This window comes from Salmo trutta, chromosome 1 (assembly GCF_901001165.1).
Source record: "Salmo trutta chromosome 1, fSalTru1.1, whole genome shotgun sequence".
Lineage (NCBI taxonomy): Eukaryota > Metazoa > Chordata > Actinopteri > Salmoniformes > Salmonidae > Salmo > Salmo trutta.
The window spans coordinates 66285139-66357227 of record NC_042957.1 but is presented as its reverse complement, the minus strand read 5'-3'; the positions used below and the strand labels follow the sequence as shown (position 1 = coordinate 66357227).

Sequence of the window (72089 nt, the reverse complement as noted above, 5' to 3'; positions counted from 1 at the left end):
TACAGTACTGTATATCTGAATAGGCTATCTACAGTACTGTATATCTGGATAGACTATAAATAGACCTATCTACAATACTGTATATCTGAATAGGCTATCTACAGTACTGTATATCTGAATAGGCTATCTACAGTACTGTATATCTGGATAGACTATAAATAGGCCTATGTACAGTACTGTATATCTGAATAGACTATAAATAGACCTATCTACAGTACTGTATATCTGAATAGACTATACATAGGCTATCTACAGTACTTTATATCTGAATAGACTATAAATAGACCTATCTACAGTACTTTATATCTGAATAGACTATAAATAGACCTATCTACAGTACTTTATATCTGAATAGACTATACATAGGCTATCTACAGTACTTTATATCTGAATAGACTATACATAGGCTATCTACAGTACTGTATATCTGAATAGACTATAAATAGACCTATCTACAGTACTGTATATCTGAATAGACTATAAATAGACCTATCTACAGTACTTTATATCTGAATAGACTATACATAGGCTATCTACAGTACTTTATATCTGAATAGACTATGCATAGGCTATCTACAGTACTGTATATCTGAATAGACTATAAATAGACCTATCTACAGTACTGTATATCTGAATAGGCTATCTACAGTACTTTATATCTGGATAGACTATAAATAGGCCTATGTACAGTACTGTATATCTGAATAGACCTATCTACAGTACTTTATATCTGAATAGACTATAAATAGACCTATCTACAGTACTGTATATCTGAATAGACTATACATAGACCTATCTACAGTACTGTATATCTGAATAGACTATACATAGGCTATCTACAGTACTTTATATCTGAATAGACTATAAATAGATCTATCTACAGTACTGTATATCTGAATAGACTATAAATAGACCTATCTACAGTACTGTATATCTGAATTGACTATACATAGGCTATCTACAGTACTTTATATCTGAATAGACTATAAATAGACCTATCTACAGTACTGTATATCTGAATAGACTATACATAGGCTATCTACAGTACTTTATATCTGAATAGACTATAAATAGACCTATCTACAGTACTGTATATCTGAATAGACTATACATAGGCTATCTACAGTACTTTATATCTGAATAGACTATAAATAGACCTATCTACAGTGCTGTATATCTGAATAGACTATACATAGGCTATCTACAGTACTGTATATCTGAATAGACTATACATAGGCTATCTACAGTACTTTATATCTGAATAGACTATAAATAGATCTATCTACAGTACTGTATATCTGAATAGACTATAAATAGGCTATCTACAGTACTGTATATCTGAATAGGCTATCTACAGTTCTGTATATCTGAATAGACTATAAATAGACCTATCTACAGTACTGTATATCTGAATTGACTATACATAGGCTATCTACAGTACAGTACATTATGGCTAGAAATGCTATTTATTCAGACAATCTTTCTGACATTTAGATCAACATGTATTACAAGGCTAACAGATCAATGTACCACTATCAACACACCAGACGCCATTTGAGTGGACAAGTGTCCCTCGGTTGTCATGGGGACAATCATCAGTAGATAAGAACACAAGAGGAAGAGACTGTGCTCAGGCGTTGTTGACGCATGCCAGATCTTAGAGCAAGCAAGAAAGGTCAATTGACTGTGCACAATTCACTGTACTAGTGCACATGACAATAAATACGTAACTTAAAATAGCCATCATATACTCTGCTGCTACTCCGTTTATCATATATCCTGATGCCTAGTCACCTTACCCCTATACATATCTACCCCTACCACTCCAGTATCCTTGCACCTTGTAAATATGGTATTGGAACTGACCCTGGAACTGACTCTGTACAGTATATAGCTTACTCACGTTCTCGTTTTCTTCTTAGAACTATTTCTCATGTGTTTTGGTTCTACTTGACTTTTGTATTTCTTTTTTGCACTACTTCTTGATTACTGCATTGTTGGAAAAGAGCAAGCAAGAAAAGTATTTCACTGTAGGCCTACTTTTGACAATGAAAACGAAGAGTTTTTATTACTAACCCAAGATAGATCAAAGTCTGTCGTTTTCATCGGAACAAAGTAATCATAGTAGGCAGAACAAGCAAGGCGGTGGGCAGAGCCAAGAACGAACTAGTGAGATACTATTGCCGCTTTCCAATATTTATTTGCATATTTCTGCTAGGGAATGCCTACTCGGTGACGTTTGTGTGTGCAATTCGCCCTTGCACTCCTTCTAAATCTAAACAATGGAATTTTTTTAAACTTTGGGAATGGGTAAAGTCTACAAAACGCAGTCCACTCTGTTTGTTAAAAATTGTAGTTTGGAAAAAGAAAACTGTATGAAGATCAAATGTTTCATCGATGAGAAAATTAGCAGAATGTGGGCCACTGGGCTTCCTCTCATCACCATATTTGGTAGTGAGTGGAAACGCCAACCGGACGCTTCACATTTGTACATCTGGTGAAATATCTGGCTCATAGTTCTATCTGTGATGAAAACTTGATACTTGAAAAAGCATTCTGGTTAATGCAATTGATAGTGTAGTCAGTGCGAAAAGGTATTTGTCACCTGACCTCACAATCCAACTTCCAGGTCCATGCATTAAGTGTGAGATATGTAGCCTCTCGAGGAGTCAGCGGCTGTGACACCAAACAGTAGAAACACATTGTAACACATCTAAAACATGGGGACAGTAAGCACTTGTTGAGCAGAGTGAATCTTGAGCTGTCCAGTGTTGAAATTAAAGTAACACATAAGCAAGAGCTATTAGCATGAACACAGCCCACTAATGTGTTCATATTAGCCTCTGTGCTAGTTTCATTTCAGCACTGGACAGCTCATTTCTCAGTGTTCTGCTAAGGAAGTGTTCATTCTTTCACCATGTAGATGCATGGGATAAAAATGTAAAAGCAGCATGTATCCTAGTGGCTTGTTTCACAAATTCTATCTTCAGATTGGTCAATGGCCATCTTTAATTCTATTCCCTTGTGATTGTAATTTCAGAAATTCATAATTTAGTGCTCTGGAAATCACTATTCCACAAGCACTTTGTGTTCCAATCACTGGTTCCAGTCACTGGTTCCATTCGCAGACAGAGCAGAGAGCTTGAGCGCTGTCCACAGAGTGTGGAGCTGTAAATCTTTGAATACGTTTGTCAGCAGAAGAAGAATCCCTTTTGTCCAGCAACCCCACCCATCAGCATCCCTGCCGTCTATGCTATTAGCTGTAGCAGAGAGTAAGAAGCTGTCCAGTGCTGAAATCAAACCCCTGTCATTTGTTAGTTTAATTTCAGCACTGGACAGCTCCTTTCTCACTATAGCGCTCATAATTAGCTTATTTTGAATCTCGCTTGGCATTCTCAGCATGCTCCACAGGTCTGTAATTAAAATGTGTCAGCCGAAAGGCCACAAGAGTGCTAATTAGCCACTGGGCTCTCACTTCCACCAGCACTGCCACTTTTCTACTCTCCTCTGTTTTCCTCTCATCTCTACCTTTTCCTTCCTTCTCCACCTTCCACCTCTCTCCTCTCCTCTCCTCTCCTCTCCTCTCCTCTCCTCTCCTCTCCTCTCCTCTCCTCTCCTCTCCTCTCCTCTCCTCTCCTCTCCTCTCCTCTCCTCTCCTCTCGTATACTGCCCTCAGCTCTGCCCCTCCCCACCCTTCTCCTCCTATTCTCTTCTCTTTGCTTCACTCACTCATACTCTTCTCTCTTCTACACCTCTCTTCTTTTCTTCTGTCCTTTTAAACTCAGCAAAAAAAGAAACGTCCTCTCACTGTCAATTGCGTTTATTTTCAGCAAATTGAACATGTGTAAATATTTGTATGAACATAACAAGATTCAACAACTGAGACATAAACTGAACAAGTTCCACAGACATGTGACTAACAGAAATGAAAAAAGGGGGGGTCAAAATCAAAAGTAACATACAGTATCTGGTGTGGCCAGCAGCTGCATTAAGTACTGCAGTGCATCTCCTCCTCATGGACTGCACCAGATTTGCCAGCTCTTGCTGTGAGATGTTACCCCACTCTTCCACCAAGGCACCTGCAAGTTCCCGGACATTTCTGGGGGGAATGGCCCTAGGCCTGACCCTCCGATCCAACAGGTCCCAGACGTCCTCAATGGGATTGAGATCTGGGCTCTTCGCTGGCCATGGCAGAACACTGACATTCCTGTCTTGCAGGAAATGACGCACAGAATGAGCAGTATGGCTGGTGGCATTGTCATGCTGGAGGGTCATGTCAGGATGAGCCTACAGGAAGGGTACCACATAAGGGAGGAGGATGTCTTCCCTTTAATGCACAGCGTTGATTGCCTGCAATGACAACATGCTCAGTCCGATGATGCTGTGACACACCGCCCCAGACCATGACAGACCCTCCACCTCCAAATTGATCCCTCTCCAGAGTACAGGCCTTGGTATAACGCTCCTTCCTTCAACGATAAACGCGAATTCGACCATCACCCTTGGTGAGACAAAACCGCAACTCGTCAGTGAAGAGCACTTTTTGCCAGTCCTGTCTGGTCTAGTGACGGTGTGTTTGTGCCCATAGGCGACGTTGTTGCCGGTGATGTCTGGTGAGGACCTGTCTTACAACAGGCCTACAGCCCCCAGTCTAGCCTCTCTCAGCCTATTGCGGACAGTCTGAGCACTGATGGAGGGATTGTGCATTCCAGGTGTAACTTGGGCAGTTGTTGTTGCAATCCTGTACCTGTCCTGCAGGTGTGATGTTCGGATGTACCAATCATGTGCAGGTGTTGTTACACATGGTCTGCCACTGCGAGGACGATCAGCTGTCCATCCTGTCTCCCTGTAGTGCTGTCTTAGGCATCTCACTGTACAGACATTGCAATTTATTGCCCTGGCCACATCTGCAGTCCTCATGCCTCCTTGCAGCATGCCTAAGGCACATTCACACAGATGAGCAGGGACCCTGGGCATCTTTCTTTTGGTGATTTTCAGTAGAAAGGCCTCTTTAGTGTCCTAAGTTTTCATAACTGTGACCTTAATTGCCTACCGTCTGTAAGCTGTTAGTGTCTTAACAACCGTTCCACAGGTGCATGTTCATTAATTGTTTATGGTTCATTGAACAAGCATGGGAAACAGTGTTTAAACCCTTTACAATGAAGATCTGTGCAGTTATTTGGATTTGACTAATTATCTTTGAAAGACCGGGGCCTTTCTTTTTTTGCTGAGTTTACATACAGTACCAGTCAAATGTTTGGACACACCTACTCATTCAAGGATTTTTCTTTATTTTATACTATTTTCTACATTGTAGAATAATAGTGAAGAAATCAAAACTATGAAATGCCACATATGGAATGATGTAAGCAGAAAATGTTAAACAAATCAATTTTTTAAATTCATTTCTTTATTTCACCTTTATTTAACCAGGTAGGCAAGTTGAGAACAAGTTCTCATTTACAATTGCGACCTGGCCAAGATAAAGCAAAGCAGTTTGACACATACAACAACACAGAGTTACACATGGAGTAAAAGAAACATACAGTCAATAATACAGTACAAAAACAAGTCTATATACAATGTGAGCAAATGAGGTGAGATAAGGGAGGTAAAGGCAAAAAAAGGCCATGGTGGCGAAGTAAATACAATATAGCAAGTAAAACACTGGAATGGTAGATTTGCAATGGAAGAAAGTGCAAAGTATAAATATAAATAATGGGGTGCAAAGGAGCAAAATAAATAAATAAATAAATACAGTTGGGGAAGAGGTAGTTGTTTGGGCTAAATTATAGATGGGCTATGTACAGGTGCAGTAATCTGTGCGCTGCTCTGACAGCTGGTGCTTAAAGCTAGTGAGGGAGATAAGTGTACGAATTATCTTTGAAAGACAGGGTCCTGAAAAAGGGACGTTTCTTTTTTTTGCTGAGTTTATATGGGGGCCTATTGAGCCAATAAGGGGACAACCCCATAACATTATTTACCCTGATGACTAACTATAGGCCAATGGAGTACAAAATCAGTTACAAATTACACACAGGTGACATTTCAATCAGTGAACCGCCACTCAAACTCTATCATTACTGAATGATTCATTTATTCCTATATTTAGTTCTGAAGCCCAAACCTAAGAGCCAGCATATTATGTGGGTGGGCTGGATCTATGGAGATGCTGGGTGCATCTCAATAGTCTAAAGTGGCTTCCTCACCTCATCCTCACCTCCTCTCATTCAGTTGTACTGATCTGAAAACACAGGTTTGAATGCGAAATGGAGGATCCTTACCAGTGACTTGAATTTAACCTATCCAGTTTTATCACATTGTATCAGACTGCAGATGCAGGAAAAGAGACAAGGAGAGAATGCCACTTTAGCCTATTGAGATGCACCCCGGTATTCACGTTGGTCAAGATGAAGAAAAGGAGACAAGGAGAGGAAGCCAGTCTGCACTGTTAAGTCACACCCCTGGCGATCCCAGCCTTCACCACTCCCAGCAGCCTATACCACCATAGAAACAGATTAATATGGCCGCTGGGAGCTGGACCACCCATCACAGAATAATTGTCCCTTCTAGTAATTACATTTCTATGCTACCACCTGAGAGGACCAGGGAACAGTGGCTGGTTGTTTTATAGGCTGGGGAACAGTGTCCTATCTGTTTACAGCTCTATAAAACCAGATTACTCCCCCTGATAGACTCCAACCCACAGCCTCACTGGCCCCTTTTCATGATGTAATGGTATACTATGCGGCTGTATAGTACAGTCAGTAAATGTAAGGCTGAGTCCCAAATTGCACCCGTATAGTGCATTACTTTTGACCAGAGACATATGGTCCCTGGTTGAAAGTAGCGTAGTAGTGTACTTTAAAGGAAATAAGGTGACATTCGGGACTCTGCCTTACATTCACTGACTGTACTCTACAGCCACCTCATGTACAGCCACCTCATGTACATTACATTATAGCCCCCAGGCTGTATTAATGATGTGTCTATACTATATATTATAGATATATGTACTGATGTTCATTTGGAGGGTTTCCTTAATTAATCTGCCCATTAAAATATTCAACTGGAGAGATGATATGTCTTGAGGAAAAAGGCAGGTAGACACCAGGGAGAGCTGAGAGAGTGTAGGATATGATGCTGTGATACTGTAATGCGATTGGTCTATTCCACTGAGGCTCTTGCGTTATTGGCTGAGCTGAGATAATTCACAATAATGGCAAAGTACATCACCCTGTCACCCACAGCAATGATGTGCTGTGATAGCTGTTTCACTCACAGGGCATGTGTGTGTGTGTGGGGGTACATTATGTAATATCTGTGTTTTCTGTTTCAAATCAAAATGTATTTGACACATGCTTCGTAAACAACAGGTATAGACAGATGTGTATGTGTGTTGGGGGATATATTTCTTGAGGGCTTAGGGGGCTGTTGACAGGGAGTCATGTGACAGGCTGTCGGTGGTTGCCAGCTGTACTAAAGCACAATGAAGATGTCAAAGGCATCCTTAGAGACATTATGGAAATCAGGCTGTTGGAACAGAACTGGGGTTGCCATGGAGAGGATGTGCCCAGCGGTGGTCTCACAGGAAGGCCTCAGGGACTGGTCTCTCTCTCACACTCTGTCTGTCTCTCTGTCTCTTTCTTACTCTCTGTTACACACACACACACACACACACACACACACACACACACACACACACACACACACACACACACACACACACACACACACACACACACACATACCTTAGACAGACTGATAACCACCGCTCGTAAATCACAAGCCCAGGAGCCTGTCTCTAATCGGATTACAAATCAGATGCAATATTCTCTTTACCTCATCCCCTAGACAGACACACACGCACGCACGCACGCACGCACGCACACACACACACACACACACACACACACACACACACACACACACACACACACACACACACACACACACACACACACACACACACACACACACACACACAGACAGGTGGAAGGGGCCATGGCGGCAGACAGACTGGGGAGGTTGGAGCTGGGGTCTGAGTGAGATGCTCTGGGGGAGGGAGGAGGGGGAGGGGATGAGATGAGATGGGTGAGGAGGGAAGAGGCAAGAGAGGGGAAATGCTGGACATAAATAAATGACTGCTCACCCATTACGTCCATTCTAGCAATGTCATTGTCATGTCCAAACATCTCTTCTGTTAGAAAGAACAAAACACAGATGAGAATAACAGTCTTGGTAAGGACAGTGGTGTCTATTCATGGATTCCAAGAGAAGCCAGGCTTCCCCCAAAATTAAGAAAACATTAAATTATCTATCTTTCGTCTCTCTGTGTTTTCGTAATTTTCTTTCAATTCGCAAGAGGCTGAATGTATCTTACCAGAGAAAGAATCTAAGTGAAACAGTGTCTCTCTGTTTCTCTATGTGTAGGCCATCTATCTGATGCAGTCTGGTCATAAAGAGGATGACATTGTTACCGCCCGTAGCATTGAAGACAAGGGAAGCCAGCGAGCGTCTGGCCTCCCTTGACAAAAAAAGTATAAAATAGTCAATCAGCGTTGAGCTAAACTGAGTGTCAAAAGAAGCCAGCTTGGATTTGGTTTCCTATCAAATCGCATTGAGAGCATACGTCATTGACAGAAACATCTTTAATTGTTGCATTTCATTGTGTTGTTGTCCTTCAGTGGCTAGCTAGCGAAAATTGGCCCTTTCCTAAATTAGCCATGGATGGAGATGGGGATTTGGACTTGTGGTTTTACTTAATTCTCCTTACTGGCCAATGATTATAAAGGCGATTCTGATCCAACCATTAATTCATACATTGTTGTGCCCCTGGACTGAGAGGATGGAAGTTGAACATGTAGCTAGATGTAGAAGGCTAATGTTAACTAGCTAACGTTGCCCATGAAAGGAAGTTAGTAGTCTGAAAATGTCCGAAACATTAACTTTCTTGACTATGCTGTAGGACATGTAACTGTTTGTTAAAATACATGCAATATGCTTTGTGGACTTCACTGGACAGAGGTTGGTCTCTGGTTTTGTGATGAAATGAAGGTGTGGTTGAATTTATTCTGCTACTCTGTCTTCTTATTGTCTCGGCCTTTAAACCTATATGACCAAAAGTATGTGGACACATGCTCGTCGAACATCTGTTTTATCAAACTGCAGTGATAGTGGTCGATCAGGGCCCTGTCGTTCCATCCCGCTCCGGAGGCCAGGGTCCGAAAGTCCAAAGCGAATTCCTGTGCGCTCCTCGTCCCCTGCCGTAGGTGGAAAAGACGTTCACCCGCCACTCTGCCCTCAGGCGGGTGGTCGAAGACTGCCCGGAACTCCTCAAACTGGTCCAGCACCGCATCTCCTTCCACCCACATGGTGTTGACCCACTCCAGGGCTTTCCCCGAGAGGCATGAGATGAGGGCGGACACCCTCTCACGGCCCAAAGGAGCCGGGTGGACGGTTGCCAGGTATAAATCCAACTGCAGCAGGAACCCCTGGCAGCGGGCAGCCGTCCCATCGTACTCCACGGGGAGGGTGAGGCGAATCCCACTGGAACCGGGTGCAGGGGGAGTGAGTAGTGGAGGCCCCTGTTGTGCTGGGGGAGGTGCTGGAGGAACTCCCTGTCTCTCCCAGCGGTCCATGATTTGGACAACGCGGTCCATGGCGGCGCCGAGATGGTGGATCATCGCCTCTTGCTCCAGGACGCGGTCCTCGACCCCTATGGTTGGTGTGGAATTCTGTAAGGGTTGCGGAACTGGTGGCAGTGAAGTCAGACGCAAGAGAGCAGAAATAGGTAATAGCTGGAGCAGTTTAATTACAAAACCCACGGCAATACAAAAATAACCTACATGGGTACAAAAACCTGACGCGCACCAGTAACATAGAGTACAAGCACTTACAAACAAACAATTCCACACAAGGACATGGGGGGAAACAGAGGGTTAAATACACAACAATTAATGAGGGAAATTGAAACCAGGTGTGTAAGAAAACAAGACAAAACAAATGGAAAATGAAAAGTGGATCGACGATGGATAGAAGACCAGTGATGCCGACCGCCGAACACCGCCCAAACAAGGAGAGGAAACGACTTCGGTGGAAGTCGCGACATACACACCATTTTTTGCTGTCCAAGGCTACCTGGTTAAAATACTTGCTCGCTAGCCTAACTACCTTATATGGGCAACATTAGCTAGTTAACATTAGCCTTCGACATCTAGCTACATAATGAACTTCCATCCTTTTAATCATTAGCCAGTACGGAGAATTAAGAAAAACCAAACTCCAAATCCCTATCTCCATCCATAGCATGATTTAGGAAAGGGCCAATTTTAACTAGCTGGCTAGCTACCGGAGGAAAACAACACAACAAGATGCAACAATTAAAGTTTTTCTGTCAATTACGTATGCTCTCAATGGTATTTGATAGTCGTTAACACTTTTTTTATGCACCTGGACCATGCACAGCTGAGGTCGCTCAGTTTAGCTCAACAGTGATTGGCTAGTTTTGTATACTTTTTTTGTAAATGGAGGCCAGATGCTTGCTGGCTTCCCTTGGATTCAATGCTACGGGCTGCAACAATGTCATATTGTTTTGGACCAGACAGCATCAGATAGTCGACCTACACGTAGAGAAACAGAGAGACTCTGTTTCGCTCAGATGCTTTCTCTTGTGAGATACATTCAGCCTGTTGCGAATGGAGAAGAAAAAAAATGGGAGCCATGAATACATGTCACTGTACTGGACCCTATTCCAACTAAACTACTGAAAGAGCTACTTCCTGTGCTTGGCCCTCCTATGTTGAACATAATGTGTATCAAACCCACTAAAAGTGGCAGTAATGAAGCCTCTTCTGAAAATGACAAATGCCTGACCCCCCCCACCCCCCACTAACGGCCTACATCGAATCTCCCATTCATTCCTCTCAAACTTTTTTTTAAAAGCTGCCTTCCTGAAGACAAATAATGTATACGAAACACTCCAGTCTGATTTTAGACCCCATCATAGTACTGAGACTGCACTTGTGAAGGTGGTAAATGACCTTTTAATGACGTCAGACCGAGGCTCTGCATCTGTCCTCGTGCTCCTAGACCTTAGTACCACTTTTTGACACCATCGATCACCACATTCTTTTGGAGAGATTGGAAACCCTTTGTCTACACGGCCAAGTTCTTGCCTGGTTTAGATATTATCTGTCAGAAAGATATGAATTAGTCTCTGTGGATGGTTTGTCTTCTGACAAATCAATTGTAGGTTTCAATATTCGTCGAGGTTCCATTGTAGAACCACTATTGTTTTCACTATATATTCTAGATAGCCTACTGCAGTGCTGTACTCTCCGGCTACCCGGATAAAGCACTAAATAAACTTCAGTTAGTGCTAAACACGGCTGCTACAATCTTAACTAGAACCCCAAATTGATAATATTCACTGACCCCCCTGTCTCAGCCTCCTGTGTATATTCTGCAATAGTCTATGTGCTGGGGGGCTAGGGTCAGTTTGTCCTATCTGGTGAAATTCTCCTTTTTTATCTGGTTTCCTGTGTGAACTTAAGTATGCTCCTTCTAATTCTTACATCTCTCCCTCTCTCTCCCTCTCTCTGTCTGTCTCTGTCTGTGTCTGTCTGTGTCTGTCTGTGTCTGTCTGTGTCTGTCTCTGTCTGTCTCTGTCTGTCTGTCTCACTGTCTCTCCCTCTCCCTCTCCCTCTCTCTGAGGACCTGAGCCCTAGAACCTTGCCTCAGGTCTACCTGGCCTGATGACTCCTGGCTGTCCCCAGTCCACCTAGTCGTGCTGCTGCTCCAGTTTCTGCCTTTTTGCCTGTGGCTATGAAACCCTGACCTGTTCACCAGCCGTGCTACCTTGTCCCGGACCTACTGTTTTCGACCACCTCTCTCTCGTGCTCTCTAGTGCCCTCCCTCCCTCCCTCCCTCCCTCCGTCTCTCTTTCGCTCTCTCTCTACTGCACCTACTGTCTTGACCTTGGAATGCTCGGCTAGGAAATCCAACTGACATTTACTGAAGATGTGCTGACCTGTTGCACCTTCTACAACCATTGTGACTGAAGAACGATCTAGCCTTAATTGCCATTTACTCTTATAATCTCCACCCGGCACAGCCAGAAGAGGACTGTTTACCCCTCAGAGCCTGGTTCCTCTTTAGGTTTCTTACTAGGTTCCTGCCTTTCTAGGGCGTTTTTCCTAGCCACCATGCTTCTACATCTGCTTTGCTTGCTGTTTGGGGTTTTAGGCTGGGTTTCTGTATAAGCATTTTGTGACATCTGCTGATGTAAAAAGGGCTTTATAAATACATTTGATTTGATTTGATTGACGGTGTAAGAAAATAACTGAGGTCTGTTCCTCAGCTGTTTCAGTCACTGTGTGTAAATTCAATGCAATGTTTCTTTCAATGTCCTGCAGGGATTAACGTAGGGAGCTGTTACCGTATCAACCATTTCCCAGATGATAATGACTATGACACAGACAGCTCAGAATACCTCCTGCGTGAGTGGTCATTGTCTCTTCTCTTCTTGATTTTTCTCCTCTCCTCTTCACTTCTTTTCTCTTCTCTTCTCCTCTCGTCTCTTCTCTTCTCTTCTCTTCTCTTCTCTTCTCTTTTCTTCTCTTCTCTTCTCTTCTCTTCTCTTCTCTCCTGTCCTTCTCTCCTCTTCTCCTCTTCTCTTCTCTTCTCTTCTCTTCTCATCTCTTCTCTTTTCTTCTCTTCTCTTCTCTTCTCTTCTCTTCTCTTCTCTTCTCTTCTCTTCTCTTCTCTTCTCTTCTCTTCTCTTCTCTTCTCTCTTCTCCTTCTCTCCTCTTCTCCTCTTCTCTTCTCTTCTTTTCTCTTCTCTTCTCTTCTCCTTTTCTCTTCTCTTCTCCTTTTCTCTTCTCTTCTCTTCTCTTCTCTTCTCTTCTCTTCTCTTCTCTTCTCTTCTCTTCTCTTCTCTTCTCTTCTCTTCTCTCCTGTCCTTCTCTCCTCTTCTTCTCTTCTCTTCTCTTCACTTCTCTTCTCTTCTCCACTTCTCTTCTAATAAATGTTCAGACCTTGTGACTGTGTGTGTAGTAATCCTAACTATTGTTACTGCTCGTCATATAAAGTTATGGGTATTTTTTCTTATATTCCCCCAAGACATTAGACTTTAAAAAGTGATTTTATTCAATATCTAATACCCACAGTAGCACTCAGTGTGTACAGAAAAAGTTGCATGGAGTTTTTCCTCTGACTATTAATTGTGCCAGAGTGTGTGTGAGTGTGTGTGTGTGTGTGCGCGTGTGTGTGTGTGACTAACCATACCTCTCTCTACTCCAGGTATTGTGCGGGCGTCCAGTGTGTTTCCTATCCTCAGCACCTGTCTGTTGATGCTGGGGGGGCTGTGTTTGGCCGTGGGACGTATCTATAGCAACAGGAACAGCATCCTGCTTAGCGCCGGCATCCTGTTCGTAGCCGCAGGTAAGCCACGCCCCCTTTAGGGCCTGACACACACACGCCCTTCAGGGCCTGACACACACATGCATGCACACACACACACGCTCATCAGTTACCTGTGCTCGGTCTGAATTGTGAAGTCCATTCACAGCGCAGGCTGAGAAGGCCATGAGCTGTCCTCTACATACATTAGAGCAGTGTGTTAGGGCTGGGGAGGTAAGTCATGTAGAGAAGCACCGATCATTAAGACTGTTCATTACTTATCAGACCAGAGAGAAGATGTGTCCTGGGATCTCTGACTGATGACTAGTATTATCCAGAGGTCTGATTACACGCTCCTCAAGTTAGGGCTGCAGCCTAATAGGAAAACCAATGGGCTGAGAGATTGTCTGATGTTCTGTCTCTCTCTGTCTCTGTTTCGGTGTCTCCCTCATATACACTCTCTCTCTGTGTTTCTGTCTTTCTATAACTCTCTCAGGCCTGAGTAACATCATCGGCATCATTGTCTACATCTCCAGCAACGCCGGCGACCCCAGTGACAAGCGCGATGAGGACAAGAAGAACACCTACAGCTACGGCTGGTCCTTCTACTTCGGAGCTCTGTCCTTCATTGTGGCTGAGATGGTGGCCGTCCTGGCTGTCAACATCTACATCGAGAAGAACAAGGAGGTCCGCTTCCACGCTCGCCGCGACTTCATCCGCTCCATGTCCTCCTCCTCACCCTACTCACGCATACCCAGTTACCGCTTCCGCCGGCGGACGTCCCACTCCAGCTCGCGCTCCTCTGACGCTTCGCAGGAGAACTCGCCGGCGAGGCTGAAGGGTGGGACCTCGGCAACGGGGCCGTTGGGAGAATTGACCATGTACACGTTGACCCGTGAGGGGGGTCTGAAAGGGGGCGTGACGGAGAACGCATACAGCCCCGAGCACGGCTCAGGCGATTTCCTGCAGTTGCACAACTGCTTCCCCAATGACCTGAAGGACGGGGTCAACCGGCGGACCACGCCCGTGTGAGAAGAGCTTTAGACGGGCCGGTGGAGTGAGGAGGCCCCCCTGATGTGGATGGAGGATGGAGGTGGGCCTTTGGGGATGGAGGACCCCATGGTAGCCCGTCACACTGGAGAATCAGAGTCAGAGTCCGTGGTTCTAGGGAAAGACGGAGCCAGTGAAAAGACAAAGCCCCTCCTCAGTGAAAAACAACATGAGAACGAGGACTGAGGACATGGACAGAGATATAAGGTTAGAAAATGTTGCCCGTGACATGGTTTCTAAGGGTCACTGGACATAAAGAGTGCTTGCTTCTTTCATGGTGTTCCTTTGTGCTTTTTGACTGCAACAGACTAGTCACCATCATTGTTTGTGTCGTACACTACATACAAGAAAACCATTCCCTTTAAAATGTGTCCTTGAACGGCGTAAAAGAGAAGAGAGAGGAATGTCCTCTTGTTAATGGATTTTGATTGCAAATGTGTGTTGGGAAACTGTTGAGTGAATTGTTCAATGTACAACATTTCACACTATTTTACCTGCTTTAAGTATCGAACGTAGTTCAACTAAATGTATTGTCCAACCTGAAGCCCTCTGTCACCTGCGCATGCTACTGTAAAGCCTACTGGAGTAGAGCTCTGTGTCTCTGTTTCATCTGTTAGTAGCTACTGTTGTCCAGCCTTACTGTGTGTCACTGTCAGTTTAATAGAGAAATAAAATCCAAGGATTGAGTTCTCAACAAAGCCATTCATTTGTATCTGGGAAAAACTAAAGGGACATGACTGACCAGCGAACCCATGTTAAACTTAATTGGTTGTAGTTAGGTTAAGGTTAGGGGTTTGGTTAAGGTGAGGGTTAAGGTTAGGGTTAGAGTTATGTTATATCATGCCCCTTTTTTCCTGCAACCATAGTCATTTAATTCTAGACACTTCTATGATTAAATGACCATCTGTTATAAACAAAAACACATCCAAATGACTGCTAATTTCCGGATTAAGAAAGTGTTGTTGTACATTTTCAAGTTTAAAAGAGAAATAGCACCTTTGAATGTGCATACACTGAATGTACAAAACATTAAGAACACCTGCTCTTTCCATGACATATACTGACCAGGTGAATACAGGTGACAGCTATGATCCCTTATTGATGTCATCTGTTAAATCCACTTCAATCAGTGTAGATGAAGGGGAGGAGAGGTTAAAGAAGGATTTAAGCCTTGAGACAATTGAGACATGAATTGTGTATGTGTGCCACTCAGAGTGTGAATGGGCAAGACAAAAGTGTCTTTGAACAGGGTGTTAGTAGGTGCCAGGCGAACTGGTTTGTGTCAAGAACTGCAATGCTTCTGGGTTTTTCATGCTCAAAAGTTTCCAGTGTGTATCAAGAATGGTCCACCACCCAAAGGACATCCAGCCAACTTGACAACTGTGGGAAGCATTAGAGTCAACATGAGCCAGCATCCCTGTGGAACGCATTCGACACCTTATAGAGTCCATGCCCTGACAAATTGAGGCTGTTCAAAAGGGCAAAAGGGGGTGGAACTTGCTATTAGGAAGATGTTACTAATATTTGGTACACTCAGTGTATGTTTAATTCTTTTTTAAATTGATACTGGATTGATGACATTTCATCCATAACTGCTAAGTCTAACCAGCTGTCTTAAAACTTACCTCTGATACCCTTCATCCTATAACAATCTCAATTCATCCCCATCTCATCTCATGTCATCTCTGTGTCAAAGATCATTCCTAATGCTCAGTCCCCATAGAGTCCAGTCCAATATGGCCGACCTGATGATGTCAGTGGAACACCTATGGACATTCTGCAATCTTTATTTATTTCTATGTCAGTGCCCTTCCTTCAGTGTTCTAATCAAAAACCCTACTGAGATTTGACATTGTGGGGGCACTGGTCACAGGAAAAGAGCAGCTAACAAAAGCCGACTCGCCCAGGAATTGAGAGAGCACAGGACTTCTTTCAGCTTTTCAACAGCCAGGCCGGTGGTTGGATAAGGATCGGGGACCGGCAGAGAATGAAGTAGCTGAAAGGCTACCTGTCTGTCTGTCTGCCTGCCTACCTGTCTGTCTGCTCTCTGTCTGGGTAGAGGTCTCCACCGTCCAGTGCAGAACAGAGAAGTCAATCTGAAGGTTGGGAGAAAAAAAAGTGAGCCATCTCTCGAGAGGCCTTGCGACAATCCACATCTGTAACCTGGAGCTCCAGTCATCCATGGCATCCTTGTCCTCCAAACTTCTCTTTCATTTTGGTTTCTCAGGAAATATTCCATTATAGCTTCTACAGTTCAACCCCTTAAGGTCTGGAGATTCAAGGATTCACTGCTTTATTGCCATTGTTGTGAGGCAGAGAACTGGACTATGGGCGGGGGATTTCAAAGTGGATCTTTGTCCCTGAGGAGCCACCGTAAACAGAAAATGCTGATATCATTGTGGGGTCATTGAGAGTAGTTCTAACTCTGTTCTTACTCATCTGTTACAGTTGGAAACAAACGTGTGGTGGTTTGAAATGTGAAAATGTATATACAAAAGTCAAGCCAACACAAACCATGTATAGAGTATTGCTGAATTCACATCACATCTTTTAATAGAATAATATATCAGACAAGATGTGATGATGGAAAAATACTTTGATAGTTTGTTGCATGGGTCATGCTTTTTACTCATGGAGGTGGATACCATTGTTCCTGTCTGGGATACCATTTAATACACTGAACACATTCCTGTTCCCTTCTGTAGAGTGATGAACGTAGAGGGAGAGGAACACATCTTTTCTATGACTGTGTTCAACAGCTTTAATGTGCTTTCAATGTTTTAAACAGGACTACTATTGCGCCATGCTGTTATAACTATAAAACACTCACACACACACATGCACGGAATGAACACACACACACACACACACACACACACACACACACACACACACACACACACACACACACACACACACACACACACACACACACACACACACACACACACACACACACACACACACACACACACACACACTCAGTATGCCTGTACTCTTCTCCTCTCCTAACTCTGAGGAACTACCTGCTTATTCCCATCACATCTCTGTTAGCTGATATTGCTGTTCTCTATATTTCTTTCAGTCTCCATCCAACAGCCATCATAAAGTTGTTAATATGAATGAGAATAAATAAAATCGGGGTGCAACCTCTTGTTCTTTGGCTTGTGTATGTTTTGTCTGTCATTCTATTGTGTGTCTGATTCCCTTCAACTTCCCTATTGTTTATTCTCTTTCAGGCAAGACAAGTGTAAAATGTATCACATCTCAAATCTAATGCATAGGTATAACAGAACATAAACAGTGTCAGTATTCATGTATTCATTCTCAGTGTTTTTCTTTATTGGTTTCAATAGAAGCTGCAATTCATGTTAAGCATCATTCTTTTTTATATCCATAGATTAACTGTACAATGTCAGGAAAACAACACAACAATCTTAACTGAGCAAGCAATGCAGGTTTTAAACAGGCTTTTACTATTGATCTGAGTGTCACGCTCTGACCTAAGAGAGCTGGCTTTTCTCTGTTTAGGTAGGTAAGGGTGTGATGGGGGTGGGCATTCTATGTTGGTATTTCTATGTTTTGGCCGGGTATGGTTTCTAATCAGAGGCAGCTGTCTATCGTTGTCTCTGATTGGAAGCCATACTTAGGCAGCCTTTTTTCCCTTGGTTTTCGTGGGTAATTGCTTTCTGTTTAGTTTGTATAACCTGACGGAACTGTTGGCTGTCATTTTGTTTATTTTGTCTCGTGTTCGTTTTCATTAAAATATAATGATGAGCACTCAACACGCTGCGCCTTGGTCTCCTCTATATGATGCCCGTTATAGAACTACCCACCACGATTGGATCAAGCGTCGTGCCCGAGCAGAGATGGATACCTGGTCGATGAAGGAGTGGACCAAAAGGAGAAACTGGACTTGGGGCCAGGTAATAGACAGGTATCGTAGCCTACCGGGAAAGAACGAGAGGCAGCCCCAAACATTTTTTTGGGGGGGGGGCACACGGGTAGTTTGGCTGGGCCAGGGGTGAGACCTGAGCCAACTCCCTGTGCTTATTGTGGTGAGCATGTGCCTGCTTCTCGCACTCTCTCTCCAGTGCGCCTCCATAGCCCAGTACGTCCCGTGCCTACTCCTCGCACTCTCCCTCCAGTGCGCCTCCATAGCCCAGTACGGCCGGTGCCTGCTCCTCGCACTCTCCCTCCAGTGCGCCTCCATAGCCCAGTACGGCCGGTGCCTGCTCTGCGCACCTGGTCCTCAGTGCGTCTCTCCAGTCCGGTGAGACCTGTTCCAGCTCCATGAGAAAAGCCTCCAGTGATAATCTATGGTCCGAAGCCTGTGGAGAGGATCCATGGCACGAAGCCTCCAGTGATGATCCATGGCCCGGAGCCTGTAGGGATGATCCATGGCACGAAGCCTCCAGAGGTAATCCATGGCCCAGAGCCTGTAGGGATAATCCATGGCAAAAAGCCTGTAGGGATGATCCATGGCCCGGAGCCTGTAGAGATGATCCATGGCACGAAGCCTCCAGTGATGATCCATGGCGCCGAACCTGTATTGATGATCCATGGCATGGAGCTTGCAGCAACGGTCCCTAGTCCGGAACCTACAACGACGCTCCCCAGTCCGGAACCTCCGGCGACGCTCCCCAGTCCGGAGCCTCCAGCTACGCTCCCCAGTCCCGAGCCTCCGGCGACACTCCTCAGTCCGGAGCCTCCGGCGACGCTCCTCAGTCCCGGAGTCTTCAGAGGCGGTCCGCAGCCCGGAGTCTTCAGCAGTGGTCCGCACTGGAAGCCATACTTAGGCAGCCTTTTTTCCCTTGGTTTTCGTGGGTAGTTGCTTTCTGTTTAGTTTGCATAACCTGACGGAACTGTTGGCTGTCATTTTGTTTATTTTGTCTCGTGTTCGTTTTCATTAAAATATAACGATGAGCACTCAACACGCTGCGCCTTGTCTCTATATGACGCCCATTACACTGAGAGCTAAACCTTTGTAAAAGCACAAATCAGATGAAACGGTTTTCTTTGTTTCAGATGACGTGTCATTGTACATTGCTGGGGAATGATCAGTAATATACAGTAAATATGAACATAAAATGAACATAAAATGATGTAGCCTGTAGGCCTATCTGATATTCTGCTGAATGGAAAAAAGCTGCCTCTCTGGTTTGATTGCACTCCATTTAGCAATCTACAATTCAGGTTGCTCTGAGATCTAGTGCTCTCTACCGTGTAAACAACCTCACACCACTCGTTCTTCTGGACTTCAGTGCCTTTGAGTACCTCATAGGGCGGAATTAAAACCTCACTCTCATTTGTGTAGGCAGAGTCATATGTAAGGTTAGCCCCAAAACATGTGTTGATCTCAAAGCAGGAAGCGTTACCGAAAGTAAGGTTTTGAGTTGAGAGCTTGAGGTGAACGAACCGAAACGGATCTCTTTGTCAACAACACTCTGATTAAAAGACGTGCGGTAGGTGGTCCTACATGTTGTTTGACTTAGTTTAAGGATGCAAATGGTATCCGTCAGATAGAAGTGCAGGGAATGGTACTGGAATGTTTTTCCATACTGTGATTTTCCATTTCTAACCGCTTTGTTGAAGTCAAAGTAGAAGGGTTGTGATTTAGGTTTGTTATTTGTGTATAAATACATTGCATTGGAATGCTCTCTGTTCAGACCATGTCTATGTGACTTTGCTTTTTGTTCGGCTATCTTCCAGGCTTCATCGAACTTTCAGTTGGTTTGTTTCTCATCCTGGAGATAGTTGGCTGCCTTTGTGTACATTTTAGGTTGTGCAACTTTCATATTTGTCATCAATATAATCTGGGTCCATGTCCAGTGGGAACGGCTTGAACTGTAAAAACAACATTTCATAGTGTCAAATAAAGACATGCCAGGTCCCTACATCCCAGTCCAGCGCTTGAAATTACATTTGCATACAGCAGTAGTGGTGAGGATGGATTGTATGATGGAGCGATGGCTTGGTGACCACAGGATGGATTGTATGATGGAGCGATGGCTTGGCGACCCCAGGATGGATTGCATGATGAAGCGAGGGCTTGGCGACCACAGGATGGACTGTATGATGGAGCGATGGCTTGGCGACCCCAGGATGGATTGTATGATGGAGCGATGGCTTGGCGACCCCAGGATGGATTGTATGATGAAGCGATGGCTTCTCGACCCCAAGATGGATTGTATGATGGAGCGATGGCTTGGTGACCACAGGATGGATTGTATGATGAAGCGATGGCTTGGCGACCACAGGATGAATTGTATGATGAAGCGATGGCTTGGCGACCCCAGGATGGATTGTATGATGGAGCGAAGGCTTGGCGACCCCAGGATGGATTGTATGATGGAGCGATGGCTTGGCGACCACAGGATGGATTGTATGATGGAGCGATGGCTTGGCGACCACAGGATGAATTGTATGATGGAGCGATGGCTTGGCGACCCCAGGATGGATTGTATGATGGAGCGATGGCTTGGCTACCCCAGGATGGATTGTATGATGGAGCGATGGCTTGGCGACCACAGGATGGATTGTATGATGGAGCGATGGCTTGGCGACCACAGGATGTATTGTATGATGGAGCGATGGCTTGGCGACCACAGGATGAATTGTATGATGGAGCGATGGCTTGGCGACCCCAGGATGGATTGTATGATGGAGCGATGGCTTGGCTACCCCAGGATGGATTGTATGATGGAGCGATGGCTTGGCGACCACAGGATGAATTGTATGATGGAGCGATGGCTTGGCGACCCCAGGATGAATTGTATGATGGAGCGATGGCTTGGCTACCCCAGGATGAAGGTGCTTGTAATAGAGTTTGGTATACACGGATCGAGGGCAATCAATGACAATTAAATATGTATAATATAATGAACAGTGAATAAATATGTCACCAGTGTATAGTAAAGAATGACGGTCAACACCAGCAAAGTTACAGAGACACCAACCAGCCATTCTTTCTTTTTCTCACACTCACAGTCACACTCCATATCTAAAAACGAGACAGAAATCAGTGGAATATGATACAAGAGATTTCAACAAGAACCCAGGACTAACTTTTCCTGTTCCAATGACATTAATACAGAAGCACAATGACATTAATACAGAATCACAATGACATTAATACAGAATCACAATGACATTAATACAGAAGCACAATGACATTAATACAGAAGCACAATGACATTAATACAGAAGCACAATGACATTAATACAGAATCACAATGACATTAATACAGAATCACAATGACATTAATACAGAAGCACAATGACATTAATACAGAAGCACAATGACATTAATACGGAATCACAATGACATTAATACAGAAGCACAATGACATTAATACAGAAGCACAATGACATTAATACAGAATCACAATGACATTAATACAGAATCACAATGACATTAATACAGAAGCACAATGACATTAATACAGAATCACAATGACATTAATACAGAAGCACAATGACATTAATACAGAAGCACAATGACATTAATACAGAAGCACAATGACATTAATACAGAATCACAATGACATTAATACAGAATCACAATGACATTAATACAGAAGCACAATGACATTAATACAGAAGCCCAATGACATTAATACAGATGCACAATGACATCATTTAGCTCTGTTCTAATGTTCTAAATGTAAATGTGACTGTCTGTGACTCCATTAGTCTTACGGTGGCAAAAGTTCACCTCACACATTTAAAGATCAGAATTTTTTAACCTTTATTTAACTAGGCAAGTCAGTTAAAACTTCTTTGGGGTAGGGGGCAGTATTTTCACGTCCAGATGAAAAGCGTGCCCAGAGTAAACTGCCTGCTACTTAGGCCCAGAAACTAGGATATGCATATTATTAGTAGATTTGGATAGAAAATACTCTGAAGTTTCTAGAACTGTTTGAATGTTGTCTGTGAGTATAACAGAACTCATATGGCAGGTGAAAACCTGAGAAAAATCCAACCAGGAAGTGGGAAATCTGAGGTTTGTAGTTTTTCAAGTGATTGCCTATCCAATACACAGTGTCTGTGGGGTCATATTGCACTTCCTAAGGCTTCCACTAGATGTCAACAGTCTTTAGAACGTTGTTTCAGGTTTCTACTGTGAATGGGGAGAGAATAAGAGCTATTGGAATCAGGTGTCTGGCAGAATCGCATGAGCTCAGTCACATGCGCAGCCGTGAGAGTGAGCTGAGTTCCTTTTCATTTCTGAAGACAAAGGAATTGTCCGGTTGGAATATTATTGAAGATTTATGATAAAAACAACCTAAAGATTGATTCTATACATCGTTTGACATGTTTCTATGAACTGTAATAGAACTTTTTGACTTTTCGTCTGAACTTAGTGCTCGCGCATTTTGCATTTGGAATAGTGAACTGAATGCGCAAACAAAAAGGAGGTATTTGGACATAAATATGGACTTTATTGAAACAAAACAAACATTTATTGTGGAACTGGGATTCCTGGGAGTGCATTTATTGTGGAACTCAATTAACTGAGTCAGGAAATGCAAACGCACAGCCTGTCAAATAGTGAATCACTGACCTGTACTGAATGTTGACACGAGATGTTTGAATCTCTGCAGTGAAACTCTTTGTATTCACTTTGTTATTCCAGTAAATGGTCAATAATTTGTATGTTTTAATTACCTTGACAAGGACATTATGGACATGAAAAGGTCAAATAAGATAATGTAAGAAATCTTTCTTCCTCACTCTGACTTAACACTCGTCACTTATCCTGGCTCAGTGCGGTATAAGACTCCTCAAAAGTTACTTTCTCTTTCAGTTTGATAAATGTTTAACTTTATGAGGGTCGTTCAAGTTTTTAACTTCCTTATTTTATTTCTCCAGATTTCACAGAATTTTTACTTAATACATTTTTTTTTCCCATCTCAAGAGGTGAAATAAAGCAAGTATTTCTAGCCTGTCTGTCAATGGGTAACAGGGTTGTCATGTTATGCTCGACCCGCTCAGTTTCCCACCACAAAACACCAGATAATAGCCAAGTCTTTATTCATATAAAAAACTTTTATTGAATGTTCCATGTGGTCTATATTGAAGGGCACTTCATTTAGTGAAGCAGGCTTTAAATTCAATATTTGTGCACAATTTCTAATAAAAATATCAAACATATTTGTAAATGACACGGAGTACAGGTAGTGGAATATTAGATGAACAGACTGGTATTTTCAATACAAGCAACAGTGCACATGCTAACAAAATGTCCATCAGTCACAGTGCTTTCAATACAAGCAGCAGTGCACATGCTAACAATATGTCCATCAATCACACTGTCAGGGGAAATATAATCAATCCAAGAAAATAATGCAGGTATAACGTTTTTAACAGGATAGACATAATGGAGCTGATAGATTCCACAAGAAAAACGTCTGCTCTTCACAATACATGTCTTCCAGAAGGATCCGTAACTGAACACGACACGGAACTGTGCTCCTTAAAGAATCTGAAGTGCCCCTTTAACTCTACTTCATGTGATTGTTGGGTTCTAACTTGAATTATAAATTGGGTGGTTCAAGCCCTGAATACTGATTGGCTGACAGCTGTGGTATATCAGACCATATACCACGGGTATGCCAAAACCCTTATTTTTACTGCTCTAATTACGTTGGTAACCAGTTTATGATAGTAATAAAGCTCCTCGGGTGGTTGTGGTATATTGGCCACATACCACACCCCCTTGTGCCTTATTGCTGAAATATTCTTCTTCCTGTCACCATATTCGAACTGATTGATTATGTTACATGAACAATAAATAAACATGTTAGGGGTCAATGAAGGGTGAAGCGGAACTTGTGAATGGAAAGTTACTGTGAGAGAAAAGGGGAACAGAGTATATGACCCAGGTCTGTTGAGTAAGGTGAACAGGAGGTCACTGATAAACATTATGGAGAAGTGACTAGAGAAAGAACAACTGCTACCAGACTTCCAGACTGTACACAACCCCGAAGACAACAGCACAACAGTTAGGCAATATTGGGCAACAGATGATAAGTTCCAAGAAGTTGTACCCCTTCTCTCGTCCTGACATATAAATGGTTGTTTGGTCATGAGCAGAGTGTGCCTGCAGCGGAGGCACCCAGTGGGTTGAAGACACTTTTTCTAGTCTTTTTACTTGGTTTGTTCAGAACCGAACTCTGCCATTCTAGAGTGAAATATGACTCGCTTTGGCCTCTGCTCTGAGACTCAGCATTGTTTGCAGAGGTAGATCGATATATCTGTTTTTATGGAATGACACTGCTCTTAGATCAACATGTTAAAACACAGTCACCTTGGCCCACAGACAGGAACTAACAGAGACTGGCTACATTTGTTTTAACCTCCACCAATCAACTGATTGGTTTCAGATCAGTCACCCACTGGGCATAGATGTCTGTTCAAAGTCTAGTTTGATTTACATTTCAACTAATGTGAATTCAATGTGAAATCAACAAACTATTTCACGATGTCATTGGATTTAGGTTAAAAGTTTGGTGAAAAAAATGTGAAATTCCTTACGTTGATAACTTTATGCAAATTCAATCAGTTTTCCACACTGGTTCAATGTCATCACATCGATTTTGTTTTTAAATGATGTGGAAACAACGTTGATTCAACCAGTTTTTTCTCAGTGGGCAGTGTCATACGAAGGAAAGTGATGCTGTGGTTGGACTCACTCAATCAACACACCAACCACATTGGACCAATCAATCAATTGAACCATTCCCCCTCCCTTGTTCTATAAAACCATGAATAAAATAACAGAGTGGTAGAATGAGAGGAGACGTTGAAGAATGAGAGGAGAGGTTGAAGAATGAGAGGAGAGGTTGAAGAATGAGAGGAGAGGTTGAAGAATGAGAGGAGAGGTTGAATAATGAGAGGAGACGTTGAAGAATGAGAGGAGAGGTTGAAGAATGAGAGGAGAGGTTGAAGAATGAGAGGAGAGGTTGAAGAATGAGAGGAGACGTTGAAGAATGAGAGGAGAGGTTGAAGAATGAGAGGAGAGGTTAAAGAATGAGAAGAGAGGTTGAATAATGAGAGGAGATGTTGAATAATGAGAGGAGACGTTGAAGAATGAGAGGAGAGGTTGAAGAATGAGAGGAGAGGTTGAAGAATGAGAGGAGACGTTGAAGAATGAGAGGAGAGGTTGAAGAATGAGGGGAGAGGTTGAAGAATGAGAGGAGAGGTTGAAGAATGAGAGGAGAGGTTGAAGAATGAGAGGAGAGATTGAAGAATGAGAGGAGAGATTGAAGAATGAGAGGAGAGGTTGAAGAATGAGAGGAGAGGTTGAAGAATGAGAGGAGAGGTTGAATAATGAGAGGAGAGGTTGAAGAATGAGAGGAGAGGTTGAAGAATGAGAGGAGAGGTTGAAGAATGAGAGGAGAGATTGAAGAATGAGAGGTTGAAGAATGAGAGGAGAGATTGAAGAATGAGAGGAGAGGTTGAAGAATGAGAGGAGAGGTTGAAGAATGAGAGGAGAGGTTGAATAATGAGAGGAGAGGTTGAAGAATGAGAGGAGAGGTTGAAGAATGAAAGGAGAGGTTGAATAATGAGAGGAGACGTTGAATAATGAGAGGAGACGTTGAAGAATGAGAGGAGAGGTTGAAAATGAGAGGAGACGTTGAAGAATGAGAGGAGAGGTTGAAGAATGAGAGGAGATGTTGAATAATGAGAGGAGAGGTTGAAGAATGAGAGGAGAGTTTGAAGAATGAGAGGAGATGTTGAATAATGAGAGGAGAGGTTGAAGAATGAGAGGTTGAAGAATGAGAGGAGAGGTTGAATAATGAGAGGAGAGGTTGAAGAATGAGATGAGAGGTTGAAGAATGAGAGGAGAGGTTGAAGAATGAGAGGAGAGGTTGAAGAATGAGAGGAGAGGTTGAAGAATGAGAGGACAGGTTGAAGAATGAGAGGTTGAAGAATGAGAGGAGAGGTTGAAGAATGAGAGGAGAGGTTGAAGAATGAGAGGAGAGGTTGAAGAATGAGAGGAGAGGTTGAAGAATGAGAGGAGAGGTTGAAGAATGAGAGGAGAGGTAGAAGAATGAGAGGAGAGGATTGAAGAATGAGAGGAGAGGTTGAAGAATGAGAGGAGAGGTTGAAGAATGAGAGGAGAGGATTGAAGAATGAGAGGAGAGGTTGAAGAATGAGAGGAGAGGTTGAAGAATGAGAGGAGAGGTTGAAGAATGAGAGGAAGAGGTTGAAGAATGAGAGGAGAGTTGAAGAATGAGAGGAGAGGTTGAAGAATGAGAGGAGAGGTTGAAGAATGAGAGGAGAGGTTGAAGAATGAGAGGAGAGGTTGAAGAATGAGAGGAGAGGTTGAAGAATGAGAGGAGAGGTTGAAGAATGAGAGGAGAGGTTGAAGAATGAGAGGAGAGGTTGAAGAATGAGAGGAGAGGTTGAAGAATGAGAGGAGAGGTTGAAGAATGAGAGGAGAGGTTGAAGAATGAGAGGAGAGGTTGAAGAATGAGAGGAGAGATTGAAGAATGAGAGGAGAGGTTGAAGAATGAGAGGAGAGGTTGAAGAATGAGAGGAGAGGTTGAATAATGAGAGGAGAGGTTGAAGAATGAGAGGAGAGGTTGAAGAATGAGAGGAGAGGTTGAAGAATGAGAGGAGAGATTGAAGAATGAGAGGTTGAAGAATGAGAGGAGAGATTGAAGAATGAGAGGAGAGGTTGAAGAATGAGAGGAGAGGTTGAAGAATGAGAAGAGAGGTTGAATAATGAGAGGAGAGGTTGAAGAATGAGAGGAGAGGTTGAAGAATGAGAGGAGAGTTTGAATAATGAGAGGAGACGTTGAATAATGAGAGGAGACGTTGAAGAATGAGAGGAGAGGTTGAAAATGAGAGGAGACGTTGAAGAATGAGAGGAGAGGTTGAAGAATGAGAGGAGATGTTGAATAATGAGAGGAGAGGTTGAAGAATGAGAGGAGAGTTTGAAGAATGAGAGGAGATGTTGAATAATGAGAGGAGAGGTTGAAGAATGAGAGGTTGAAGAATGAGAGGAGAGGTTGAATAATGAGAGGAGAGGTTGAAGAATGAGATGAGAGGTTGAAGAATGAGAGGAGAGGTTGAAGAATGAGAGGAGAGGTTGAAGAATGAGAGGAGAGGTTGAAGAATGAGAGGACAGGTTGAAGAATGAGAGGAGAGGTTGAAGAATGAGAGGAGAGGTTGAAGAATGAGAGGAGAGGTTGAAGAATGAGAGGAGAGGTTGAAGAATGAGAGGAGAGGTTGAAGAATGAGAGGAGAGGATGAAGAATGAGAGGAGAGGTTGAAGAATGAGAGGAGAGATTGAAGCATGAGAGGAGAGGTTGAAGAATGAGAGGAGAGGTTGAAGAATGAGAGGAGAGATTGAAGCATGAGAGGAGAGGTTGAAGAATGAGAGGAGAGGTTGAAGAATGAGAGGAGAGGTTGAAGAATGAGAGGAAAGATTGAAGCATGAGAGGAGAGGTTGAAGAATGAGAGGAGAGGTTGAAGAATGAGAGGAGAGGATGAAGAATGAGAGGAGAGGTTGAAGAATGAGAGGAGAGGTTGAAGAATGAGAGGAGAGATTGAAGAATGAGAGGAGACGTTGAAGAATGAGAGGAGAGGTTGAAGAATGAGAGGAGACGTTGAAGAATGAGAGGAGAGGTTGAAGAATGAGAGGAGAGGTTGAAGAATGAGAGGAGAGGTTGAAAATGAGAGGAGAGGTTGAAGAATGAGAGGAGAGGTTGAAGAATGAGAGAAGTCACAGGCTGCAGATGGAGACAGAGGCAGTGGGTTTAGGTGACCCCGGTTGTGACGACAGTCCTGCCTCTGAAACTATCCAATCACCAGTGGCCGAAAAAGCAGCGTGTCGAATGAGCAACTTCTGTTGGGAGGCCATTCATACCACATGATGATGCAATCTCAAACATATTATTTTCTCTCTTTTCCTCTCTCTTTTCTTGTCATCATGCACCAAACCTTTATGTTGGCCCATCACTTTGTAATTGACCTTTCACAATAGAACGAGACGTTCAGAGGCGTGATGTCTTTAAAATGCCTTTTCATACATAAAGTGAAGGATCTGTGCATCAAATCTATAGCCCATCAGTCAACTGAAAATACTTTATTTGGAGAAAAATGCTTACAGTTCCATTACTCCAGTGGAAAAATACTATTATCTAAGATTCTAATCAACCTTTAACTGTTCTAAAACGGTAAACACAGACGTAGAAACTGTACGAACACGGTAGTGTATTGACACTCACTACAAAGGCGACATCTTCCTCACTGTCTAGTTCACATTTACTGAGGTTGTAGAATGTAATTTATAATAAAGAGGCATCAGCGCAATTGATCTAGCAGGGGAAATTATCCTTGGATATGAATATCTGATACCAGACTACAAAGGCCATGCGAGCCCTTGAACATTTCCATTTAATAGAGTTTTTGTATGATATTGCGCTCATTAACTGCCAGCCCTCATGATTGCATAATTGCACCTCATAATGTTCCTGTTTTGAATTCTGTTCTGATCCGTGGTTGAAGCTAGCGCAACGTTAGCATAACAACAGGCACATTAGTGTAAACTAGCACTAATGCTACACGCTTGTTGATTCATTGTGTGATAGCTAAGTGTTAACATGACCCTACTAGAAATGGCCTTGGGGCCAGGCTAATCTAATTTAGCTTGAGTAATGTTGTCTGTTATTAGCAAAGGAATACAATCGGTCCCTCAGAAGGCCCTAAAATGATGATCTGCGCCGGGTAAAATTAGCCACCAATTAAGGCTGTTTTTCTAAAGAAAAAAAATGATAATTCAGAAACGATTAAGGGAGAACATTAAGGAGATACGGTATTAAAGGAAAATGGCCTGGGAGTTGACTGAGTAACACTCCCAGGTGAGAGACAGAGACAGACAGTCTCCTGCCGAACGGTGTTGAGTCTATTCACTGTTTCTCATCCTTCACAGGTTGACAGAGGTTCTGTGGTGTGATGATGTTTCTCATCCTTCACAGGTTGACAGAGGTTCTGTGGTGTGATGATGTTTCTCATCCTTCACAGGTTGACAGAGGTTCTGTGGTGTGTCATGACGTTGGCCTCTTTGGGTACAGGAAGGACAGTTGACCCCCTCCCCTTTGTACCATCACCCAACCTACCTTCCCCCCCAACCCAGGGTTGTAAAAATTCCAAGAGGAGAATCTACTACAACATGTTTCATAGAGAGACAAAGGAAATTCTTCCAACTCATAGAATTGGAGAACCTAGCGACATGTGTGTTCTGGAGAAGATATGGAAGATTGATGAAGACTCCAGCTACGAACTGATCCGCTTGGTACAATTTTGTGATACTCAGAAGAGACAATATAGCCATATTACCCTAAAACGGTCTACAGGATAGCCTCAGCGATGAGACTGAATCCACATGGGTGTATACAATGTATTATTAAGGATAAAGCTATTTGTAATACATTGAGATGCTATGTACTGATGTTAATGTGATAGAATTATATTTCTGTAACCAAGTCTAGCTCAGTCATAGGCACGCCCCCAGGGACACATACAGGACCAGGCGTCATTTGACAAGCCTGTTCTCTGGGTACTATAAAAGACCCCCTGATTTACATTTCTACAGACCAGGCCTACACTCCATTGCGAGTTGGCTCATAGGTTTGACCATCCAAGTACTCTACTGAAAGTGAACTATACCACGTGGTTAACTTTTACTATCGAGACCGACAGAATAAGAACAAGTCTTTGATATTAATTATTAGTCTGCAGCTAAGTAAATTATATCATCGAACGCGAAGACCAACCACATCCATTCTATGACGACAGTCATGAATGTCGCTCTGACAGATCCATTCTAACCGAGAGTGAGAGAGAGAACGCTGACAAACTCTCCATCAGAACAAAACTCTCCAACAAGAATCCCGACGACACATGAGCGTAAATATATATTGATTGCAAAGGTTCCCGAATGAGTGAGCCTTCAATTGTCAATTGTTAATATTAATGAACTCTGTGTAACTTCTCAGCTTACCGTTTTATGACCCATTGTCTAACAGACCAGCCATGCTTGTTAGCCAGTAGGGCACATTCCCCTACCAATCCTGTGTGACGATAATTACTGTTTGTATGTTTTCTGTTAATTACTTAGTGTAGTAAATAAATGATTTTAAGACAATTGATGTATGGATGATTTTAGTAAAGACTGGGTTCGTGCAGATAACCAAGAATTACAACTTTCATGATGAGACTGAAACAACATACGGGTTAAGATTGACTGCTATCGATGTAAAATATTACTAAGTATTTTAAGAGTTTATTCAGAGGATAACAGCTCTATAAACGTTCTTCTGTGGTGCCCCGACTTTCTAGTTAATTACATTTACATGATTAGCTTAATCAGGTAATATCAATTACAGAGAAATAATTTTATAAGTTAGCATGTCATATCACTTAATCCGGCATAGCCAAAGACACGACAGGTGTGATGATGTTGATCATCCTTCACAGGTTGACAGAGGTTCTGTGGTGTGATGATGTTTCTCATCCTTCACAGGTTGACAGAGGTTCTGTGGTGTGATGATGTTTCTCATCCTTCACAGGTTGACAGAGGTACTGTGGTGTGATGATGTTTCTCATCCTTCACAGGTTGACAGAGGTACTGTGGTGTGATGATGTTTCTCATCCTTCACAGGTTGACAGAGGTTCTGTGGTGTGATGATGTTTCTCATCCTTCACAGGTTGATAGAGGTTCTGTGGTGTGATGATATTTCTCATCCTTCACAGGTTGACAGAGGTTCTGTGGTGTGATGATGTTTCTCATCCTTCACAGGTTGACAGAGGTTCTGTGGTGTGATGATGTTTCTCACCCTTCACAGGTTGACAGAGGTTCTGTGGTGTGATGATGTTTCTCATCCTTCACAGATTGACAGAGGTTCTGTGGTGTGATGATGTTTCTCATCCTTCACAGGTTGACAGAGGTGCTGTGGTGTGATGATGTTTCTCATCCTTCACAGGTTGACAGAGGTGCTGTGTGCTGTGGTGTGATGATGTTTCTCATCCTTCACAGGTTGACAGAGGTTCTGTGATGTGATGATGTTTCTCATCCTTCACAGGTTGACAGAGGTTCTGTGGTGTGATGATGTTGATCATCCTTCACAGGTTGACAGAGGTTCTGTGGTGTGATCATGTTGATCATCATCGCCAGGGACGCTGGGGACATGTGTTGTCGCTGTTGGCTGTTGCTTGGCGACACCGCAGGTGGATGGTGTTTGATTCTACACCGGCACAGATAGGAGGTTAGCTGGGGAGACAGGCGGCATGTAAATATACCATTATTATAAATATAGAAAGGTCTCCCAACTGACATATCATCAGAGATAGAGAGAGAGAGAGGGAGGGAGAGAAAGGGAGAGAAAGAGAGCGAAAGTGAGAGGAGGAGAGGGAGAGAGCTCAAAAGAGAGAGAGATATTGCTTATTTTTCTCTCAAGAAGGGTGGGAGGAGGGTTGGGGTTAGGTTGAAAAAGAGAGGGAGAGAGAGAAATTGCTAATCTTTCTCTCAAGAAGGGTGGGAGGAGGGCTGGGTTGAGAAAGAGAGGTTTCACAGAGAATGAATCCAGGTGAACAAAAGTGCTAATGAACACAAAGGTCTTGATTCAACTCCATGGGCCTTAGTTTGTCTTCCAGTGTTGCTGATTCCTGACCATCTGCTGGTTCAGTAGGCTTCTGATTGTGTTTCTGAAGAGCACGTTAGTTCTATCAGAGAGCATTCTGTTTCTGTAAGTGTGAAACATTATGATTCTCTGGGTCTTTTTAAGCACATACACACGCGCATTCGTGCACGTGCACATAAACACACACAATTGCACACACACACACACACCTCAGAGTGTGCCTTTTCCCCCTTTTGTCACGTCGTCGCCCTCCATTTATTGTGTTAAACCGCGGGCTGTGAGAGACTTGTCACTACAGAAAATGGACCAGAGATCCTGCCTAAAGTGGGACACAGTAGTTTATAAAAATCCCAGACATTCATATCCTCATGTCTTACACAGTGAAATACAGTGTGAAAGGTTGAATTAAAGTGTCTATAATGATGATTCTACTATTTCACACATTCTCTCTGATTCTGTTTCATCCCACACACACACCCTCTGAACCCACACACACCCTCTGAACCCACACACACCCTCTGAACCCACACACACCCTCTGAACCCACACACACCCTCTGAACCCACACACCCTCTGAACCCACAAATACCCTCTGAACCCACACACCCTCTGAACCCACACACCCTCTGAACCCACACACCCTCTGAACCCACACACACCCTCTGAACCCACACACACCCTCTGAACCCGCACACCCTCTGAACCCACACACACCCTCTGAACCCACACACACCCTCTGAACCCACACACCCTCTGAACCCACACACCCTCTGAACCCACAAACACACACAAACACCCTCTGAACCCACACACACCCTCTGAACCCACAAACACCCTCTGAACCCACACACCCTCTGAACCCACACACACCCTCTGAACCCGCACACCCTCTGAACCCACACACACCCTCTGAACCCACACACCCTCTGAACCCACACACACACCCCCTGAACCAACACACACTCTTTGAATCCACACACCCTCTGAACCCACACACTCTCTGAACCCACACACCCTCTGAACCCACACACCCTCTGAACCCACACACCCTCTGAACCCACACACCCTCTGAACCCACACACTCTCTAAACCCACACACTCTCTAAACCCACACACCCTCTGAACCCACACACCCTCTGAACCCACACACCCTCTGAACCCACACACCCTCTGAACCCACACACTCTCTGAACCCACACACTCTCTAAACCCACACACTCTCTAAACCCACACACTCTCTAAACCCACACACCCTCTGAACCCACACACCCTCTGAACCCACACACTCTCTAAACCCACACACCCTCTGAACCCACACACCCTCTGAACCCACACACACTCTCTAAACCCACACACACTCTCTAAACCCACACACTCTCTGAACCCACACACACTCTCTAAACCCACACATACTCTGAACCCACACATACTCTGAACCCATAACCCTCTGAACCCACACACCCTCTGAACCCATACACTCTCTAACCCACACACCCTCTGAACCCACACACTCCCCACCCCTCACCCACCCCACACTCACTCTCTCAGCACCATGTTGGAGGAGAAGAAGACCAAGGTGAAGATCACGTTCTTCGTCATCCTGGTGGGCATCTCCTGCATGCTGGCTGCCATGGTGACGGACCACTGGACTGTACTGAGCCCGCCGTTCGACAAGTTCAACGCCACCTGTGAGACGGTCCACTTTGGCCTCTGGAAGCTCTGCATGAAGACCGTTTTCATGGTGGAGGAGGATTTCATCACACATTCTCTCTGATTCTGTTTCATTCATTAAGTCCAAAAAAGTCCCTTTTTCACTATTTAGTCTGAGGATTCATTACATTTATATTCCAGTATAGTATAAATGGTGGATTTAGTAGCATCTTCAAGCAGCTATACATATAGAATACCAGACACTTAAAACACAACAACCAAAATAATGTGAAACAGCAGAGGAACAAGTGGAGACACCTGTTGCTATAGAATTACATGCCCTTTCATGGACTAAACACATTCATCTGCAGAATGGATGTACTTGAATAACAAAGGATTTACACCGCTAGACAGTAGGTTCAATACCATCCTTTCATGATTCCTTCACTGTCAACTATTAAGGTGTCCTCTGTAGTCCTCTGTTAGATTTAAATATATCCTTCCTTTTCCCGAATTTGGATTGGGTGCAGCCGTCAGGTGGGGCCCCCCGTGTCTCAGGCCCCTCAGTGATTGGCGGAGAAATAGATCAGCTCGTAATAAAGGAACTCTCCCATGAGCCCCTTAAATGGAGCCAGAGAGCAACAAGACACTTTCTGATAGGTAGAAATAACACGGGAATCTATTAAAAAGAACATGTTCTAAATATTCACGTTTCATTTCAAGGGTATCTAGAACAACAATATCTACAGAATGTGTGCAATATTTACTTTGGCTTAGATATTAGTCTTTTCCACCTCTGAATCGTCAATGTCGTATGAAAGCTTAAACCAGGTCGAGCCCTCAACCTGTCTCGTTCGATCGTACCCCATCACAGCACCTAACCCCTGACCCCAAGTAGCTCAGACTGGTCGAAGTGGAGACGGTTTTGGTAAATACTTCACATCCTTCTTCACAGCAGTGCTGTATAGACTCGGGCTAAACACTGTAAACATGTTCCTGGGAGGGAGAGTGAGAGTAGGAATCTAGGGCACTGTTATCTGGCCTCTTTTCTTCGAGCAGAAGCAGAGATCTGTGGATGGAGAGAGCTGGAGAGAGAGAGAGGAGACGTTTCGTGCTTTATTGAGGCTGTTGGAGAAGACTAATTCTTAATACTGCTTTCTAGGAGCTAGACAATCTCACAGGGACCTTTACTATAATACACAACAACACACACACACTTCATACACTCTCTCAGCACCATGTTGGAGGAGAAGAAGACCAAGGTGAAGATCACGTTCTTCGTCATCCTGGTGGGCATCTCCTGCATGCTGGCTGCCATGGTGACGGACCACTGGACTGTACTGAGCCCGCCGTTCGACAAGTTCAATGCCACCTGTGAGACGGTCCACTTTGGCCTCTGGAAGCTCTGCATGAAGACCGTCTTCATGGTGGAGGAGGACCCAGAGGGCCAGGGCTGTGGCCCCATCAGTCTGCCCGGAGGTAAGGGCTGCTTCTACCCTCTGTCTCTGTTAGGGTCAGGGAGTCTACCTAGAGCTAGGAGGCCTTTACTGTATATCCTCCAGGTGGTACGCAGGTCGACGTTTATTGGGATGAATCTTGTCCTGCAGGCAGAGCTGAGCTGAGCGATGTCCACTTGTTTGGCCAGCTGCAATGTCAAAATTGGCTATATATCGTAAACATTTATGAAAACTATAATTAGCTTTTTTTTCACAGGTTGGGGTTAGGCATAAGGTTAGCAGTGTGATTTAGGTTAGAGTTCAGGTTAGGGTTCGGTTTAAAAACAAATGTATGACTTTGTGGCTGTGCCAGGTAGTGACCACCCTGCAGAGCTGCAAGGGTCATCCCAATAAATGCCAACCTGCAGGTGGTGCAGTGTGATTGTTTCTAACCCTCTGTGTCAGTTAGTGTAAGGCTGTGTCCCAAATGAAACCCTATTCCCTACACAGTCTACTACTTCTGACCAGACACTACACAGGGAATAGGGTGCCATTTGGGACACAGGTAGAGTTGAATAACTAGCAGAGCAGTAAATGGCTCTTTGCCCTCCTGTCTCTGTGTTAGTGTCTGCTTGCCAGGAAGGTGGTTTTTTTCTAACCCTGTTTCTTCTGAGGCTAAAAAAACACGGTTAAACCCTTTCTCTGTCTAGTACTGTCTCCCCAGAGGCACGGGGCTCTTGACCATATCTGTCTCTATTAGTGAGCTACAGTAAGGGTCAGGGGTTACATGAGCTGCAGATATTAATCTCCTGGCTTTCATTCATTGTATCATGTTGTTGCTGGTGGGGGTCCTTACCAATATGCGGCCTTCCAATTAGAATTTGGCTAACTTGTCAGGGATTCAGGGACTCTCCCCCTGCTTTTCTGTCTGAGCGTACAGTAGACCTGCCCCTCTCCACTTCCAGATTCATCTCTTCAGATGTCAGAGGGTAGAGGGTAGAGGAGAGAGAGCTGAGAGTGAGTGGTGTGAGTGTACTGCACTCTCATATGCACACACACACACACACACACACACACACACACACACACACACACACACACACACACACACACACACACACACACACACACACACACACACACACACACACAGCCCCCCAGAGTTACTGTGTCTGCGGGTGGGGCAGCTCTAACTGTGTGTGTGCATGTGTGTGTGTGTGTGTGTGAGAGAGAGACAGAGAGAGAGAGAGAGAGAGAGAGAGAGAGAGAGAGAGAGAGAGAGAGAGAGAGAAAGAGAGAAAGAGAGAGAGAGAGAGAGAGACAGAGAAAGAGAGAGAGAGAGAGAGAGAGAGAGAGAGAGAGAGAGAGAGAGAGAGAGAGAGAGGCAGGTTTAACTATGTGTGTTTCACTTGCTTTGGCAATGTAAACATATGTTTCCCATGCCAATAAAGCCCTTAATTGAAATTGAATTGAGAGAGAGAGAGAGAGAGAGAGAGAGAGAGAGAGAGAGAGAGAAAGAGAGAGGGTTTTCTTTGACATGAAAAGGGAACATAAAATTTGACAGTTATAGAACCCATTGCCCTTCAGGGTTGTGAGGTCTGGGGTCTGCTCACCAACCAAGAATTCACAAAATGGGACACCAATTTGAGACTCCGCATGCAGAATTCTGCAAATATATCCTCTGTGTACAACGTAAAATACCAAATAATGTATGCAGAGCAGAATTAGGCCGATACGCGCTAATTATCAAAATCCAGAAAAGAGACGTTAAATTCTACAACCAGTTAAATGGAAGCGATTCCCAAACCTTCCATAACAAAGCCATTACCTACAGAGAAATGAACCTGGAGAAGAGTCCCCTAAGCAAGCTGGTTCTGAAGCTCTGTTCACAAACACAAACAGACCCCACAGAGCCCCAGGACAGCAACACAATTAGACCCAACCAAGTCATGAGAAAACAAAAAGATAATGAATGATGAAGGCAGTCCTGGCTCTCAAGAGAAGACAGGCTATGTGCACACTGCCTACAAAATGAGGTGGAAACTGAGCTGCACTTTCTATCTTCCTGCCAAATGTATGACCATTTTAGAGACACATATTTCCCTCTGATCACACAGACCAACAAAGAATATGAAAACAAATCCAATTTTTATAAACTCCCATATCTATTGGGTGAAATACCACAGTGTGCCATCACAGCAGTAAGCTTTGTGACCTGTTTCCACAAGAAAAGGGCAACCAGTGAAGAACAAACACCATTGTAAATACATCCTATATTTATGTTTATTTATAACTATTTGCACATCATTACAACACTGTATATAGACATAATATGACATTTGAAATGTCTTTATTCTTTTGGAACTTTTGTGAGAGTAATGTTTACTGTTATTTTTATTGTTTATTTCACCTTTGTTTATTATCTATTTCACTTGCTTTGGCCATGTTAACATATGTTTCCCATGCCAATAAAGCCATTTAAATTGAAATTGAGAGAGTGAGAGAGAGACAGGTTTAACTGTGAGGGAGATACAGAGAGAGAGAGAGACAGAGATTGAAAGAGACAGAGAGAGAGAGTGAGAGAGACAGAGAGAGTGAGAGAGACAGAGAGAGAGAGACAGAGAGAGAGAGAGAGAGAGAGCGAGAGAGAGGCTGGTTTGTGTGTGTGAGTGTGGACAAGACAGAGCTGCTCTTCCTCCCGGGGAAGGCCTACTCGCTCCATAACCTCTCCATCATGGTTGACAACTCCAGTGTCCCCCTCACAGAGTGCAAAGAACCTTTGCATGACCCTGGACAGCATCCTGTCATTCTCTGCAAACATCAAAGCACTGACTTGGTATTGCAGGTTCATGCTCAACAACATCCATAGAGTATGACCCTACCTCACACAGGAAGTGGCGCAGGTCCTAATCCAGGCACTTGTCATCTCCCGTCTGGACTACTGCAACTCGCTGTTGGCTGGGCTCCCTGCTTGTGCCATCAAACCCCTGCAATTTATCCAGAACACCGCAACCCCCCTTGTGTTCAAACTTCCCAAGTTCTCCCATGTCACCTCACTCCACAGCCCATCCTACTGGTTTCCAGTCGAAGCTCGCATCCATTACAGACCATGGTACTTACTGGAGCAGAAAGAGAAACTGTCTCTCCCTACCTTATGGCTATGCTCAAACTGTACACCCCAACCCGAGTACCCCGTTCTGCCACCTCTGATCTCTTGGCCCTCCCACCCCAACAGGAGGTCAGCACCCGCTCAGCCCAGTCAAAGCTCTTCTCCTTCCTGGCACCCAAATGGTGGAACCACCTTCCCCCTGAAGTCCCTGCCAGTCTTCCAAAAACGTCTGAAACCCTATCTCTTCAAAGAGTATGTTGAAAATTCCAACATCACCCCCGTTTAGGAAATTGCCTTCCGTAAACTAACATTCAGACTCGCTAGTCCAACTGAGGTGTGTGAATTGACTCGCTAGTCCAACTGAGGTGTGTGAATTGACTCGCTAGTCCAACTGAGGTGTGTGAATTTACTCACTAGTCCAACCGAGGTGTGTGAATTGACTAGCTAGTCCAACTGAGGTGTGTGAATTGACTCGCTAGTCCAACCGAGGTGTGTGAATTGACTCGCTAGTCCAACTGATGTGTGTGAATTGACTCGCTAGTCCAACTGATGTGTGTGAATTGACTCGCTAGTCCAACCGAGGTGTGTGAATTGACTCGCTAGTCCAAACGAGGTGTGTGAATTGACTAGCTAGTCCAACCGAGGTGTGTGAATTGACTCGCTAGTCCAACCGAGGTGTGTGAATTGACTCGCTAAACTGGATGTGCTAGATGTACTACATTCAGTCATTCACACTTGGAAGACAGGCAGTGGGAACTGTCTAAATACAGCTGTGGAAGCCATGGGGATGTGGAAGACAGGCAGTGGGAACTGTCTAAATACAGCTGTGGAAGCCATGCGGATGTGGAAGACAGGCAGGGGGAACTGTCTAAATACAGCTGTGGAAGCCATGGGGATTTGGAAGACAGGCAGTGGGAACTGTCTAAATACAGCTGTGGAATCCATGGGGATGTGGAAGACAGGTAGTGGGAACTGTCTAAATACAGCTGTGGAAGCCATGGGGATGTGGAAGACAGGTAGTGGGAACTGTCTAAATACAGGTGTGGAAGCCATGGGGATGTGGAAGACAGGCAGTGGGAACTGTCTAAATACAGCTGTGGAATCCATGGGGATGTAGAAGACAGGCAGTGGGAACTGTCTAAATACAGCTGTGGAAGCCACAGGGATGTGGAAGACAGGTAGTGGGAACTGTCTAAATACAGGTGTGGAAGCCATGGGGATGTGGAAGACAGGTAGTGGGAACTGTCTAAATACAGGTGTGGAAGCCATGGGGATGTGGAAGACAGGCAGGGGGAACTGTCTAAATACAGCTGTGGAAGCCATGGGGATTTGGAAGACAGGCAGTGGGAACTGTCTAAATACAGCTGTGGAAGCCATGGGGATGTGGAAGACAGGCAGTGGGAACTGTCTAAATACAGCTGTGGAAGCCATGGGGATTTGGAAGACAGGCAGGGGGAACTGTCTAAATACAGCTGTGGGAGCCATGGGGATTTGGAAGACAGGCAGGGGGAACTGTCTAAATACAGCTGTGGGAGCCATGGGGATTTGGAAGACAGGCAGGGGGAACTGTCTAAATACAGCTGTGGAAGCCATGGGGATGTGGAAGACAGGCAGTGGGAACTGTCTAAATACAGCTGTGGCAGCCATGGGGATGTGGAAGACAGGCAGGGGGAACTGTCTAATTACAGCTGTGGAATCCATGGGGATTTGGAAGACAGGCAGGGGGAACTGTCTAAATACAGCTGTGGAAGCCATGGGGATGTGGAAGACAGGCAGGGGGAACTGTCTAAATACAGCTGTGGAAGCCATGGGGATGTGGAAGACAGGCAGGGGGAACTGTCTAAATACAGCTGTGGAAGCCATGGAGATATGCAACTATGTAAATAATTCAAGGTTACAGATATGGACATGAGAATACATTTATTTGTAAGTGCAAGTATAAAGATAGCATTGGCTTTGAATAATTACAACATTGTCAGTGTTGGAAGTGACTATTCAGCTATGTTCAGGCCAGTATTCACTCAATACTGCCTGTGAATGGGTGTTCGATTAGATGCCACATGGTCTTGTTCAAGGAGGAAATTCACTGGGACAATTGCTGCCATTCAATGCATTGCTGCATACCTTTCAACCACAATCTGTGGTATTGTGGATCCAGTTGTGTTTGGTGGTTATAGACTTCACTACAGACAGATGTAGGATCATAATCTGACCTATATTGTCACAGCAAAAATAATCCTGCAGCAACAGGATTTGAACATTTAGTCCATAACGTTTTGATCAGTGGTTAGGCTATTAGATTTGTATAATAGTCACATGTACAGGGTTACAGATGTAATTACAGGGTACAGTGAAATTCAGGTAGCTTACTAGTGATCAAATCAAATCAAATCAAATCAAATGTATTTATATAGCCCTTCGTATATCAGCTGAAATCTCAAAGGGCTGTACAGAAACCCAGCCTAAAACCCCAAACAGCAAGCAAAGCATGTGAAAGAGGCACGGTGGCTAGGAAAAACTCCCTAGGAAAAACTCCCTAGAAAGGCCAAAAACCTAGGAAGAAACCTAGAGAGGAACCAGGCTATGAGGGGTGGCTAGTCTTCTTCTGGCTGTGCCGGGTGGATATTATAACAGAACATGGTCAAGATGTTAAAATGTTCATAAATGACCAGCATGGTCAAATAATAATAATCATTGTAGTTGTCGAGGGTGCAACAAGCACGTCCGGTGAACAGGTCAGGGTTCCGTAGCCGCAGGCAGAACAGTTGAAACTGGAGCAGCAGCATGGCCAGGTGGACTGGGGACAGCAAGGAGTCATCATGCCAGGTAGTCCCGAGGCATGGTCCTAGGGCTCAGGTCCTCCGAGAGAAAGAAAGAAAGAGAGAAAGAGAGAATTAGAGAGAGCATATTTAAATTCACACAGGACACCGGATAAGACAAGAGAATACTCCAGATGAAACAGACTGACCCTAGCCCCCCGGCACATAAACTACTGCAGCATAAATACTGGAGGCTGAGACAGGAGGGATCAGAAGACACTGTGGCCCCATCTGATGATACCCCCGGACAGGGCCAAACAGGAAGGATATAACCCCACCCACTTTGCCAAAGCACAGCCCCCGCAACACTAGAGGGATGTCTACAACCACCAACTTACCGTCCGAAGACAAGGCCGAGTATAGCCCACAAAAATCTCCGCCATGGCATAACCCAAGGGGGGGGCGCCAACCCAGACAGGAAGACCACGTCAGTGACTCAACCCACTCAAGTGACGCACCCCTCCCATGGACGGCATGGAAGAACACCAGTAAGTCAGTGACTCAGCCCCTGTAATAGGGTTAGAGGCAGAGAATCCCAGTGGAAAGAGGGGAACCGGCAAGGCAGAGACAGCAAGGGCGGTTCGTTGCTCCAGCCTTTCCGTTCACCTTCACAGTCCTGGGCCAGACTACACTTAATCATAGGACCTACTGAAGAGATAAGTCTTCAGTAAAGACTTAAAGGTTGAGACTGAGTCTGCGTCTCTCACATGGGTAGGCAGACTATTCCATAAAAATGGAGCTCTATAGGAGAAAGCCCTACCTCCAGCCGTTTGCTTAGAAATTCTAGGGACAATTAGGAGGCCTGCGTCTTGTGACCGTAGCGTACGTATAGGTATGTACGGCAGGACCAAATCGGAAAGATAGGTAGGAGCAAGCCCATGTAATGCTTTGTAGGTTAGCAGTAAAACCTTGAAATCAGCCCTTGCCTTAACAGTGGTGGCTATTCAGCAGCCTGATGGTCTGGGGTTGGAAGCTATTGGCCAGTCTGTTGCGTGTAGCTGGTGTACCAGGCTGTGAGGCAGCCCGACAGTATGCTCTCGATGGTGCTCCTGTAGAACACAGCGAGGGCCCTTGGAGACAGGGACATTTCTTCATCCTCCTGTTAGATTAGGGGCTGTTAGTGACCCAGAGGAAAGTGAGGCATAATGGGATTTATCCAGGTTTCCAGCCACACAGTCACCTGATGTTATGTGTTAGCTGCTCATTAAGACACACTGTTGGGGCTGGGGGTTGGACAGGGGGTGGATGTGAGGCAGAATACATCAACACAGCGCAGCGCCAGCAAAGAATAGTCTGTGATTGAATTGTGTGAAAAACACAACAGGATTATACCCACCTAAATGTCTACCCATGGTGGGAGTCAGGGTGACTCACCTTAATAACATGCTTTGCATTCCGAAACGATTGGAGCTGATCAACGTGTGGCATGCGCTCCCGTTCATTTCTGTTCACTCCTGTTCGCCGTACACTTTTGTCATTTACCGCCGTAATTACAAGGCTTTGTCCCCCGCAACAAGATGCCTTGATGACTTCTTAAACTGACCTTCCCTATAAATGATGCATGACTTCTTGACTGGTTTTAAATTGAACAAACACTTTAATGAACACCACCATCACTTCAGCCAGGAAATAACATTAGGGGCATATTATTGGAGTGATGTATGGTTTCGTGTGTGTGTGTCTTTGTCTGTGTCTCTCTCTCTCTCTCTCTCTGTGTGTGTGTGTGTGTGTGTGTGTCTGTTTCTCTGTGTGGTGTGTGTGTGTGTGTTGGGAGGAATGTAAGTGCCTCACAGACAGATAGACAGTAGAGAGTAGACAGTTGAATTACCTGTTCATTTGGAAGGAAGGGACCAGATGGTTATTGGCTTAACTCTCAGGAGGGTAGTATTTTTGGAGTCCCTGATCAAGGCAATTAGTTCAGGATGAGACACAGCTGGATAAATGGAGATGGATGTAAACTGTAGTTCCTCAACCCCGGTGTTCTGGAAGTGTAGTGTTTCTCAACCCCGGTGTTCTGGAAGTGTAGTGTTTCTCAACCCCGGTGTTCTGGAAGTGTAGTGTTTCTCAACCCCGGTGTTCTGGAAGTGTAGTGTTTCTCAACCCCGGTGTTCTGGAAGTGTAGTGTTTCTCAACCCCGGTGTTCTGGAACTGTAGTGTTTCTCAACCCCGGTGTTCTGGAAGTGTAGTGTTTCTCAACCCCGGTGTTCTGGAAGTGTAGTGTTTCTCAACCCCGGTGTTCTGGAAGTGTAGTGTTTCTCAACCCCGGTGTTCTGGAACTGTAGTGTTTCTCAACCCCGGTGTTCTGGAAGTGTAGTGTTTCTCAACCCCGGTGTTCTGGAAGTGTAGTGTTTCTCAACCCTGGTGTTCTGGAACTGTAGTGTTTCTCAACCCCGGTGTTCTGGAACTGTAGTGTTTCTCAACCCCGGTGTTCTGGAACTGTAGTGTTTCTCAACCTCAGTGTTCTGGAACTGTAGTGTTTCTCAACCTCAGTGTTCTGGAACTGCAGTGTTTCTCAACCCCGGTGTTCTGGAACTGTAGTGTTTCTCAACCCCGGTGTTCTGGAACTGTAGTGTTTCTCAACCCCGGTGTTCTGGAACTGTAGTGTAAATTCAGATGAACTAAATAAGCTGTCAAAAAGCCATGTTGTGGCAACTGATGTAGGCAGGGTGTCATGCACCCATTATTTTACATGACAACCTGAAATGGCTTGGTAGTTAGTTATGAGTTTGGGAGATTGGGAACCTATCTAGCTGGCTAGCTAAAGCCATTTTAATTCAATTGTTAGTTATTACAGAGAAACAATTTATTTGATTTTTTATTTATTCATCAAGAAGGAGTCAATAGGCTACAAAGCTTGATCAAATTTATTTAAAAACATACCTCCTGCGAATCCTGTGAATCCTGCCCATCCCCGGCAGATCAAATCAAATTGTATTGGTCTCATACAAGTGATTAGCAGATGTTATTGCAGGTGTAGCAAAATGCTTGTGCTTCTAGCTCCGACAGTGCAGTAATATCTACCAAGTAATATCTAACAAATTACACAACATATACCCAATACACACAAATCTAAGTAGGAATGAATTAAGACAAAATACATATGGACGAGCGATGTCAGGGTGGAAATCAAACGCTATGTGTGTCACTCAACACTCTCTCTCCTCCTCCACTGACGATACTGTCTGCACCACAAGAGTATCCTAACGTCCTGCACCGCTAGAGTATCTAACGTCCTGCACCACTAGAGTACCTAACATCCTGCACCACTAGAGTGTCTAACGTCCTGCACCACTAGAGTATCTAACATCCTGCACCACTAGAGTATCAAACATCCTACACCACTAGAATATCTAACGTCCTGCACCACTAGAGTATCTAACATCCTGCACCACTAGAGTATCTAACGTCCTGCACCACTAGAGTATCTAACGTCCTGCACCACTAGAGTATTTAACGTCCTGCACCACTAGAGTATCTAACATCCTGCATCACTAGAGTATCTAATGTCCTGCACCACTAGAGTATCTAACATCCTGCACCACTAGAGTATCTAATATCCTGCCCCACTAGAGTATCTAAAGTCCTGCACCACTAGAGTATCTAACGTCCTGCACCACTAGAGTATCTAACATCCTGCCTAGCATATCTTTGCTCTTTGGTCACTTTGGAAGAAACCACTTACTAGGGAGAAAAGGGGAGGGGGATACTCTTTTTAGAAATAATTATGATAAAAAGTGGGCTTGAAAATTAAGTTTAGAAAATTAATCTGAAAAATGGGGGTCATTGAGCACGTTATGGGCATGACCGCTCCATCCCAGACTCCTCTAACTGCCCTCCCTCCCTCCATCCCTCCCCATCCCTTTCTCCCTATCTGTCCCCTCCCTCTATCCCTCCCCATAACTTTCTCCCTGCCTGTCCCCTCCCTCTCTCCATCCCTCCCCCCGTACCTCCCTCCCTCCCTCCCTCCCTCCCTACCTGTCCCCTCCCTACCTCCATCCTCCCTCCCTGTACTTTTCTCCCTACCTGTCCCCTCCCTCCCTCCATCCCTCCCTCCCGTACCTTTCTCCCTCCCTCCCTCCCTGTACCTTTCTCCATACCTGTCCCCTCCCGTACCTTTCTCCCTCCCTCCCTCCCATACCTTTCTCCCTCCCTCCCTCCCTCCCTCCCTCCCTCCCTCCCTCCCTCCCTCCCTCCCGTACCTTTCTCCCTACCTTTGCCCTCCCTCCCTCCAACCCTCCCTCCCTCCCCGTACCTTTCTCCCTACCTGTCCCCTCCCTCCCTACATCCCTCCCTCCCTGTACCTTTCTCCCTACCTGTCTCCTCCCTCCCGCCATCCCTCCCTCCCCATACCTTTCTCCCTACCTGTCTCCTCTCTCCCTCCATCCCTCCCTCCCCGTACCTATCTCCCTACCTGTCCCCTCCTTCCCTCCATCCCTCCCTCCCTCCATTCATCCCTCCCCGTGCCTTTCTCCCTACCAGTCCCCTCCCTCCCTCCATCCCTCTCTCCCCATACCTTTCTCCCTACCAGTCCCCTCCATCCCTCCATCCCTCCATCCCTCTCTCCCCATACCTTTCTCCCTACCTGTCCCCTGCCTCTCTCCATCCCTCCATCCCTCCCTCCCATACCTTTCTCCCTACCTGTCCCCTCCATCCCTCCATCCCTCCCTCCTTGTGCCTTTCTCCCTACCTGTTCCCTCCCTCCCTCCATCCCTCCCTCCCCATACCTTTTTCCCTACCAGTCCCCTCCCTCCCTCATCCTCAGCCTCGCAGAAGGTGAGCCTTCCCCCAGATAGTCAAGCAAGACAGACCCTCCCTACCTCCAGGTCCGCTTCCCCATCCACCTCCACCTTCACCCCATGTGCCATGAGACAGGTGCCCCAATTTCACACCAGTTTCTCAGCCTGCTCAGTTGAGAGATAGGTAGGGCTAAAGTGGTGAGTTTCTTTAAATGCCCAGATGTAGCCTTGAGCAAACATGTTGGCACTTAAACACCTAATCCATTTTTCCGCTTTGTGTTTGCTTGTCCTGGTTGTTGGCACGGAGCCCAGACTAGCTGACAGCAGGGGGTTGTGTGTGACTAACTGTAGCATTCAGAAAACAACCTGGCAGGTGTGTGGATTCAATGATGGTGACGGTGATTTTGGTGGTGGTGGTAATGGTGACGGTGTGGGTGATGGTGATGGTGACGGTGGTGGTGATGGTAATGGTGACCGTGGTGGTGATGGAGGTGATAAAGTAAGATGGTAACAGGACAACTCTAGTAATGGGACTTGTTTTTATTTTGAACTAAACCACAGATTGTAACTTTGTTCTCTCAGGAGGGTTATGCCATTAAAATTACACACACACGCGCATGCACATGCACAGACACACACACCCCTGAGTACCATCCTAGGCCATTGTGACCCAGTTATGAATGCTTGGTGCAGGTTAGCCTTTTTAAAAGCCCCCCGATTCACATTGACCCAGAATCTGACAGTCATTCTGCACCTGGACTTAAAAAGAACCGTTTTCTCCTCACCACTCCCTCTCATACAGCCATTGTTCTCCTGTTGACAATGCCATCTCCCCTTAAGCACTGCTACCAGAAGGAAGCCATTTCCAGGGGTTAAATTGAGGGCAGAAAGGTAGTGGACTTCTTCCACTTTGATTGGAAAGAGTAGAAAACACAAGTAAACCTGTTAAAAGTCAATTCATTTTGAAGACCATTACCTCATGTGTAGGACACCACATCCATTGTGGCAGAGGGAAAGGAAGAGGATGTAGTATGAGGGAAGAGAGTTAAGGACAAGTGAAGAGGAGGAAGGAAGAAGATGGATGAGGAGGAGAGGAAAGAAAGAAGAAGGACGGATGAGGAACGGAGGGAGGAAGAGGGAGATGGGAGTAATGATATGAAGAGGAATATCGGGAGGATAGAGGAGGGGGAGGAGAATTATATTTTTTAAATCTTTATTTAACTAGGCAAGTCAGTTAAGAACTAATTCTTATTTACAATGACGGCCTACCCCGGCCAAACCTGGACAACGCAGGGCCAATTGTGTGCCGCCCTATGGGACTCCCAATCACGGCCGGTTGTGATACAGCCTGGAGAAGGGAGTAGAGGAAACAGAGGAAGATGAATAGGGAGGATAGAGAAAGAAGAGGATGAGGAGGTCTAATGGAGGAATGAAAACCGAAACTGACAGGCGATACCACCTCCTAATTGCCTACTTCACTAGAATTAAGTTTCAATGATACGGCCCCAAATATTATCCCCAGAATCTCACATATCAGCACCATGTGAGTCTTCACAGCCTGTGTACAGTATATGTTGAGTGCTGTTGTAATGGCAAAGAGTAGCTCTCTCAGTGGTTGGCAACACAAAGCAAGGGTGCCTTTAGAGCAGGGGTATTCAACTCTTACCTTACAAGGGCCGGAGCCTGCTGGTTTTCTGTTCTACCTGATAATTAATTGCACACACCTGGTTTACCAGGTCTAAATCAGTCCCTGATTGGAGGGCAACAATAAAAAACACAGCGGAACTGGCTTCCAGGTCCAGAGTAGAGTTTGAGGGCTCTATAGCCTGATGAAACTGCCTTTCTTTACCTTCCCTACTTTAAACAGTCCTAGTTCCAGTCCCAGGAGAGGTATAAAGTTAGCCTGATCCCATACCTGTTTGTGCTCCTGTACCACAGTGGCCACAATAGTTGGCTAGACAGCACCAACAGGTCTGAGACCAGGCTAACATTCAGCTGTTTGTACAGTGTGATATCTAGCTGGATTAAAGAGACAACATTCAGCTGCTTGTACAATATGATATCTAGCTGGATTAAAGAGACAACATTCAGCTGCGTATACAATATGATATCTAGCTGGGTTAAAGAGACAACATTCAGCTGTTTGTACAATATGATATCTAGCTGGGTTAAAGAGACAACATTCAGCTGTTTGTACAGTATGATATCTAGCTGGGTTAAATAGACAACATTCAGCTGTTTGTACAGTATGATATCTAGCTGGATTAAAGAGAACATTCAGCTGTTTGTACAGTATGATATCTAGCTGGATTAAAGAGAACATTCAGCTGTTTGTACAATATGATATCTAGCTGGATTAAAGAGACAACATTCAGCTGTTTGAACAGTATGATATCTAGCTGGATTAAAGAGACAACATTCAGCTGTTTGTACAATATGATATCTAGCTGGATTAAAGAGACAACATTCAGCTGCGTATACAATATGATATCTAGCTGGATTAAAGAGAACATTCAGCTGTTTGAACAGTATGATATCTAGCTGGATTAAAGAGACAACATTCAGCTGTTTGTACAATATGATATCTAGCTGGGTTAAAGAGACAACATTCAGCTGCTTGTACAATATGATATCTAGCTGGATTAAAGAGACAACATTCAGCTGCTTGTACAGTATGATATCTAGCTGGGTTAAAGAGACAACATTCAGCTGCTTGTACAATATGATATCTAGCTGGATTAAAGAGACAACATTCAGCTGTTTGTACAGTATGATATCTAGCTGGATTAAAGAGACAACATTCAGCTGTTTGTACAGTATGATATCTAGCTGGATTAAAGAGACAACATTCAGCTGTTTGTACAGTATGATATCTAGCTGGATTAAAGAGACAACATTCAGCTGTTTGTACAGTATGATATCTAGCTGGATTAAAGAGACAACATTCAGCTGTTTGTACAATATGATATCTAGCTGGATTAAAGAGACAACATTCAGCTGTTTGTACAATATGATATCTAGCTGGATTAAAGACACAACATTCAGCTGTTTGTACAGTATGATATATAGCTGGATTAAAGAGACAACATTCAGCTGTTTGTACAGTATGATATCTAGCTGGATTAAAGAGACAACATTCAGCTGTTTGTACAGTATGATATCTAGCTGGGTTAAAGAGACAACATTCAGCTGTTTGTACAGTATGATATCTAGCTGGGTTAAAGAGACACCCTTCAGCTGTTTGTACAGTATGATATCTAGCTGGATTAAAGAGACAACATTCAGCTGTTTGTACAGTATGATATCTAGCTGGATTAAAGAGACAACATTCAGCTGTTTGTACAGTATGATATCTAGCTGGGTTAAAGATACAACATTCAGCTGTTTGTACAATATGATATCTAGCTGGATTAAAGAGACAACATTCAGCTGTTTGAACAGTATGATATCTAGCTGGATTAAAGAGACAACATTCAGCTGCTTGTACAGTATGATATCTAGCTGGATTAAAGAGACAACATTCAGCTGCGTATACAATATGATATCTAGCTGGATTAAAGAGACAACATTCAGCTGCTTGTACAATATGATATCTAGCTGGATTAAAGAGACAACATTCAGCTGCTTGTACAGTATGATATCTAGCTGGATTAAAGAGACAACATTCAGCTGCTTGTACAATATGATATCTAGCTGGCTTAAAGAGACAACATTCAGCTAATTGTACAATATGATATCTAGCTGGATTAAAGAGACAACATTCAGCTGCTTGTACAATATGATATCTAGCTGGCTTAAAGAGACAACATTCAGCTAATTGTACAATATGATATCTAGCTGGATTAAAGAGACAACATTCAGCTGCTTGTACAATATGATATCTAGCTGGGTTAACGAGACAACATTCAGCTGTTTGTACAGTATGATATCTAGCTGGATTAAAGAGACAACATTCAGCTGCTTGTACAATATGATATCTAGCTGGATTAAAGAGACAACATTCAGCTGTTTGTACAGTATGATATCTAGCTGGATTAAAGAGACAACATTCAGCTGTTTGTACAGTATGATATCTAGCTGGGTTAACGAGACAACATTCAGCTGTTTGTACAGTATGATATCTAGCTGGATTAAAGAGACAACATTCAGCTGCTTGTACAATATGATATCTAGCTGGATTAAAGAGACAACATTCAGCTGTTTGTACAGTATGATATCTAGCTGGATTAAAGAGACAACATTCAGCTGCTTGTACAATATGATATCTAGCTGGATTAAAGAGACAACATTCAGCTGCTTGTACAGTATGATATCTAGCTGGATTAAAGAGACAACATTCAGCTGTTTGTACAGTATGATATCTAGCTGGATTAAAGAGACAACATTAAGCTGCTTGTACAGTATGATATCTAGCTGGGTTAAAGAGACAACATTCAGCTGCTTGTACAATATGATATCTAGCTGGATTAAAGAGACAACATTCAGCTGCTTGTACAATATGATATCTAGCTGGGTTAAAGAGACAACATTCAGCTGTTTGTACAGTATGATATCTAGCTGGATTAAAGAGACAACATTCAGCTGCTTGTACAATATGATATCTAGCTGGATTAAAGAGACAACATTCAGCTGTTTGAACAGTATGATATCTAGCTGGATTAAAGAGACAACATTCAGCTGCTTGTACAATATGATATCTAGCTGGATTAAAGAGACAACATTCAGCTGTTTGTACAGTATGATATCTAGCTGGATTAAAGAGACAACATTCAGCTGTTTGTAATGGTTCAATGGTTCAGCCAAGATACAGCAAGATAAAGCAGAACCACAGTATATCCTCAGTATAAGTGTCAGACCAAGTATCTCTTACCACAAGTCTTCTCTTCAGGCCTGCATTGACACAGGCACATATACAGTACAATCACCTCTCTGATGGAAATAGGCTAGCCAAATGGAGCTGATATTCATGCTTGAAAGCTTCAGCATGCTCTAACCTCCACATCCTCTCCACTGCCCCCCTCCCCTTCCTGTCCCATTCCATGGGCCTTTACTTGAAAAAACACCAGCAAAAAAAACTGAGCAGCCTGTTGCTAGGCTACCTCTTTAGTGATTTTCCATCCTGGGGAACAAACATGGGAGGAGAGGATAGGGGGAAAGGGAGGGAGCAAGAGAGGGAGATAGGGAGAGGGGAAGAGGAGGGAAGAAGAGTAGAGGGGATAGAGGGAGAGGAAGAGGGGTCTCCTTGGTCTATACATGCATACCGCTCCATCACTCTGTCCAGGGAAATATACCTTACCTCTCCATCACTCTAAAACACAAAAAATAACAAAATGATTTACAACATTTACAGAGCTCTCTGCCTAGAAGACCTCACAGTGCGACTGCAACCACGGAAGTGGTCTTTGAGAAAATAAAATGGCTGCCAGGCTCATTGGTAGTGCTGGAGCATTGGGAGGCAGATACAACCCAGTGCCTCCATGCACCTGCACCCACTTCAATAAATGTTTTCATCTCTTTCCCTCCGCAGCCAAGAACTGCTCCTACTTCAAACACTTCACTAAGGAAGAAGAGGCCAAAGGGTTCGAAGCCAAAACTCAGAAAGGTGAGTTCTCTCTCTCTCCTTCGTTACAGGCTTCCGGTGAATGAGCCACAGTGCAACACAAGGTTTTGTAAAAAAAATATATATATATATACATTCGGTCAGTTTCACCACTGTGAAATTCTCTGTGGCGATTTTAAGCAATTTACAACTTGAGTTTTGAGTTGTAAATTGAGTAATACATGAGTACAATTCCCTCAAATATGGTGCATTTCCTTAAATATCAGAACTGTATATCCTTGTTTTCATGCAATGAGGGGCCTATGCTGTAGAGGGGGAGGCATGGTGAATAGGAATGAGATGTATACTATGTGTCTGTGGTACTGCTCATTGGGCTCTCAGCATGACAATAAAACACATTCAGTCAAAACACAGACATGAATGGTACCCTCTGTGATTGGCCAACACTTTCTCTCTCCCTTTCCCTTTCCCTTTCCCTCTCTCTCTCTCACACACACACACACACACACACACACACACACACACACACACACACACACACACACACACACACACACACACACACACACACACACACACACACTCCAGACGTGCCTGCTATTAGTTATTATCCCCGCTTCAGGGAAAAAACGAGTTCTTTCCGCATCTCACATTGCTCTTCTCAAAACAGATGCTATTCTAGGAGACTACTGCAGACCCCTTACAAATATACATTGTGTGCAGAGTATGCTATAAGCATGGTAACACTCATTAAGACAGACAGGTAGAAAGCCATCAGCAGGATTTACTGGTTAAAGGTGAAGTAACCTTTGAGTTTAATGGAGTTGACTGGTGACGTTTGTACAGGAGCTAGAATCCAGTAATAATAAAACATGTTTTAACTATGTGTGTCCTTATTGTAATGAACACGAGGGGAGACAGAGAGCAGTTTCAAGCGCAGGGAGCAGCAGGCGTTTATTGTAAAGGACCACAGGAGGAGGCAGGTAGCTGGGTCCAGGGGCAGGCAGAAGGTCATACACAGGAGGAGGCAGGTAGCTGGGTCCAGGGGCAGGCAGAAGGTCATACACAGGAGGAGCCAGGTAGCTGGGTCCAGGGGCAGGCAGAAGGTCATACACAGGAGGAGGCAGGTAGCTGGGTCCAGGGGCAGGCAGAAGGTCATACACAGGAGGAGGCAGGTAGCTGGGTCCAGGGGCAGGCAGAAGGTCATACACAGGAGGAGGCAGGTAGCTGGGTCCAGGGGCAGGCAGAAGGTCATACACAGGAGGAGGCAGGTAGCTGGGTCCAGGGGCAGGCAGAAGGTCATACACAGGAGGAGGCAGGTAGCTGGGTCCAGGGGCAGGCAGAAGGTCATACACAGGAGGAGGCAGGTAGCTGGGTCCAGGGGCAGGCAGAAGGTCATACACAGGAGGAGGCAGGTAGCTGGGTCCAGGGGCAGGAGGTCATATACAGGGGGTCCAAAAAGGCAACAGTACAGGCAGGGAAAAGGCTAATAACGTTGTCCGGGAGATTAGGCAATATGTTGATAGCAGGAAATCCGATAGGCTAAAGTACAGGTAGGGAATAGGCAAAAGGCGTCGTTTGTGAGGCAGGCAAAAACTATCATACACAGGAGGAGTAAATTATTGGAAAACCAGAGCTCCAAATAGAAGTGTGTCACAAAACAAACAATACCTCACAATGATGGGGTGCAAAGAACTGAACTAAATAGTGTGTGATAATGACATACAGGTGTGTGAACAGGTGATCAGAATTCAGGCGATTGGGATCTGGAGAGTGAGCTGCGTTCAGGGGATCTACGTGTTTGAGAGTGTGAGCTGGAAAGTGGGCTGGAAAGTGAGCTGCGTTCAGGGGATCTACGTGTTTGAGAGTGTGAATTGGAAGCAGATGTTACAACGGAGGAAAGGTTGCTTCCGTACCCTCTCATCCCTGCTTGCGTGAATTTAGTTGAAAACGTCACTTTGCCATGTGGACCTATTGGCTGTGCCTATGTCCCAAATGCCTCTACGGACTCTGGTCAAAAGTAGTGCACTACTGTATATAAGGAATAGGGTGCCATTTGGGACGCATCCATAATAATCCCTAGCAGGTTGGTATCACAGGCAGATGCAGCCCACCCTAACGTCTGAGGTCACACGCATGTAGACACAGATTGCATGTCTCCCTCTGTGTCTCTCCACAGCCAAGCCATGACAAAAGTAGCTACTTGAGTAGAACGATCACGCTTACTTCACGCTCCATGCTCTCCTGCTGCTCAGTCAGGGCGTTACGACGGGAAAGTGAGCCCTGGCTTATCGTAGTCTGTACAATGGGCCTGGAGGATTGGAGGGGGGGTTAGAGAGGAGAGTCGGATGAGTCACCTGGAGACAAGACTTCATTACTCCTCTGCTAGAAGCAGTGCTAATAGACAGTTTTAGTGTATTGTAGCATGGTTAAACCAGACTGAATGCTGAGATCAGTGAAACAATGTGTCACGACTTCCGGCGAAGTCGTTCCCTCTCCTTGTTCGTTCGGCGGTCGATGTCACCGGCCTTCTAGCCATCGCCGATCCACTTTTAATTTTCCATTTGTTTTGTCTTTGTCTTACACACCTGGTTTCAATTCCCCAATTACTTGTTCATTATTTAACCCTCTGTTCCCCCATGTTTGTTTGTGAGTGATTGTTTTTATGTAATACGGTCCGTTTATGTGGGCTCGCTTATTTTGTATTGTCTTTGACATTTTTTTGTAAAATACGTTTATTTACTCATATCTGCTGTCCTGCGCCTGACTCCTCTACACAAGCTACACACAGACCACATTACAGAATCACTCACCCAAAGAATGGAGTCAGCAGGAGCAGACGCCCTCCCTGTGGAGATAGAGGAGCGTGTCCAGCAGCACGCGACCATATTGAAACATTTGGACAACCTGCTGACTGCCCGCGGACGTCCGGATCGGGGCCTGTCAGTTCCACCCCCCAGCACCTCCGCTCCGACGCCCATGGAGCTGGGAAGTGCTGCACTTAGGGCGACTGGAGGAGGGGCCATTCCCTGCACCATCTGTGGCCGCAGAGGGCACACTGCTGGTTGGTGCTGGGGGGGTTCCTCAGGGAGTCGAGGCAGCAGGCAGGGCACTGTCATGTTACCCCAGGTGAGTCGGCACCAGGCTCACCCAGAGCCCCCTGTTGCTCACCTGTATGTGTTTATTTCATTTCCTGAGTTTTCCCCGCATTCCCAGCATAAGGCGCTCGTAGATTCAGGCGCAGCTGGGAATTTTATTGACCGGTCATTTGCCCATAGTTTAGGGATCCCCCTTGTTCCTGTGGATATGCCCTTCCCTGTGCATGCCCTAGATAGTTGACCATTAGGGTCAGGGCTGATTAGGGAGGCCACCGCTCCACTAGACATGGTTACGCAGGAGGGTCATAAGGAGGGAATCAGTCTCTTCATTATTGATTCTCCTGCATTTCCCGTGGTGCTGGGCCTACCCTGGTTGGCCTATTAAGACCCCACTATTTCGTGGCAACAAAGGCTCTCAAGTGGTGGTCACAAGAGTGCTCAGGGAGGTGTGTGGGGGTTTCCATCGGTGCGACTACGGTGGAAAGTCCAGACCAGTTCTCCACCGTGCGCATCCCCTCAGAATATGCCGATTTGGCTCTCGCCTTCTGTAAGAAGAGGGCGACTAAATTACCACCTCATCGACGGGGGGATTGTGCGATAAATCTCCTGGTAGACGCAGCACTTCCCAGGAGTCAGGTGTATCCTCTGTCACAGGAGGAGACAGTGGCTATGGAAACATATGTCTCCGAATCCCTGGGGCAGGGATACATTCGGCCCTCCACTTCACCTGCCTCCTCGAGTTTCTTTTTTGTGAAGAAGAAGGATGAGGGTCTGCGCCTGTGTATTGACTATCAAGGTATCAGTCAGATCACTGTGAGGAACAGTTACCCGCTGCCTCTCATCGCCAGTGCGATTGAGTCAATGCACGGGGCGCACTTCTTCACAAAATTGGATCTCAGGAGCGCTTACGACCTGGTGCGTATCCGGGAGGGGGACGAGTGGAAGACGGCATTTGGTACCACCTCAGGGCACTATGAGTACCTTGTCATGCCGTACGGGTTGATGAATGCTCCATCAGTCTTCCAGGCCTTTGTTGACAAGATTTTCAGGAACGTGCACGGGCAGGGTGTAGTGGTGTATATCGACGACATTCTGATATACTCCGCTACACGCGCTGAACATGTGTCCTTGGTGCGCAAGGTGCTTGGTCGACTGTTGGAGCATGACCTGTACGTCAAGGCTGAGAAATGTCTGTTCTTCCAACAGTCCGTCTCCTTCCTAGGGTACCACATTTCCACTTCAGGGGTGGAGATGGAGAGTGACCGCATTTCAGCCGTGCGTAATTGGCTGACTCCCACCACGGTAAAGGAAGTGCAGCGGTTTCTAGGGTTTGCCAACTACTACCGGAGGTTTATCCGGGGTTTTGGTCAGGTAGCAGCTCCCATTACCTCACTGCTGAAGGGGGGACCGGTGCGGCTGCAGTGGTCGGCTGAGGTGGACATGGCTTTTGGTCAGCTGAAGGCTCTGTTTTACCTCGGCTCCCGTGCTGGCTCATCCGGATACCTCTTTGGCGTTCATAGTGGAGGTGGACGCATCCGAGGCTGGGATAGGAGCCGTGCTCTCTCAGCGCTCGGGCACGCCACCAAAGCTCTGCCCCTGTGCTTTCTTTTCGAAGAAGCTCAGCCCGGCGGAGTGAAACTATGATGTGGGGGACCGGGAGCTGTTGGCTGTTGTCAAGGCTCTGAAGGCGTGGAGACATTGGCTTGAGGGGGCTAAACACCCTTTTCTCATCTGGACTGACCAGTTCTTTACCCGTTTTGTTTCACTCTGTCCTACAGACCAGGTTCCCAGAATGCTAATGCAGACGCACTGTCCCGGATGTATGACACAGAGGAGCGGTCCATACTTCCGGCCTCTTGCCTGGTGGCACCGGTGGTGTGGGAGCTGGACGCGGACATAGAGCGGGCGTTATGCACAGAGCCCACTCCCCCCCAGTGTCCAGCTGGGCGCCTGTACGTTCCGTCTGCTGTCTGCGACCGTTTGATCTATTGGGCCCACACGTCACCCTCCTCTGGTCACCCTGGCATCGGTCAGACGGTGCGTTGCCTTAGTGGGAAGTTCTGATGGTCCACCTTGGCCAAGGACGTGAGGGTTTATGTTTCCTCCTGCTCGGTGTGCGCCCAGTGGAAGGCTCCCAGGCACCTGCCCAGAGGGAAGTTACAACCCCTACCCGTTCCACAACGGCGTGGTCACACCTGTCGGTGGACTTCCTGACAGATCTTCCTTCCTCACAGGGCAACACCATGATCCTGGTTGTTGTGGATCAGTTTTCTAAGTCCTGCCGTCTCCTCACTTTGCCCGGTCTCCCTACGGCCCTACAGACTGCGGAGGCCCTGTTCACTCACGTCTTCCGGCACTACAGGGTGCCTGAGGATATAGTCTCTGATCGGCGTCCCCAGTTCACGTCCAGAGTCTGGAGAGCGTTCATAGAACGTCTGGGGGTCTCGGTCAGCCTCACCTTGGGTTTTCACCCCGAGAGTAACGGGCAGGCGAAGAGAGTAAACCAGGATGTGGGTAGGTTTCTGCGGTCATATTGCCAGGACCAGCCGGTTCTGGCACCGTGGCATCAGAGCCTGATTGAAGCTCCTGCGGTGGACGAATGGTTTAAGCGCTCAGAGGAGACGGCGAGCGCCGACCACCACCGTAGTGAGGCCCCGGTGTCTGCACCGGGGGACCGGGTCTGGCTCTCGACCTGAAACCTGCCCCTCCGCCTGCCATGCCGGAAGCTGGCTTCGCGGTTTATGGGGCCATTCAAAGTCCTGAGGAGACTGAACGAGGTATGCTATAGGTTACAGCTTCCCCCAGATTACCGTATTAATCCCTCGTTCCATGTGTCTCTCCTCAGGCCGGTGGTGGCTGGTCCACTCCAGGAGTCTGAGGTGCGGGAGGTTCCTCCGCCCCCTCTGGACATAGAGGGGGCACCGGCGTATGCTGTTCGAGCCATCCTGGACTCGAGGCGTCGGGCGTGGGGCCTTCAGTACCTCATGGAGTGGGAGGGGTACGGTCCGGAGGAGAGATGCTGGGTGCCGGTGGAGGACGTCTTGGACCCTTCGTTACTGCGGGAGTTCCACCGTCTCCATTCGGATTGCCCTGCGCCTCGTCCTCCGGGTCGTCCCCGAGGTCGGTGTCGGCGCGCTGCTGGAGCCGCACGTCAAGGGGGGGTACTGTCACGACTTCCGCCGAAGTCGGTCCCTCTCCTTGTTCAGGCGGCGTTCGGCGTTCTGCGGTCGACGTCGACGTCACCAGCCTTCTAGCCATCGCCGATCCACTTTTCATTTTCCATTTGTTTTGTCTTTGTCTTACACACCTGGTTTCAATTCCCCAATTACTTGTTCATTATTTAACCCTCTGTTCCCCCATGTTTGTTTGTGAGTGATTGTTTTTGTGTAATACGGTTTGTTTATGTGGGCTCGCTTATTTTGTATTGTCTTTGACATTTATTTACTCATATCTGCTGTCCTGCACCTGACTCCTCTACACCAGCTACACACAGACCACATTACACAGTGGGGATCGCACCATTCAGTCTGCTGGTTCAACCAGGCTAACTATATAGTCAGTGATGCTTAACGAAGACACTGTTCAAGAGGGCAATCTTCTGTATTCTCTTCATGCTGATTAAGGTTAATTGGAGGGGGATGGGTTAGTGGGAGTTCCAATGCCTTAGAATGGGAGATGAGTTACAGTAAGAACTGAATGATTTTCTGTTGGAAATCAAGATGGTAAGATAAACAGATTGAGGGCCCCTGATCCTCCGAAATGCTTGACTTGAGGATCCTTCTTTCTAGCATTACAATACAAAACATTACAATACAAAACCTCAAAGTTGACTTATTAGCACTGTCATAAGCAATGTTAAACTGGCCATGCCATGTTCATTTTTTCAGTAAGACACACCGTTGCAAAACGTTTTGCAACAGAAAAATGGGAATATGTGTTCTTATTGGACAAGTTGAGGTAGTATCTCCCCATTCCAGAACATTATCTCTCCACTGAAAATAATCCAGGTTAACTCTCCCTCTCTCTCTCTCTCTTTCTTTCTCTCCCTCTCACTCGCTCTCTCACTCTCACTCTCAGAGTACAACCTCTCAGCAGCGGCCATCGCTGTGTTCAGCCTGGCCTTCATGATCCTGGGGTTGCTGTGTGTCGTGTGCTCCTTCGGGAAGGGGAGGGACTACCTGCTGAGGCCTGCTGGGATGTTCTTTGCCTTCGCAGGTCAGACACATCTACTTTGACTGAGATATTCACATCATACATCAGGCATGACTACAAAGAACATTGTACATTTTTCTGCCTGTCTATCCAGGTTCATCAGTTATTTGTTCATTTGTTTGTTAGTTCGTTAATTAGTTTGTTCTTTCCGTGTCTCCATCCATTTTTCCGTCTGCCCATCCATCCATCGTCACCTGTACCCCTTCTCCCTCTAGGTCTCTGCATCATCATCTCTGTTGAGGTGATGCGGAACTCCACCAAGCGGATGATTGACAGCGAGGAGACCGTCTGGGAACAGTACTACTACTCCTGGTCCTTTGAATGTGCCTGCACCTCCTTCGTCCTCCTGGTCTTCAGTGGTCTCAGCCTGTTGATCATCTCCATGCCTCAGATGCCACGCAACCCCTGGGAGACCTGTATGGACGCAGAGCCAGACTCCATGGAGCCCTTAGACTAGTAGTAGTAGATCAGATTAGACCTGACCAGATCAACCCCTGGGAGACCTGTATGGACACAGAGCCAGACTCCATGGAGCCCTTAGACTAGTAGTAGACTCCACTAGAACAGACCAGATCAGAAAAGATTGAAACAGAAGTCCAGGGGAATCTTCAACAAAGGCTGCCAAAACCATACATGTTTTTATAGAATCCAACTGAAGATAAACTAAATTGAGGCTGGTGGTGGGGGCAACAGAGTTAAGGATACAGAGGAATAAGAGTGGGGCACCCCGCCTAAGTAATGGTGGAAGGGGAAACACTGCACTACACTGCTTGGTTTTAAGTGTACAGATAAAGATGTAAGGCAAGATCTCTGAGCAGTCCTCGAGGGCCACAGATTTTCCTTTCTTTGGTCCTTAACTGATACATTTCTGTCATTGATTGCAGAGAGTGTCCGCTCTCCTGGTCCATATCATGCGTTACTAAGCAACAGACTCTGTGGCACTTGAGGACTGCCCTGATATATGGTGCGTTAGTAAATTCACCATGGCAACTTACTTCAATTTCAGACCACTGGTTGGAGAGTGCCAGAGCGCAGAATAATTTATGAATTTACGAACTGCCTAAACTCGGTTGTTATGACAGATGAAAGTAAATATCGGCTAAAAAGCAGAACTTAATTGTTGCCAGTAACACAGTTAGTCACTAACCCTCTTGATAACATGAAAACACTCTAGCGCTTCTATCAGCTCTGCAAGGGTGAGTAACATGTTCAGAGTGAGGTGTTCTCTCATTTGTGTCTGGAAGTAGCTAGCAAGCAAGCTAAGCAAGTTTAGCCAGTTGGCTTGGGTGCTTGACTGCCGATGTGAAGTCAGAATGCCCAGATCAACCCTACACCTCGGCCAGAGTGTCCAGTGTGTGCTCTGAACGCTCCGAGAGCGAAACACTCTGAATTTATGAACGGACAATCTGACAACGTTCTGAATTTACGAACACTCAAAGCACACTCCGAGTGCACTCTGACACTCTAAAGTGAATTTACGAACGCACCTATAATGTACAGTATTAAAATGTAACTTTTGCTATAAAGTGACCACAGAGACAGAAAGATCTAAAGAACATGGCAACATAGTGAGCTGCTACTCTGTGTAATTTCATATAGTTTGATCTGTCTTGTACACTTCTAATATACATTTCCGCTCTAGCGTTCTACATTTTTGTAATGAAATAAGTTAATGCTTTAATGAACGTTGCATTGTAAATATTCAACCCTCCAGGCAGCTACAAACAATGTTTATTTATTGAACATGTATCAATGGATTAAACCATATTGACACTCCAGTGCAATGCCTGTACAAGGATCTACTGTATTAGTTAGGGAGCTATACTGCTGCTTGTTGTTTACAGAGGAAACGTAGAATGTACAGCGTATATACAGTACTTGTATGTTTTAAACATGGGCCTATAAAGATAGATATTATGTTGTTTTTTGTTCAATAGTAGCTTCATCAAACAATCCATTGCAATCTAGCTTGAACGCAAAACATTCAAGCCCACCACAGTTTTTATTGGACAGATACATTGTCTCCACTGAATGGCAATATCTCCCATTGTGTACCTCTCCTCATATTGTTCTCTCTCTCTCTCTCTCTCTCTCTCTCTCTCTCTCTCTCTCTCTCATTATCTCTCTCCCCCCCTCTCTTCCATCTGTTTCACTTAAAGTTCCAAATCAAAAGATGAAGTGTGAGAATGTTTCAAGGCGGTTGTGATAAATTCCTTTCTTTCTATTGACACAGGACAGTTGTTGCATAATGAATTATCGTCAAAGTATTATAGCCAGCTGGACAAGCTAAATTGTAGTGATTTTCAGTCAACAAGTGACAGGCATGTTCTGTTTTTGGGGAACACTTTTGTATAGGCACTGATTTCAATAGCTACAAAGCAGTAATGTTCTGTGCTGACAGATTCAAGTACATCTAAACACAAACATCCTTTGTTCTCACCCATATAAGCACCTAACCCATTGTTTTGTAGCAGGTTCTCTGACAGGTACAGTATAATATATATTTTCTACAAGGCCTAACCATTGCTGTTTTGCTGTAAGCATATAGTCATAGAGTTATTAAAGAGGCAATCTGGAGTTGAAACAACAACAAAGGATCACCCTGCCACTGATTTGGTAAACAGCTGAGGGATGGGACTCGAGATACAATATGTAACTACTCTCAATGTATAGACAGAGCTATGGATGCAAGGACTCGCCATCCTTTAGATCAATGATAGTTTTAACCATGTTTTGAGGATATACAGTGTTTGTTTTACAATTACATTGTGGAGTAAAAAAAAGCTTATATTTTGGGTTCTGATGTGGTATGACAGTTGAACCAAGCTAATGAGGCATTTCAATGGGAATTTAAAACATTATAACGGATGTCTCTATCGCAGACTGCCCCTTTAAACAGAGATACAGTTTACATATATAGACCTTTATTCCCTTCCTTCAGCCAGAAACCTCACAGCTTCATCTCTAACCCACCATGACACACTTTCACTTCTATTTCATTCAGAAAGCTGTTCTAGATTGAGAGACAAACCTTTTCTAAACGCTCCATAAGCATTGTATCTTGGAGGTCATGGCTTCTGTGAGAAGAAGCTGTAATGGATGCAGAACACTGATCTGCATCCCAAATGGCACCCTATTCCCTATACAGTGCACTACTTTTGACCAGAGCCCAATTGGTGCCATTTGGGAAACAGCACACTGAGCTCACAAATCATTTCTAGCTCTGCTCCCCTCAGAGCCAATGTTCATCGGCAGACAGACAGCTAACTTAAATTAGTAGGCTGTGTCTCTGTATGTCTGCAGTGGACCCAGGCAGCAGAACACGCCTCTCTACTTTTAACCCTCTAGCTGCTGTAGCACATCCATTCTGTTACCTGGGCTACGTCCTAAATGGCACCCTATTCCCTTTATAGTGCATTCAATTTTACCAGGGTCCATGGTCAAAAGTAGTCCACTATATAGGGAATAGGGTGCCATTTGGTACGTAGCCTCTGTCGCAGTGAACCCAAGCATCAGCACGCATGTCTCTGTACCTTTAGAACTAAAAGGGTTCTTCGTTTGTCCCCATAGATAACACTTTTTGGTTCAAGGTAGAACCCTTTGGGGTGAACGAGGCTTTACTAAGAACCTGTTAGTGGTGAAAATGTTCCACATAGAACCTTAGTGGAAAGATATTAGTGGAAGGGTTCCACTTGGAACCCAAAATAGTTATTTTCAAAGTGATGAACCTTTTCTGGTTCTAGGTAGCACCTTATTTTCTAAAAGTGTACCCTCTCAGCCTCCAGCACATCATCCCTGTCATACACACAAGTGTTTGGTTTTTCTAAAAGAATGATAAAACCAAGCTTCAGTTCTTCAGGTGTTAATGATCAAACTCTCCCACCTGATTACAACTTAATAAAATCGAGCTTTATAAATGATTAGTGTCATGTGGATTAATTGATTAATGATTAATGTACTCATAAACACCATAGCACAAATGCATTAAATGCACAGAACCACGTAATCACTTTATTTGGATTTCCCCATGGATAGAGAGTACGTACCTATTCCCCATCACAACAGGGACCGACTGGGACCAGAATGTCATACCAGCCCATGTTTTCCCTCAAGTCCCTCATTATTAGCCAAATAATGATCATTATGCGTGAAATGTAGACCAGCCCACTGAACTACAGATGAATTAATGTAGACCAGCCCACTGAGATACAGATGAAGCAGTGTAGACCAGCCCACTGAGCTACAGATGAATTGATGTAGACCAGCCCACTGAGCTACAGATGAACCAGTGTAGACCAGCCCACTGAACTACAGATGAACCCGTGTAGACCAGCCCACTGAGCTACAGATTAATTAATGTAGACCAGCCCACTGAGCTACATATGAACCAGTGTAGACCAGCCCACTGAGCTACAGATGAATTAATGTAGACCAGCCCACTGAGCTACAGATGAATTAATGTAGACCAGCCCACTGAGCTACAGATGAACCAGTGTAGACCAGCCCACTGAGTTACAGATGAATTAATGTAGACCAGCCCACTGAGCTACAGATGAATTAATGTAGACCAGCCCACTGAGCTACAGATGAACCACTGTAGACCAGCCCACTGAGCTACAGATGAACCAGTGTAGACCAGCCCACTGAGCTACAGATGAATTAATGTAGACCAGCCCACTGAGCTACAGATGAATTAATGTAGACCAGCCCACTGAGCTACAGATGAACCAGTGTAGACCAGCCCACTGAGCTACAGATGAACCAGTGTAGACCAGCCCACTGAGCTACAGATGAATTAATGTAGACCAGCCCACTGAGCTACAGATGAATTAATGTAGACCAGCCCACTGAGCTACATATGAACCAGTGTAGACCAGCCCACTGAGTTACAGATGAATTAATGTAGACCAGCCCACTGAGCTACAGATGAATTAATGTAGACCAGCCCACTGAGCTACAGATGAACCAGTGTAGACCAGCCCACTGAGCTACAGATGAACCAGTGTAGACCAGCCCACTGAGCTACAGATGAACCAGTGTAGACCAGCCCACTGAGTTACAGATTAATTAATGTAGACCAGCCCACTGAGCTCCACAGATGAATTAATGTAGACCAGCCCACTGAGCTACAGATGAACCAGTGTAGACCAGCCCACTGAGCTACAGATGAACCAGTGTAGACCAGCCCACTGAGCTACAGATGAATTAATGTAGACCAGCCCACAGAGCTACAGATGATCCAGTGTAGACCAGAACACTGAGCTACAGATTAATTAATGTAGACCAGCCCACTGAGCTACAGATGAATTAATGTAGACCAGCCCACTGAGCTACAGATGAACCAGTGTAGACCAGCCCACTGAGCTACAGATGAACCACTGTAGACCAGCCCACTGAGCTACAGATGAATTAATGTAGACCAGCCCACTGAGCTACAGATGAATTAATGTAGACTTGCCCACTGAGATACAGATGAATTAATGTAGACCAGCCCACTGAGCTACATATGAATTAATGTAGACCAGCCCACTGAGCTACAGATGAACCAGTGTAGACCAGCCCACTGAGCTACAGATGAATTAATGTAGACCAGCCCACTGAGCTACAGATGAATCAGTGTAGACCATCCCACTGAGCTACAGATGAACCAGTGTAGACCATCCCACTGAGCTACAGATGAACCAGTGTAGACCAGCCCACTGAGCTACAGATGAACCAGTGTAGACCAGCCCACTGAACTACAGATGAACCAGTGTAGACCAGCCCACTGAGCTACAGATTAATTAATGTAGACCAGCCCACTGAGCTACAGATTAATTAATGCAGACCAGCCCACTGAGCTACATATGAACCAGTGTAGACCAGCCCACTGAGCTACAGATGAATTAATGTAGACCAGCCCACTGAGCTACAGATGAACCAGTGTAGACCAGCCCACTGAGCTACAGATGAACCACTGTAGACCAGCCCACTGAGCTACAGATGAATTAATGTAGACCAGCCCACTGAGCTACAGATGAATTAATGTAGACTTGCCCACTGAGATACAGATGAATTAATGTAGACCAGCCCACTGAGCTACATATGAATTAATGTAGACCAGCCCACTGAGCTACAGATGAACCAGTGTAGACCAGCCCACTGAGCTACAGATGAATTAATGTAGACCAGCCCACTGAGCTACAGATGAATCAGTGTAGACCATCCCACTGAGCTACAGATGAACCAGTGTAGACCATCCCACTGAGCTACAGATGAACCAGTGTAGACCAGCCCACTGAGCTACAGATGAACCAGTGTAGACCAGCCCACTGAACTACAGATGAACCAGTGTAGACCAGCCCACTGAGCTACAGATTAATTAATGTAGACCAGCCCACTGAGCTACAGATTAATTAATGCAGACCAGCCCACTGAGCTACATATGAACCAGTGTAGACCAGCCCACTGAGCTACAGATGAATTAATGTAGACCAGCCCACTGAGCTACAGATGAATTAATGTAGACCAGCCCACTGAGCTACAGATGAACCAGTGTAGACCAGCCCACTGAGTTACAGATGAATTAATGTAGACCAGCCCACTGAGCTACAGATGAATTAATGTAGACCAGCCCACTGAGCTACAGATGAACCAGTGTAGACCAGCCCACTGAGCTACAGATGAACCAGTGTAGACCAGCCCACTGAGCTACAGATGAATTAATGTAGACCAGCCCACTGAGCTACAGATGAATTAATGTAGACCAGCCCACTGAGCTACAGATGAACCAGTGTAGACCAGCCCACTGAGCTACAGATGAACCAGTGTAGACCAGCCCACTGAGCTACAGATGAATTAATGTAGACCAGCCCACTGAGCTACAGATGAATTAATGTAGACCAGCCCACTGAGCTACAGATGAACCAGTGTAGACCAACCCACTGAGTTACAGATTAATTAATGTAGACCAGCCCACTGAGCTACAGATGAATTAATGTAGACCAACCCACTGAGCTACAGATGAACCAGTGTAGACCAGCCCACTGAGCTACAGATGAACCAGTGTAGACCAGCCCATTGAGCTACAGATTAATTAATGTAGACCAGCCCACTGAGCTACAGATGAATTAATGTAGACCAGCCCACTGAGCTACAGATGAACCAGTGTAGACCAGCCCACTGAGCTACAGATGAACCAGTGTAGACCAGCCCACTGAGCTACAGATGAATTAATGTAGACCAGCCCACTGAGCTACAGATTAATTAATGTAGACCAGCCCACTGAGCTACATATGAACCAGTGTAGACCAGCCCACTGAGCTACAGATGAATTAATGTAGACCAACCCACTGAGCTACAGATGAACCAGTGTAGACCAGCCCACTGAGCTACAGATTAATTAATGTAGACCAGCCCACAGAGCTACAGATGATCCAGTGTAGACCAGAACACTGAGCTACAGATGAATTAATGTAGACCAGCCCACTGAGCTACAGATGAATTAATGTAGACCAGCCCACTGAGCTACAGATGAACCAGTGTAGACCAGCCCACTGAGCTACAGATGAACCACTGTAGACCAGCCCACTGAGCTACAGATGAATTAATGTAGACCAGCCCACTGAGCTACAGATGAATTAATGTAGACCTGCCCACTGAGATACAGATGAACCAGTGTAGACCAGCCCACTGAGTTACAGATGAATTAATGTAGACCAGCCCACTGAGCTACAGATGAATTAATGTAGACCAGCCCACTGAGCTACAGATGAACCAGTGTAGACCAGCCCACTGAGTTACAGATGAATTAATGTAGACCAGCCCACTGAGCTACAGATGAATTAATGTAGACCAGCCCACTGAGCTACAGATGAACCAGTGTAGACCAGCCCACTGAGCTACAGATGAACCAGTGTAGACCAGCCCACTGAGCTACAGATGAATTAATGTAGACCAGCCCACTGAGCTACAGATGAATTAATGTAGACCAGCCCACTGAGCTACAGATGAACCAGTGTAGACCAGCCCACTGAGCTACAGATGAACCAGTGTAGACCAGCCCACTGAGCTACAGATGAATTAATGTAGACCAGCCCACTGAGCTACAGATGAATTAATGTAGACCAGCCCACTGAGCTACAGATGAACCAGTGTAGACCAACCCACTGAGTTACAGATTAATTAATGTAGACCAGCCCACTGAGCTACAGATGAATTAATGTAGACCAACCCACTGAGCTACAGATGAACCAGTGTAGACCAGCCCACTGAGCTACAGATGAACCAGTGTAGACCAGCCCATTGAGCTACAGATTAATTAATGTAGACCAGCCCACTGAGCTACAGATGAATTAATGTAGACCAGCCCACTGAGCTACAGATGAACCAGTGTAGACCAGCCCACTGAGCTACAGATGAACCAGTGTAGACCAGCCCACTGAGCTACAGATGAATTAATGTAGACCAGCCCACTGAGCTACAGATTAATTAATGTAGACCAGCCCACTGAGCTACATATGAACCAGTGTAGACCAGCCCACTGAGCTACAGATGAATTAATGTAGACCAACCCACTGAGCTACAGATGAACCAGTGTAGACCAGCCCACTGAGCTACAGATTAATTAATGTAGACCAGCCCACAGAGCTACAGATGATCCAGTGTAGACCAGAACACTGAGCTACAGATGAATTAATGTAGACCAGCCCACTGAGCTACAGATGAATTAATGTAGACCAGCCCACTGAGCTACAGATGAACCAGTGTAGACCAGCCCACTGAGCTACAGATGAACCACTGTAGACCAGCCCACTGAGCTACAGATGAATTAATGTAGACCAGCCCACTGAGCTACAGATGAATTAATGTAGACCTGCCCACTGAGATACAGATGAATTAATGTAGACCAGCCCACTGAGCTACATATGAATTAATGTAGACCAGCCCACTGAGCTACAGATGAACCAGTGTAGACCAGCCCACTGAGCTACAGATGAATTAATGTAGACCAGCCCACTGAGCTACAAATGAATCAGTGTAGACCATCCCACTGAGCTACAGATGAACCAGTGTAGACCATCCCACTGAGCTACAGATGAACCAGTGTAGACCAGCCCACTGAGCTACAGATGTACCAGTGTAGACCAGAACACTGAGCTACAGATGAATTAATGTAGACCAGCCCACTGAGCTACAGATGAACCTGTACATCTGGTATTTGCCCGAGCTTCCCTTCCTGCATCACAGTGAGCTTTTGAGTAAAATTAGGTAACACACAACTAACTGGCTGAGAGAGACATCAGTGATCTGCAACAGAGATAGACAGAAGATGATGTAAACTTGTAAAGAGGTTTGGGAGAAGTGGATTCACAGAAAACCAATTGCCATGAGTGTGATAAGTCCTCTGTAGGTCTTTTGCAGGTTTCAGCTGACATGGTTTTGACAGATCCACATTTGACACCAGAGCAGTTTGAAGTCTTTAGTGGAAAGACTAGCTTTGACAGCGACTGACTGAGGAGATATGAGAAACTGAACAAGAGATACACATTCGGAAGGACACATGGACGCACTCATGCGGGTGTACGGACACACTCACGCATGTGCACGGATGCACTCACACGGGTGCACGGACGCACACACACACACACACACACACACACACACACACACACACACACACACACACACACACACACACACACACACACACACACACAATACTAGACTTCAGATCTCTTGATGGAATTAGAGAACAATCAGACAAGATCTGATGAACTGTACTTTTCAATTATTTAGACATTGGTCCCAAAATTATTTTGGGTGATTAATCGAAAACAGTTATGTTTGTAAGCTTCACTTTCAGCTGATTCTGTTTTTATTCAGCAAACACGACAGGTATCAACTAGCTGCGGATTCAAACAAATCAAGTTTGAAAACATGGTACAGTACAGTACACAGTACGAATTTAATAGTCAAGAGAAATCCTATGTCCTATGAATGAGTCACATCTCCATTAGAATGACAAACAGTCACATTGAAACCATCAAGTTGTATTCCATATCACATCTCCATTAGAATGACAAACAGTCACATTGAAACCATCAAGTTGTATTCCATATCACATCTCCATTAGAATGACAAACAGTCACATTGAAACCATCAAGTTGTATTTCATATCCCATCTCCATTAGAATGACAAACAGTCACATTGAAACCATCAAGTTATATTCCATATCACATCTCCATTAGAATGACAAACAGTCACATTGAAACCATCAAGTTGTATTCCATATCACATCTCCATTAGAATGACAAACAGTCACATTGAAACCATCAAGTTGTATTCCATATCACATCTCCATTAGAATGACAAACAGTCACATTGAAACCATCAAGTTGTATTTCATATCACATCTCCATTAGAATGACAAACAGTCACATTGAAACCATCAAGTTGTATTTCATATCACATCTCCATTAGAATGACAAACAGTCACATTGAAACCATCAAGTTGTATTCCATATCACATCTCCATTAGAATGACAAACAGTCACATTGAAACCATCAAGTTGTATTCCATATCACATCTCCATTAGAATGACAAACAGTCACATTGAAACCATCAAGTTGTATTCCATATCACATCTCCATTAGAATGACAAACAGTCACATTGAAACCATCAAGTTGTATTCCATATCACATCTCCACTAGAATGACAAACAGTCACATTGAAACCATCAAGCAACCTAAAGCTCAAGGTCATTGGCCACAGATAAAATTACGTCAAATCACGTTATATGTACAACAGCTTTGATTGGACTGATCATGTCAACATCATACTTTCACAATCTTAGTGAGCAGTCATCATCATGAATCAAGTCGACAATCTACTGGCAAATCCTTTTTAATCCTTGTCATATGAAGAGAAATAATGAAGAGAAATTATAGCTAAAACGTACCGGTGCTCATCGGCCATTGGACAGAAACAGGTCAATTCAACAATGAGTGGTTTGGAATGAATCAGTGGCTACCTGCAAGCATGGATGTGTGGTCCCAAGTCTGGATTTAAGGGTCTCTTTTTCAAGCTTAAAATGATAAACATTCAACATTGGCCATGCCTTCAATCCAGCATGATTTCTGCCGTGCTCAAAACAACTGGGAACTCGGAACTGGGAATCTGACTTCAGTGAGTTCAAGACAACTGGGAACTCGGAACTGGGAATCTGACTTCAGTGAGTTCAAGACAACTGGGAACTCGGAACTGGGAAATCTGACTTCGGTGAGTTCAAGACAACTGGGAACTGGGAAATCTGACTTCAGTGAGTTCAAGACAACTGGGAACTGGGAAATCTGACTTCAGTGAGTTCAAGACAACTGGGAACTCGGAACTGGGAATCTGACTTCAGTGAGTTCAAGACAACTGGGAACTCGGAACTGGGAAATCTGACTTCGGTGAGTTCAAGACAACTGGGAACTGGGAAATCTGACTTCAGTGAGTTCAAGACAACTGGGAACTCGGAACTGGGAAATCTGACTTCGGTGAGTTCAAGACAACTGGGAACTGGGAAATCTGACTTCAGTGAGTTCAAGACAACTGGGAACTGGGAATCTGACTTCAGTGAGTTCAAGACAACTGGGAACTCGGAACTGGGATATCTGACTTCAGTGAGATCAAGACAACTGGGAACTCGGAACTGAGAAATCTGATTTCAGTGAGTTCAAGACAACTGGGAACTCGGGTGAAAAAAATGAGCTCCGACTAGGAAATAGGTTTTGAACGGTCATCCAACTCGGATTTGTATGTCGGGAACTTTGGCCCCTTTCTAGAGCTACGACCTAAAGATAAATGACGTCATCATGATTCAACCTTGTTATTTTGAAAGTTCCCAGTTGTCTTGAAAGCACCATAAATCCAGGGAATGCCAGACTTTGATGACAAAGTTTGATGACAAAATTTCCCCACAAAGGACTGCCGCGCCCCCTTCCTGTTCAAGTGAGCACAGCACAAGGAGGTGAGTCCAAAAATGTATTGTATGCTGCTGCATAAACAATGTCATATGCCGGGGAGATACACTGCTCAAAAAAATAAAGGGAACACTAAAATAACACATCCTAGATCTGAATGAATGAAATAATCTTATTAAATACTTTTTTCTTTACATAGTTGAATGTGCTGACAACAAAATCACACAAAAATAATCAATGGAAATCCAATTTATCAACCCATGGAGGTCTGGATTTGGAGTCACACTCAAAATTAAAGTGGAAAACCACACTAAAGGCTGATCCAACTTTGATGTAATGTCCTTAAAACAAGTCAAAATGAGGCTCAGTAGTGTGTGTGGCCTCCACATGCCTGTATGACCACCCTACAATGCCTGGGCATGCTCCTGATGAGGTGGCGGATGGTCTCCTGAGGGATCTCCTCCCAGACCTGGACTAAAGCATTCACCAACTCCTGGACAGTCTGTGGTGCAACGTGGCGTTGGTGGATGGAGCGAGACATGATATCCCAGATGTGCTCAATTGGATTCAGGGCTGGGGAACTGGCGGGCCAGTCCATAGCATCAATGCCTTCCTCTTGCAGGAACTGCTGACACACTCCAGCCACATGAGGTCTAGCATTGTCTTGCATTAGGAGGAACCCAGGGCCAACCGCACCAGCATATGGTCTCACAAGGGGTCTGAGGATCTCATCTCGGTACCTAATGGCAGTCAGGCTACCTCTGGCGAGCACATGGAGGGCTGTGCGGCCCCTCAAAGAAATGCCACCCCACACCATGACTGACCCACCACCAAACCGGTTATGCTGGAGGATGTTGCAGGCAGCAGAACATTCTCCACGGTGTCTCCAGACTCTGTCACGTCTGTCACATGTGCTCAGTGTGAACCTGCTTTCATCTGTGAAGAGCACAGGGTGCCAGTGGCGAATTTGCCAATCTTGGTGTTCTCTGGCAAATGCCAAACGTCCTGCACGGTGTTGGGCTGTAAGCACAACCCCCACCTGTGGACGTCGGGCCCTCATACCACCCTCATGGTGTCTGTTTCTGACCGTTTGAGCAGACACATGCACATTTGTGGCCTGCTGGAGGTCATTTTGCAGGGCTCTGGCAGTGCTCCTCCTGCTCCTCCTTGCACAAAGGCGGAGGTAACGGTCCTGCTGCTGGGTTGTTGCCCTCCTACGGCCTCCTCCATGTCTCCTGATGTACTGGCCTGTCTCCTGGTAGCGCCTCCATGCTCTGGACACTACGCTGACAGACACAGCAAACCTTCTTGCCACAGCTCGCATTGATGTGCCATCCTGGATGAGCTGCACTACCTGAGCCACTTGTGTGGGTTGTAGACTCCGTCTCATGCTACCACTAGAGTGAAAGCACC

At 45.1% G+C, this 72089-nt stretch overlaps 2 protein-coding genes across 2 annotated transcripts in view; both read left to right on the top strand.

The window, feature by feature from the left end:
* LOC115205628 (voltage-dependent calcium channel gamma-4 subunit) overlaps positions 1 to 15392 on the top strand; it is a 19264-nt gene extending 3872 nt beyond the window's left edge. Inside the window, exons 2-4 of the mRNA XM_029771813.1 lie at positions 12417 to 12500; positions 13303 to 13443; positions 13898 to 15392. Coding sequence (XP_029627673.1) covers positions 12417 to 12500; positions 13303 to 13443; positions 13898 to 14433 — 761 coding nt within the window. The 3' untranslated portion in view covers positions 14434 to 15392. The remainder of the gene's footprint in view (positions 1 to 12416; positions 12501 to 13302; positions 13444 to 13897) is intronic.
* Positions 15393 to 34828: 19436 nt separating this feature from the next.
* LOC115205624 (voltage-dependent calcium channel gamma-1 subunit-like) lies at positions 34829 to 62630 on the top strand. The gene is made up of 4 exons (XM_029771799.1): positions 34829 to 35237; positions 51386 to 51460; positions 58594 to 58731; positions 58944 to 62630. The coding sequence occupies exons 1-4, from the start codon at positions 34997 to 34999 to the stop codon at positions 59183 to 59185; spliced, it is 696 nt and encodes a 231-aa protein (XP_029627659.1). The 5' UTR covers positions 34829 to 34996; the 3' UTR covers positions 59186 to 62630.
* The last annotated feature ends 9459 nt before the right edge of the window (positions 62631 to 72089 follow it).

Bases quoted from the DNA above. Each gene is read 5' to 3' on its own strand.
- LOC115205624 (XM_029771799.1), top strand. From the start codon at position 34,997: ATGTTGGAGGAGAAGAAGACCAAGGTGAAGATCACGTTCTTCGTCATC. The intron at 35,238-51,385 runs GTAAGGGCTGCT...TTCCCTCCGCAG, and splicing joins CCCCATCAGTCTGCCCGGAG to CCAAGAACTGCTCCTACTTC. The intron at 51,461-58,593 runs GTGAGTTCTCTC...TCTCACTCTCAG, and splicing joins CGAAGCCAAAACTCAGAAAG to AGTACAACCTCTCAGCAGCG.